The 72089-nt window shown below is 44.5% G+C and overlaps 1 protein-coding gene across 3 annotated transcripts; it reads right to left on the bottom strand.

Annotated features, from left to right (window-relative positions):
- Positions 1-43450: 43450 nt before the first annotated feature.
- On the bottom strand, positions 43451-67033 carry RCN1 (reticulocalbin 1). 3 transcript variants are annotated; one of them, XM_069968393.1, is made up of 7 exons: positions 66956-67033; positions 62961-63209; positions 59410-59603; positions 58143-58321; positions 57504-57564; positions 45514-45713; positions 43451-44004 (listed from the first exon to the last, which is right to left on the bottom strand). In XM_069968393.1, the coding sequence occupies exons 2-7, from the start codon at positions 63179-63181 to the stop codon at positions 43897-43899; spliced, it is 963 nt and encodes a 320-aa protein (XP_069824494.1). In that variant the 5' UTR covers positions 63182-63209; positions 66956-67033; the 3' UTR covers positions 43451-43896. The 3 variants fall into 3 exon arrangements, with proteins under 3 accessions (XP_069824494.1, XP_069824495.1, XP_069824496.1); XM_069968394.1 differs by lacking the exon at positions 66956-67033 and adding an exon at positions 66905-66944; XM_069968395.1 differs by lacking the exon at positions 66956-67033 and adding an exon at positions 66929-66943.
- Between the last annotated feature and the right edge of the window lie 5056 nt (positions 67034-72089).

Raw genomic sequence — 72089 nt, 5'->3', positions numbered from 1 at the left:
ACCCCCCCCCCCCCACACACACACACACACAACATGAAGCACTCTTGGTGATGGGGCCAAAAAAATCAGATCTTTTGTGGCCAGAGGCAGCCACAAGAGTGACTGGCAGAGCACAGAGCCAATGACTGCCTGCTCTGTCAGTCCACTGTATTTAACTATAAGGGCCCATTAGGAGCCTTTATGGTTAAATACATAGGTACAGGAGCACACTAACTTCTGCTTAACCCCTTATGTACTGCAGTGTGTAAGTGACCCACAGTTTATTTATGTGCTTCAGCACAAAAAGGGTTAAAAGCAGAAGAGAAGGAGATGGCTAGTGCACTGCTAACCTCTGACCTCTGCAGGAGCTCCGGAGAACAGAGCAGTGAAGCAGAGATATCCTTCTCTTCGGCTTTTAACCCTTTTTTGTGTTGCAGCATGTAAATGAACTTTGGGTCACTTACACACATCAGTACATAAGGGGTTAAGCAGAAGGACACAGGAGGCTCTTATCTTCCCTGTGCATCCCCTGGCCCCCCTCCCCTACAGGCCCCATAGACTGGATCTTATCTCTAAACTGAAGCCCTGCCTACTGAATGTCGCCAGGACCTCTGACCATCCCTTGTGGTGACCCAGGGGTGCTAGTTGTCCCTTGCAAGGTGTTGCAGTACCGCTGCCGCACTTGTCACGGGGCTCAGTGTGGTATATGCAGTGTAAAAACAACATTAGACAGGTTGAGTTTTACTTCTGTGATTGACATCTTTCCTTGCCTTTCTATCAGGTCCAATTATGCCTGGAGTAGATTCCTGACATCCTCTAAACAGTTCACCAGCCCAAACTTCACCAGCCCAAACTTTTCTCCTGTCTTTTCATATCATGTGTATTCTGACCCTCTACTATTGCTCTTGACTCTGTTCTGATTTTGTACTTCATTGCCTAATTGTTTACCTTCCGTATTTATTTGTCTTTTACTGAATTTTGTGTTTACACCTTAGTTGTCCACTACCACTTAGGGTAGTTGTGGCAGGTAGGTAGGAACAGCTGGGTGGGTCTAGCATTAGGGCCCACTGTCCTTGTTTCCCCATTCCCTCCTGGTTGTAGCAACTGTTAGCATTACAGAATACTTTAATGGTAAAGACTCTTTAAAAGGGTACTTGTTAAGTTGTAGACTTAGGAGGCTAGGGAGGATACTGTGAGGTGAGGAACCTATTCAATACGTATTGTACACTTGCTGGCAGGGCTATAACCACTTTGTAGTCTGTGGCGATATACTGGAAGAAAAATGCCTGTGCTCATGACTGATCTGCCTAATGCTAGTTGAGGGTACCAAGTGGCATGCTCCAGAAATACAGGCACTGCTTAAGGGCCAGCTAGCTATTGAGGCTCCTTGTTAGGTCCCAGCAAGTTGCAGCAGACTTTAGTTGCTTACTAGAATAAAACTCCTTGTGAACATTGCAGGTCTTTTGAAGAGAGAAGAATAGCCTCTCAGCATGGATAGGATGTCGTAGTCTGCCCAGTAGCCTCACCAAAAGTTTACTAGCCCAGCATGGCTAGTACACAGGAACAAAGGAAAACTGACAGGACCAAGATCTGTATACACTCTTTGGGTATGTGCACACTGAGTAATTTTGAAGGAAACTCCGTTGCGGAATCCTCAGCTCGCGCCCGCTCGCGGGCTGCGGCGGTTGCACGCGCCTCCGCCCGTTTCATAGACTCCATTCTAAGCAAGGGCAGATTCTTTCATCCGTCCAAAGAATGGACGGAGGGCTGAATCCGCCCGTGCATAGAGTGGAGTCTATGGCACGGGTGGAGACGCGCGCCTCAGTCTGTGAGCGGGCGCGAGCTGAGAATTCCGCAACAGAGTTTCCTTCAAAATTACTCAGTGTGCACATACCCTCAGACTAAAACCTACACTGATCTGAACTAATCCGAGCACATGGCCCACTCCACCTCTATATATAGACTTTAGGGACCTTGGTGATTGGTTAAGAGAGCATGGGGAGACAGTAAGTCTGGCATCTAATAGGCTGCAGCAGAGAGGCGGGACTTTTGTGAGGTAACCTTGAAAGGGATAGGCCAGTAAGCCGACTGTCAGCTGGTGGCAGACAGGAGAAAAACATGTGCTTAGGCAGGTTCACCATTAAGCCTTTACTCTATCCCTCGGATGTGCTTTGCAATAGAAAGAAATAGAAAGGGGCACTTGGTGGTCAAAAGCACTAAGACACTTTACAATCCACAAAATACCCAATAACACTTATTCCTTTAGTGCTGCCCTACATACACAGGACCATCATTGGCACATGGGTTCTGGGTACCTGCACCCTTACAGCCTACATTCCAATCTCCCTGTCAAACACGCATATACAGTACTACCTTGGTTTAATAGTAACTTGGATTGAGAGCATTTTGCAAGAGGAGCTCACGGTTTTTCACAATTGTAACTTGGTTTAAGAGCATTGCTTTGGTTTAAGAGCTCCCTGTACTGGGAGGAAGGGGGCATGGGGAAGGGGCATGGTCTGCATAGTGGGCCTATAGCACTGTACTCTGACCCAGGATGTCTCCCTAACCTTACAAATCATAGAAGATCCACTTCAGGCAGGGGCTTGCATCAGGGGGCAGGACTGTGGAGGTAACCTCTTTATAGCTGTAACCCCTCTCTCCTCGGACAGAGAGTGTGCCCACATATATCCTGCTAATTCCTTCATGCTCCTTGCAGTCTCTGTCAGCCTTTGTTTCCCATCCTCCCCATTCCTGCTATATTGTGCCTGCACTAACACTCAGCTATACACACTGCTAGTATAAAGTGCCTGCACTCACACTCAGCTACATACACTTCTGCTATAATGTGCCTGCACTCACACTCAGCTATAATACACTGCTGCTATAATTTGCCTGCACTTACACTCTTACACACTGCACTTACACACTGCTGTAAAGAGAAGTTTCTGTCACTGTCTTCCCAAACAGCGTGATTCTCACTTCCTGATTGGTCCATGCTGAACATACACCCCTTCCCCATAGCTGTCATGTGACCACACAGACCTCTGACAGCAGCCCTGCTTCTCTATTCTAGCCTGTTGTACTAGGCTACTGCATTATGGGGATCTGCAGTTCCATCCTGTATCTACAAACTGCTGCTGTGTTTTAAGGTTTATGCACATAGTATATGTTATACATGATGATTGCTATACTGTACAGTAACTTATAATATAACATATTCAGCTGTTTCTGAATGTTTGCTTTATTTGTTTTACATGTTATTCAGAATAAAACAAATCATTATTTTTGGGGTGTGGAAACATTTGTCTGCATTTCGATGATTTCTTATGGGAAAATTTGCTTTGGTTTGAGAGTGGATTTGGATTACAAGCACAGTCCCGGAACGAATTATGCTCGTAATCCAAGGCACCACTGTACATCTTTATTGGAACATTTTGGAGACAATGAGGTGTATAAACAGCATGCTGCCTTGTGCAGAGCAATGGCAATGAACACTGCAGATGCTGCAGATTTATTGACTTCAATGCAATAGTCTGCTGTGTACTGAAATGTTCTGCAACAGCTCTAGGTGGTAAACTACCACCAGTGCTGTGAGAGGGGAGTAGACAGAGTGGGTGGGCTAAGGAAGAGCTCAGGAAAAGCAATGCATTCTGGAATTTGTATTACTGAGCAACTGCTAAACCAAGAAGTAGTGAGAGTACATGGTAGGGGGGAGGATTACATACCCACAAAGCACATATATATGCTTTCAGAACTGGCGCAGACAGGTTAGTAATTCTATATGCATCTGTAGCATTTTTTTGGCTGACATCAGAAGACCTCTTTAAAGTGTACCCCTTGTTGTCAGCAGGGTTTGCACGCATGAAGTGCCTGGGACACGCCATCACCCGTTATGACTGTTTTCATACACATGAAATATAATACTATGTCTCAAGATGCAATTTTTATGCTAATCCTGTTGGTTGACATAAAGTGGTGGAAAGGGTGAAGCTTAAACCCCTTTAATATGGAACTAATGGGTCTAATATACTGTATAATAGGTCAGGTTTGCCCATTTAAATTTTGACCAAAGTTAAGTCTGTATAACAGGTCTGGCCCTCTGTCAAAATAAAAGGAGCATTGTTTAAAAATGTTTTTACATACATTGCCCTGAATTTATTGTGGACACTGACCTATCTATAAATCCGGCATATCAGGGGCTTCACGTGCGGTTAACATGTAAATGCATTATCTGCCCTAGGAACATAATTTTATACCCATACAAGTCTGCTGGCTGTATGGGTGTGAATGAAAATCAATTAACCATTGACTTTAATTCACACTACGGCTGGCAGGGTGGCCATTTTTCACATGGTCATTATTTTGTGCGGCCCCAGTGAACAACGGCCGTAGTTGATGCACAACAATAACCGTTTTTCTATCAATATCAATAGGACTCATTGAATTCAGAAACCTATGGCCATTGTGTTCAATGACCACTACGAATGCTTTACAGGTTTCCGAATGCTTTACAGTGTGTGAACAGACTGCTAAGGCCAGGTTCAGACTATGTAACTGTGCGGCTGTATTTGCGGCTGTAATTGTGCGGCGGTATTTTTGGTGGTTCATGCGTACGCTGGAAAGTATAGGATATACGGCTGCACAGTGCACACTATGTATGAATCTACGGCCCGATCGTAAACGGACCCGTAAAAAATGAACAAGACCATTGTTTGCGGCTGGACATGCGGCCGTGGATTGACAGGCGGTCCGTACGGAGTACTTCAAAAATAGCCGGCAATGATGCCGAATGCCGATGCCTCTAATAGTTAATATATTAAATTAATTAAACACATTTTCTTTGTAATAAAGTCCCTTTCGTTGTTCAATAATTTAATTCTAACGAATCCATCATTGTGCAATTAAATATACTGTGAAATTAAATATATATATAAATAAATATATATTTATATATATTTATTTTTTGACAGTATATTTAATTGCACAATGATGGATTTGTTTAAATTAAATTATTGAACAACGAAACTGATTTTATTTAAACGAAAATGTGTTTTATTAATTAAATATTAATTAGTACAGGAAGCTCCAGTAAGCCGTTAATTCATATTGCCGGCAATAGAGCATTCTGTACTAATCATCACTTTACTTTAATGAAAACATCAAATGTTTCTTCTAATTATGTTATCACAATAGCATTATTAGAAGAAACATTTAGAATTATATGTGCGCTCAGCTGATTGGCTGATCGGCTGAGCGCACATATAATGAGCTGGTCCACAGTACAGTGACTTCATTGTGCTGCGGACCAGCGAAGAGGACACATCGGGGTGAGTATAGAGCTCTCCCCACCCCCTCCCCAGCACTGCACCCCTCCCAGCAAGGAAGGTGGGGTCAGTTAACCCCTTCCTTGCTGGGATGGGTGCAGTCTGACATCAGTCTGGCCCCCAAGGGGTTAAGGGGGATGCAATACATCCTCCCTTAACCTCTTGGGGGCCAGACTGTAAGCAGCGATCTGTAAAGATGCTGCATACTGTAAGGTGCACAACACCGCTCACAATGATGGGTGTTGTGCTCCTGTTTGTGTGTTTTTTGTGTGTTTCTCCCTTTTTGTTTTTCAGATATCGGTATCCTGGGGATTACGTCGGATTCCGTGGACTACGTCGATGACCAGCGTTTTTTTTTATTTTTTTTTTTAATAAAATGGTCAATGAGGGGTGTGGGGGTGTTTTTATTTGAATAAAAAAATTTTTTAACTTGTATCTTGTCTTTATTTCTTTACTTTATAGACTTAGTAGTGGAAGCCGTCTAATAGACGGAATCCATTACTAAGTTGGGGCCTAGTGTTATCCGGTATAAAATGGCTAACACTAACCCCCCATTATTACCCCAGTACCCAATGCCACCAGGGGTACTGGGAAGAGCCGGGTGCCAGTGGTCCCGGAGCGTCAAAATTGGCGCTCCTGGACCGGGCGGCAGCAGGCTGGTAAGATTTAGGCTGGGGAGGGCCTAAACCAATGGCTCTTCCCACCCTGGTGTTACCAGGCTGCTGTCGTTTGGTTTTTAACCCGGCTGGTTATAAAAATAGGGGGGACCCTATGCGTTTTTTTTTAATTATTTATTTAAAAAAACGCATAGGGTCCCCCCTATTTTTATAACCAGCCGGGTTAAAAACAAAACGACAGCAGCCTGGTAACACCAGGGTGGGAAGAGCCATTGGTTTAGGCCCTCCCCAGCCTAAATCTTACCAGCCTGCTGCCGCCCGGTCCAGGAGCGCCAATTTTGACGCTCCGGGACCACTGGCACCCGGCTCTTCCCAGTACCCCTGGTGGCATTGGGTACTGGGGTAATAATAGGGGGTTAGTGTTAGCCATATTATATACCGGCTAACACTAGGCCCCAACTTAGTAATGGATTCCGTCTATTAGACGGCTTACACTACTAAGTCTATAAAGTAAAGAAATAAAGACAAGACACAAGTTAAAAAAAATTTTTATTCAAATAAAAACACCCCCACACCCCTCATTGACCATTTTATTAAATAAAAAAATTAAAAAAACGCTGGTCATCGACGTAGTCCACGGAATCCGACGTAATCCCCAGGATGCCGATATCTGAAAAACAAAAAGGGAGAAACACACAAAAAACACACAAACAGGAGCACAACACCCATCATTGTGAACGGTGTTGTGCTCCTTACAGTATGCAGCATCTTTACAGATCGCTGCTTACAGTCTGGCCCCAAAGGGGTTAAGGGAGGATGTATTGCATCCCCCTTAACCCCTTGGGGGCCAGACTGATGTCAGACTGCACCCATCCCAGCAAGGAAGGGGTTAACTGACCCCCCCTTCCTTGCTGGGAGGGGTGCAGTGCTGGGGAGGGGGTGGGGAGAGCTCTATACTCACCCTGATGTGTCCTCTTCGCTGGTCCGCAGCACAATGAAGTCACTGTGCTGCGGACCCGCTAATTATATGTTTGCTCAGCCGATCAGCCAATCAGCTGAGCGCACATATAATTCTAAATGTTTCTTCTAATAATGCTATTGTGATAACATAATTAGAAGAAACATTTGATGTTTTAATTAAAGTAAAGTGATGATTAGTACAGAATGCTCTATTGCCGGCATATGAATTAACGGCTTATGGAGCTTCCTGTACTAATTAATATTTAATTAATAAAACACATTTTCGTTGTAATAAAGTGCCTTTCGTTGTTCAATAATTAAATTTAAACTAATCCATCATTGTGCAATTAAATATACTGTTAAAATAAATATATATATATATAAATATACATTTATTTATATATCTATTTATTTTAACAGTATATTTAATTGCAAAATGATGGATTTGTTTAAATTTAATTATTGAACAACGAAAGGCACTTTATTACAACGAAAATGTGTTTTATTATTTTAATATATTAACCATGAGAGACATCGACATTAGTGCAGAGGATCGCAAACCCCGGTAATAGCAATTCATGTAAACTGTGTTCCCTGCTTTCCCAGATGCATCCAGAGGTGTTTGCATCACTTTCTTAAGATTTTATTTGTTATTTTTAGTTGAACCAGATTTCCAAGTAAATGACCGTATGTTTTGAGCCGCATGTCTATTTTTTCCCACGGCCGTAGTTTCATCCGCACATTTACAGCCGCATAAAAAATACAGCCGCACAGTTACATAGTGTGAACCTAGCCCCCATGTTAAACAGCGAACAGAGTTACATGTTAAACAGCAGCTGTTGTTTTACGTTGTGTGAACATAGCCATAAGTTGTAATAAATCTGGCGCTTTTGTGCAAAGCCATGCCTCTTATTGCCCCCTTGTTAAGCATGACGCAGAACAGCACAAAGTCACATAATCTTTGTGCAGACAGTGGGGGAGATTTATCAAACTGGTGTAAAGTAGAATTGTCTCAGTTGCCCCCAGCAACCAATCAGATTACACTTTTTATTCCTCACAGACTCTTTGAAAAATGAAAGGTGGAATCTGATTGGTTGCAAGGGGCAACTGAGCCAGTTTCACTTTACACCAGTTTGATAAATCTCCCGCAGTGAGTTTTGCAACTCTTGGCGAATCTGGAGTCAACAATAAGCATCAATCATTGGTACATGTGAACTTTTCTAATAACAGTATAATATTAGGAAGTAATGGCATATTCTTTATCTTCAGGCAGACAGTTTTACCTCTTTGTCTGCAGGATGAAAATGCTCAAAAATGTCCACAGTTCAACCAGAAAGGTGAAGACATCTAAGTACAGTCATGGCCAAAAGTTTTGAGAATGACAGAAATCTGCTGCCCTCTGGTTTTTATGTGTGTTTGTCAGATGTTTTTATCACATACAGAAATATAATTGCAATCATATTATGAATAACAAAAGCTTATATTGACAGTTAGAATGAGTTAATGCAGCAAGTCAATATTTGCAGTGTTGACCCTTCTTCTTCAGGACCTCTGCAATTCTCCCTGGCATGCTCTCAATCAACTTCTGGACCAAATCCTGACTGATAGCAGTCCATTCTTGCACAATCAATGCTTGCATTTTGTCAGAATTTGTTGGTTTTTGTTTGTCCACCCGTCTCTTGATGATTGACCACAAGTTCTCAATGGGATTAAGATCTGGGGAGTTTCCAGCCATAGACCCAAAATCTCTATGTTTTGTTCCCTGAGCCATTTAGTTATCACCTTTGCTTTATGGCAAGGTGCTCCATCATGCTGGAAAAGGCATTGTTGATCGCCGAACTGCTCTTGGACGGCTGGGAGAAGTTGCTCTTGGAGGACATTCTGGTACCATTCTTTATTCATGGCTGTGTTTTTAGGCAAGACTGTGAGAGAGCCGATTCCCTTGGCTGAGAAGCAACCCCACACATGAATGGTTTCAGGATGCTTTACAGTTGGCATGAGACAAGACTGGTGGTAGCACTCACCTAGTCTTCTCCAAATAAGCTGTTTTCCAGATGTCCCAAACAATCGGAAAGGGGATTCATCAGAGAAAATGACTTTACCCCAGTCCCCAGCAGTCCACTCCCTGTACCTTTTGCAGAATATCAGTCTGTCCCTGATGTTTTTTCTGGAGAGAAGTGGCTTCTTTGCTGCCTTCCTTGAGACCAGGCCTTGCTCCAAGAGTCTCCGCCTTACAGTGCGTGCAGATGCACTCACACCTGCCTGCTGCCATTCCTGAGCAAGCTCTGCACTACTGGTAGCCGATCCCGCAGCTGAAACATTTTTAAGGTCCTGGCGCTTGCTGGTCTTTCTTGGGCACCCTAGAGCCTTTTTTTGCAACAATGGAACCTCTCTCCTTAAAGTTCTTGATGATGCGATAGATTGTTGACTGAGGTGCAATCTTTCTAGCTGTGATACTCTTTCCTGTCAGGCCATTTTTGTGCAGAGCAATGATGACTGCACGTGTTTCTTTAGAAATAACCATGGTTAACAGAAGAGAAACAATGATGCCAAGCACCAGCCTCCTTTTAAAGTGTCCAGTGGTGTAATTCTAAATCATGACAGATTGATCTCCAGCCCTGTCCTCATCAACACCCACACCTGTGATAATGGAGCAATCACTGAAACAATTTTAGCTGGTCCTTTTAAGGCAGGGCTGCAATGATGTTGAAATGTGTTTTGGGGGATAAAGTTCATTTTCTAGGCAAATATTGACTTTGCAAGTAATTGCTGTTAAGCTGATCACTCTTTATAACATTCTGGATTATATGCAAATTGCCATTTTAAAAACTGAAGCAGTACAATTTATACTTGTATCATTCTCAAAATGTTTGGCCATGACTGTACATGGAAACATAGAAGACTGTTGTCATAAAAAGACCACTGGGTCCATCTAGCCTGCCCTTCTAATAATTTCTTATTATCTTAGGATAGATATATGTTTATCCCAGGCAGGTTTTTAGTTATTGTAGGTTTACCCACCGCATCTGCTGGAAGTTTGCTCCAGACATCTACTACTTCTAATTGGTAGAGTTTCTTAGTTATTTGTTGTGTCCTCATTTCTGTTCAGCTCAGTTCTACTTGGAGTGTAAGGTGAGCAGATCTTGGGCCTGTCAAACTGTTGAGGTTCAGCAACGCTCTCCAAACTCAAACGTTCGGCACTTGACTCCCAGTGCTGGAGAAGTGCATGTTTTCCGGGACTTCCTAGGGCGACATCCAACTTCCCCAGCCACCCAAATGGCGAACGTTTGGGTTTGGAGAGCATTGCCAAACCCAAATAGTTTGACAGGTCCACTCAACACTACTTACTTTGTACACTGCTCACTCAACTCTTTAAGGAGAGCTGACCAAATGAGAAATGAAAGGGCACTGCAATCTGCTAAGTGCTTGGGCCTTCTGTTTGACCTATGGGTGGGTGTCTAAGGACTTCTGACCTGTCAAAAGTTTTATGATATAATAGTTACTCTTTAGGTTCTTTTTTTAAGGTCCCTTTACAAGGGTCAATTTTTGGACAAATTCAATGTTCATAGGAAAAATTGACCTTTGTAAAAGAGCCAGCCATCAGCAAACGAACAATCAAATGCATTCAGTTTCATCCACACGTCGTCCTATGTAAATAGGGGATGTGCGGTCAACAATGATGATTTTAAAGGACCATACAAACAATGCTGTCATATATGATTAGTAGTCTCAGAACACAGGACTAGCCAGATATCCCTCCGGGAAGGACCCAGCCAAGGGGCAGCTGCTGTTAGGAAACCACCAAAACGACCATATTAAGTGGCCCTATAAGTCAATGTTATGACAAGGGATAAACCAAGGCTAGGTAACCATCCACATACAGCTGTTTCGGGGTGTTGCCCCTCATCAGTGTGGAGCAGAATTCTGGCTAGGTGGGAGCAATGCTTAGTAGAGCCATAAGAGAAACAGATTACTGAACTCAGGGAGACCAGCCAAACAACAACACTGCCGGCTGCTTGTGAAAGCGCTCAATGCAGTGAAGTCCTAGATGCATTGCCCCCTGGGAAACATGAACATGCAAAAGAAGAGCCTGTGGAGCCTCATTGAAGAGCCTCAAAACACAGGACTAGCCAGATATCCCTCTGGGAAGGACCCAGCCAAGGGGCAGCTCCTGTTAGGAAACCACCAAAACCACTGTATTAAGTGGCCCTATAAGTCAATGTAATGACAAGGGATAAACCAAGGCTAGGTAACCATCCACATACAGCTGTTTCGGGGTGTTGCCACTCATCAGTGTGGAGCAGGATTCTGGCTAGGTGGGAGCAATGCCTAGTAGAGCCATAAGAGAAACAGATTGCTGAACTCAGGGAAACCAGCCAAATGACAACACTGCCGGCTGCTAGTGAAAGCGCTCAATGCAGTGAAGTCCTAGATGCATTGCCCCCTGGGAAACATGAACATGCAAAATAAGAGCCTGTAGAGCTCCACAGGCTCTTCTTTTGCATGTTCATGTTTCCCAGGGGGCAATGCATCTAGGACTTCACTGCATTGAGCGCTTTCACTAGCAGCCGGCAGTGTTGTCGTTTGGCTGGTCTCCCTGAGTTCGGCAATCTGTTTCTCATATGATTAGTAGATCATAGAGATCCATCCTCCACCCATTTGTCTATTTACTGTGACTGGACAACTAAGATTGACCAAGTTATACAAGGTCACACTTTTCCAAAATAACTCGTATGGACACTTTTTATTGGCATTTAAAAAAAAAGACTAACAAAAATTAGGTGCCCAGATTTAATAGGGAAATATGAATCTCCATTCTGGTGTTTATTTTTCTGTTCCTAGGCAGTATTGCTAAACATAGGGGACTATGACTAAGAAGACTTAGGGGAGAAAAACAGCAAGGCAAAAACAGGCTGTTAGAGCTCTGGTGGCTTCTCGTGCTCCGGGAACCCGCTCTCCCAGCTCCTCTCTCTCTGTGGACGCCGGAGCCCTCATGCCCAGCTGGCGCCACTTCCTCCTCGGCCCCCTGGGGTGCCTCACCACTCCACGCTCCTGTCATGTGTTCTCCCGGCTGGCATGTGTGCCCCAGGCTCCTAGGTTCCCCTTAATTGGTTATTGCCAACAAGCAGTCCCCTATAATTTCCTGCCCCCACCCTGACCCCATATTGGAGCCTCTGCCTTGCTATCCTTAGCGCGGGGCCCCAGCACTTCCATGATTCCTGCCTGTGGTGACTCCAGACTTCCGTGACTGTCACCTTGGTTTCAACCGTGATTCCTACTGTAATCCTGCCTGCCAGCCTACTTGTCACCAGCTGCACCTTGCCCGCCGCCGCCACTAGTAAGCCAAGCCAGGGGTCGCATCCTGGGGGTCGCATGCCACAGCAAGTTGAACCCACCTTGCGGTGGAGATCAGCGGCCCCTTAGCCCCTATTACACGGGTGGACTCAGAGGGTGGACTCATTCCCCGCTGGCTGCTGACGCTATTGTATGTGTCGGCAGTGAGCAGGTGAGTACAGGGGGGCCGCAGGTAGCTGGGGGGGGGGCTGCCTGGGTGATCACTAGATCTTCCGGGCAGCCCATAGCAGATAGCAGCGGTCTACTGCCGCTGCTCCTATCTATCACTAGTGGTGGTACAGCGGATCCATGACTTCTGTCATTACACAGCAAAAGCCATGTCTATATGCATATTGCCCCCCCCCCCCCATTTTTCTGAAGAAATTACACTATGAAAGAGTCATATAATCTGCAATAGGAAAAATTTGAAGGGAATAAAACAGCATAAACTCCCCCTCTGAAAAATATCTATACTAATATTTATTTTAATAAAATAATCCCAGAAAAAAATGCCAAAAAGCTGTAAAAACTGCTGGCACACTGTTTTTTAAAGTGAAAAAACTGCCTTATTACGATAATTTTTCTCGTCATTATTATTAAAAAGGTCAGTTTGTTCCCTTAAAAAAAATGGTGTGTGAACATAGCCTAAAGGTACAGTGTGATACACGGTATCCACTGCGTTTAGAAGGTGCTGTGCACCTATGATGGAAACCTGTCATGTTTTCAATTACCAAGAGACTCTGACTATAACAATAGGCCTGCAGAGATGAAGCTATAATGACTATCAAGAGGTAAACCACAGAGAAACCATTAGGACGTCTTCTATTCTTATGATTTTCAGACCTGAATACAGCAGAAGGTTACTCTTTAAAGTGAATATCACTCCCGACAACAAAGTCTGCCCCGTATCCTCTGGCATTTTGCAGTTGCCAAGCCGAGGGCTGAGCTCTGTCGATTTTACGGTTTGTGTAGAACAAATAACACACGGCTGTATTATACTATCCTGAAACGGAGGACTCTTTTATGCTGGTTGTAAATGCAGAATATCCCAGGTTATGTATCCAGGGGACCATTAAGAAGGAGTTTGCTTTGAAATCCCTCTCTATAACCAAACGGCATGTTAAATAATCAGTGCAAGCCAGAACTGAGAATCTCTTTCTGCGATTGTAAGAAGCCATTAAATTATATTGTTTCGGAAAAACAATACATGTGCTAATCACACTGTGAGCATGCAGATCTTAATTTCCCTGGAGATTCGCTTATGAATTTTTACTAACATGTTAATTTTGTGTGTTAATCAGTCGCTGTAGGCTGAATGAATGGATTGACTATGTAAAATTGTTTGATATTGAAACAACTCCTTTTGACCCTCTCAAATTGGCTCCATTCCCCTAAAGACGGTTAAAGTTAATTAAGCACTCAATAGGTTTATGGTGTTTAAATTAAAATATATTACTCCTCATTGTTTAGTCATCAAGTGAGAGGATCTTTCTCCTCCTGGCCGCCTTGCTGGCTAATAGGCTTATCAAAATTCATGATGTAATGAGGAGGATTTGATAGCCGGACAAGTGTGTTACAGATCCACCCTGTCAATCACTGACAAAAGCCATGCCTCAGATCACCACCAGAGGGCACATTGTTTCCATGGATAAACTCTCATTTCTCACCACAAACATATAGGAGGTTAGCATGTTTTTAGTCATTTGGAGGGGTCATTATTATGCGCCTATGTATATTTTATATTGTGCACGTACCAGAACTTTGAGTAGGGAATATACTGACTGTGCAGAGCCATTATCTGCTGCATTTATGCTACTTCTTGTGATATTATTGACCATTGAAGAGATTTTGAGAGAACTTGAGTTCCCAGGCCATAAGCAGAATCTATCAAAGGACGCAACATACCATGTCAGGGATGGCCAATTAGAGCAAATGGCTCCTGTGCAAGAAGCATGTCCAGGCCCCCAAGTCTTTGATGGAAATAAAGTTAGAAAAAGATAACTCTATATGCATATACATACATGAAGCTGCTCACAAATTGCACACATAAAACACACGCTGATCACATACGGGATATACGCTGCATAGAGAGGACACACATTTATACGTACGACATATGCTCTAAATGCTGCACGCACGCTGCACTCACCAAGCTTACATTGAGTTCATGATGCACATATTTACTAAAAGGGTTTGTCCAAGTGTAAAGAAAAAAAAATTGGCCACAGAATACCTGCAAACATAACAGATAGTACCATTGCCATTTATCATGCTGGTGTCTTCTGACGTGACAGAGGGGGGTTTGGGCCTCCCAGTCACTTGGGTCCAGTAGTCACTGCTTCCTCTTCAGCCCCTATAGCTAGGCCCTTAGTATATGTGTGGTAACCCAGGGATTGTTAGGTGAATTTTGTAAGGGCAGGTGGTAGTGTATCACAGCAGCACTTGTCACAGGGCCTGAGTGGTACATGCCCTCCCTGGGTCCCAGACACTCGCCCATTAAAACGATGTTGGTGCAGTGCAGATGAACCACAGAGTCCAGGATAACTTAACCACTGGAATGCTTTTCTGAATAGTTCTTAAACCAGGGATGGGGAACCTTCGGCCCTCCAGCTGTTGCAAAACTACAGTTCCCATCATGCCTGGGAATTGTAGTTTTGCAACAGCTGGAGGGCCAAAGGTTCCCCATGCCTGTCTTAAACTGACAGTACAAGATAACTTTCAGGAGTAAGTGTAGACACAGCAGTTTGTGGTGAAGTATGATTGCTAAATCCCTTTTAATACCCTGACATAGTTTTGGATAGTGCAAAAGAAGAGTCCGTGGAGTCTCGGTTGCGAGTCTCAAAACACGGGATAGGCAAATATCTCTAGCCTGTTGCCACGGGGTGCCTCCATGATGGGGAGAGCACCACACCACCCTGATAAATAGCCCCTTAAGTCCCACTCGGTTGTGAGTATTGGAACACAAACAGGGAAATACCAGGGTGGCCCCTTTTTGTCAATGTCTAACTCAAGGTACGAGTATTGCGATCATGACAAGGGCTTGCCAAGGCAGGCTTCCATCCACAGACAGAGGGGTATTTGCCCCTCGTCAGTGTGGAGTAGGATTCTGGCTAGTTGGGGCAACAGGCTAGAGATATCTGGCTATCCCGTGTTTTGAGACTCGCAACCGAGACTCCACGGACTCTTGTTTTGCATATTTAAATTTCGGGGGGCATCAGTGCAGACTCTTGATTGAATACTTCATAGGAGTTTTTTTTTCACTGTTCTCCTTGAGTTCAGTGATAACTGTGTTTTTTTGGTTGATTTGTTATTGCCCCAACTAGCCAGAATCCTACTTCACACTGACGAGGGGCAAATACCCCAAAACGGCTGTCTGTGGATGGAGGCCTGTTCTCCTTGAGTTCAGTGATTACTGTGTTTTGATAGTTTTGGATAGGAAATACTTGAGTTGGCAAAGTATCTTCAAGTGTCACTGTTATTATAACTTTCCAAACCTAAATCGACAGTAGATGTGATATAAAGCAAGTTTGTAATTTATATTGTTTGTTTTTTTAACTTAAATTTTATTAAAGAATTTTATAACACTTTTAAACAATGTAAATAAAGTACAGAGGTAACAGCATACAATTAGTCATATATAAGTGGTGCAATCCGTGTGTGGCAGTAAACACACGCAATAAGGGAAGTTCTGTATGCAAAATACACAAGCGTACAATAATCCAGAAAATCAATCCTCGGGGGTGAGTAAGGTAAACAATTGGAAGAGTTTCCAAGAATCAAGAAAGTAATCTGGTACATATATGGTGGACCTGTAGCCTTCTTAAGCCACTATGGTATTCTGTTTCTTATTACTGAAGAAAGTACTGCAGTTCCAATCCCCCTGCGATGCCCTGGATGTGGCATTACTGTATCTGCAAATGGATAATATATCTCCATCCCTGATGCTACAATTCTTATCCACACCCTTACTGTCACCAAATCTAAAATAGCTGCCAAATGGAAGCAAAGACTTACCCTCAATACCTGAAATAGTAGCTGGTGTTGCTGTAGCTCAGAAAATGAACAAGGTACAACAATTTTGCGTTATTTGGGATAAATGGTTAATCTCTGATGTGCATCCACCACTGTCTCTCCGTACCAGAAAACCGTAAAATGGTGATACGTCATGCTTATCTCTATGATGAACATTCACAAACCCTGGACTGTTTGATGGTTGTTTTTTTTTAATACTTACCATGGTAAACATGGCACTTCCTGTGTTCAGTCATGTGATTGACAGACACATTGAGCCATGACACTCTGTACTGGCCAGGACTTCATGTGTTTAGTCTCATTTTTTCAACCAGCACAAGACTAAAAATCTGCCTTTATAAGACTGGACCTGTATTTCCGGTAAGTATAGGTTTGTTTTACAGCATAACTAACAAAATAATAATAATAATAATAATGATTGTAAATTGCAAACTTGCTTTATATCACTGTTGATTTATATTTGGGGGTTACAAGGGGGACATGTCTAGTCGTGTTGACCTCTGTCAGGCTAACCTTAATACTTATGGTTTGGAGAATACCATCTCTTGCCATAAGGAATGAAAGTGTGTTAGATTCAGGAACATGGGCCCCAGGTGGAGCTCATCCCTTGAGAAATAACCTTGCAGAAAATGGTCACCCCAGATTTAGGCACATGGTGGACCCCTTAATGGTAGCCCATCTTAAAGGGGAACTATTAGCAGGTTAGACCAACTTAGCCCCAGCATGGGGTACTGAGGATGAAGGTATGTCTCTTACCTTCATCCTAAATTTGTTCATCCAACCTGCTGATAGTTCCCATTTAAGGTTTTAGCAGATCATCATCTTGTTGAAGACACTAGTGAAGATATACAGTCTTTTGCAGGAGCAGGTACCTGGCCACAAGGGCAAGGCCCTGGGGTAAACTTTCCTGTGCAGAAGACTTGGCAGAAACACTTTCTAGGACTAAATCAACACAGAACTAAACACTACCCCCTAGAATAACCTGCAATAAGCTAAGAAGTGGGACTTGTCTGGCAATCATACTCTTGGCACCTGCAAAACATCAGCATGGACCAATCAGGAAGTGAGAATCACAGAGCTGTGCAGAATGACAGTGACAGAAACCTTTCTATACAGCAGTGTAAATGGCTGAGTGTAAGTGCAGGCATATTATAGCAGGAAACACAAAGGATGATAGAGACTGCAGGAAGGAATGTGCAGGGTATAGGGTGAGCACAGTATAGCAGCACTCTCTGTATGGGGAGAGAGAGAGAGAGGCTACAGCTATGGAGAGATTACCTCCACAGTCCTGTCCCCTGATGCAAGCCCCAGCCTGAAGTGGATCTGCTATGATTTGTAAGGTGAGGGAGACTTCCTGGGTCAGAGCACAGTGCTGTATACTCAGCTATACAGACCATGCCCCTCCCACAATCCCCTCCCACCCAGTACAGGGAGCTCTTAAACCAAAGCAATGCTCTTAAACCAAGTTACAATTTTTAAAAACTGTGAGCTCTTCTTGCAAAACCCTCTCAATCCAAGTTACTCCTAAACCAAGGTACCAGCCAACTGACCATACAAAGACACTTAGCAGTGGCACATTTATTCCTGTACACTGCACATTGTAAATGTTAGTGTTCTCTACACAACACTTGGTAAGTTAGTTTGTCCTGTTGTGGCAATGTCGGAGAATTGATTACACTAGGTAATCATTGGGGATTCCAGTAAGGGTACACTTTGTTATTTGCTTATTATTAAAGGACTCATCTAACAAGTTTGAATTGTCTAAACTTGGGAACCCCTTTAAGTATCTACAGTCTGTTATTTGTGAGATGCATAACTAATGTATGTGCAAAAGACTGATCTGCACTGACAACAAGCTTAGAAGCAAGTGGTGTGTACAATGGGAAGACACGTCAGGTTTGTTTGGAGTCTCTAACCATAATGCAGCAGCATCAACATGATGTGGATGGAATAGAATTTTAGTTGTATACACAAAATGGTACATTTTCAAGGTGAAACTGTGAGTTAGGTTGCTTCTGTTGGTTATAGAGATAGATATACCATTGCAAGAAATGGGTTCCTACAAACTATTTCTAGTCTACTGTATAATATAAAATATAGAAAAATAAAGCAGAAGGCCTTATAGGCAGATATAAGGAACGTAAAGGGGTTGGCCATTTTTTTTTATTTTCAAAGCAGTGTATATAGCAGATTGCTTACTAATAGAGGCTTTCTCTATAGCACTGTACACTATAATGATGCCGCTTCCCCCCCGCTCAGTACCCATCCCTGTATATAACCTAATGGCTTATCTGTACATACATGGCTGCCAACAGAGACAATACACTGCACTGCTTTTAAACATATCATGTTAGAGGTGGCCAACCCCTTTAACCCCTATATGTAATATGTCATACCACCAACAGAACCAGCCCCATACTTGCATACAGGGATACCAAATAACATGGTCACATGACTACATCATATTACATGGCTTGTAAGGTCATGTGCGTGCAGCAGCAGTTTTACATATTCTGCAGTGTGTATCTGGGGTAAAATAACATATAATTTGTACTGGGAAATTATTTCTCTTGTTTATATCTGCTCATAGGTATTTTATTTTTGCAATTTTGATGAAATTTGCAGTCCAATGCTTTCTAGCACATAAGGAGTTAAAACATGCGTTACAATAGCACAATCTGCACAGATCTGAGGATGTATATTCTTTCAGTAGATGTCCATACACCTTAAAGTTGTCACATTTCTTTGCATCGTTTGGTTGTGACACTGCTGAAGGCATACAGATCTTTCCCTATGTCTCTGTCTCCATCTATTCGTGTCTCTTTAGCTTTCTTGGATCTGGCAGATGTTTGTCTTTGCTGTGCATCGTAAATGACATCTCTGTTATTTTATTGTTTGTATGTTTTCTCGCACTGGATTATTTGTTTTACGTTTCTTTTTCTTTCATTTCGCCTCTGATTGTAAGGTTTGTCATTTAACAGGACAAAAGAAATGTTTTAACTTGACAGATACACATTTATGCTGGATGTAAAGAGTAAACAGTAATGGTATTTGTGTACTGATGTTTTGCTTCAAATAGGATTTATTATTCTGGGCTTATTGGTGATTTATATCACTGTCTGTAGGTGGCACTGTTGCTATTGCTTGCAAGGAGATTTATCTTGAGTAGAAGCTAGGCACTGACACCTGCTGGTTTAGTGTGGTACTGCATGTTCATTCATTACTCCCAGTGGTGATTATTCTAAATATATTGAAAGAACTTCACTAATGCATAAAAAATGTTTCATTTCAATGGGTTATGTTTTAAAAAAATAAAAAATAAAAAAATTCAAGTCAGTGTTTAGGTCACAGCTTGTTGTGAATCCTTTCCCTCCATAGTAAATGCTATAGGGTCCTTTTAGTATATGAGTCTGAGGTTTTCTGAGTCTTTAAAGGGGGTTTCAATGCTGTGTGTCACTTTTAAAAATGCACTAAGGCAGGTGGGGGAGGGGATGGGGAAGGCATACTTACCTTCCCCACTCCTTGCTGAGCCCTTCAGCCCTGAGCACTTCATGGTTTGTGTTTGGTGGGAGACATGCCAGTTGGCCTGTATCCTTCCTTGGTCGCTGATTAGCTGACAGGAATATCTTGTGCCACTGACCAGGGACTGTGGTGCGGTAGGGAACAGGGACCTGTTACAGACATGTGGCAGGATAGCAAGAAGATAAATATGGGTTCTCCAAACTTCTCCTTATCTGCCTTAGTGCCATTTTATAAAGTGACACACAGGGTGGAACACTACTTAATTTTATAAATATTTAATCACAAAAAAATAAAATAAAATAACACAGCAAAAAATAGTTGTTTTAATCAAATGAAACTTTATATGTGTGAATGTAATGATGATATACAGTTGAAACCAGAAGTTTACGTACACAATATAAAAAGACACATCTGCATGTTTTTTTCACTATCTGACATGAAATCAAAATAAACCTTTCCTGTTTTAGGTCAATTAGGATTACTTTCTGAAAAGTCAAAAGTTTACATACAGTAAGATAAACAATTTGAGACACCCTATATGATGATGTCATGTCTTTGGAAGCTTCTGATTTTAGTGTCACCTGTGGATGTATTTTAAGGCACACCTGAAACACACTGCTTCTTTGTGTAACCTTATAGGAAAGTCTAAAGAAATTAGCAAATATACTGTATCTGGTTCATATTTGGGTGCAATTTCCAGATACCTGAAGGTGCCTTGTTCATCTGTACAAACATTTATACGCAAGTACAAACAAAATGGGAATGCCCTGCCACCATAACGCTCAGGAAGGAGACGGGTTCTGTGTCCCAGAGATGAACGTGCTTTGGTACGAAATGTCCATATCAACCCAAGTACAAAAGCAAAAGACCTTGTGAGGATGCTGGCTGAAGCTGGCAGGAGTGTGTCAATGTCCAAAGATCCTGCACACTCATAGGTTGCTGAAGCTGGTGCAATAAATGCTCGAGTAGTGATAAATATGGCAATTGTGCAGGCCAAGAAAGAGTTGCAGTCTGGAAGAGATTCTTGGGTAAGCCTTGCTGTGTGTCAGGGAGCATTATCCTGATGAAAAATACCAACTGGAAGCCATGAGAGGCAACACATGTCCTGTGCATATCTCTGAGCTGTTGGTGTCCCTCATATCACTACAAGGAATGACTGACTGTCATATGTGATGGCTTCCCGGATCATCACACCTGTAGTTGGTGTAATGTGTCGCTCTACACCAAAAGCAGGATTAAAGGCTTACTATGAGGCCTCTATACTCAAACCCATCTCTTGTCATATCCAGGGGTGATTCTAGCCTCTCTGCTGCCCGAGGCGAACTATAGAATGACGCCCCCCCCCCCCCCCCCCCCCCGTCAATCCGCCCACATTATAATCCACTACTGCCCCCCCCCCCACTGCTGTCCCCAATAAACATAATGTTTGGTCCCTTGCTGCACAGAGGATGTCAGGAGAGGAGGAGGCTGACTTTATAGGAGAGGTCCCAGCAGCACAGAGGATGTCACGAGAGGAGGGGGCTAATCCTATAGGAGAGGTCCCAGCAGCACAGAGGATGTCAGGAGATGAGGGTGCTAATCCTATAGGAGAAGTCCCAGCAGCACAGAGGATGTCAGGAGAGGAGGGTGCTAATCCTATAGGAGAAGTCCCAGCAGCACAGAGGATGTCAGGAGAGGAGGGTGCTGATCTTTTAGGAGATGGTCCCCCTCTTCCCCCCTTATAGATGGTCCCCCTCTTCCCCCCTTATAGATGGTCCCCCTCTTCCCCCCCTTATAGATGGTCCCCCTCTTCCTCCCCTTATAGATGGTCCCCTCTCCCCCCCCTTATAGATGGTCCCCCTCTCCCCCCTCCCTTATAGATGGTCCCCCTCTCCCCCCTCCCTTATAGATGGTCCCCCTCTTTCCCCTCCCTTATAGATGGTCCCCCTCTCCCCCCCTTATAGATGGTCCCCCTCTTCCCCCCCCCCCCTTATAGTTGGTCCCCCTCTTCCCTCTCTCCCCCCCTTATAGATGGTCCCCCTCTCCCCCCCCCTTATAGATGGTCCCCCTCTTTCCCCCCCCTTATAGATGGTCCCCCTCTTCCCTCTCTCCCCCTCCCTTATAGATGGTCCCCTTTCCCTTATAGATGGTCCCCCTCCCCCCCCTTATACATGGTCCCCCTCTCCCCCCTCCCTTATAGATGCCCCCTTATAGATGGTCCCCCTCTTTCCCCCTCCCTTATAGATGGTCCCCCTCTCCCCCTTATACATGGTCCCCCTCTTCCCCCCCCTTATAGACGGTCCCCCTCCCGCCCCTCCCTTATAGATGGTCCCCCCCTTATAGATGGTCCCCCTCTTTCCCCCCTCCCTTATAGATGGCCCCCCCTTATAGATGGTCCCCCTCTTTCCCCCCTCCCTTATAGATGGCCCCCCCCTATAGATGGTCCCCCTCTTCCCTCTCCCCCTCCCTTATAGATGGTCCCCCCCCTTATAGATCGTCCCCCTCTTTCCCCCCTCCCTTATAAATCGTCCCCCTCTTTCCCCCCTCCCTTATAGATGGCCCCCTTCCCCCCCCTACCTTATAGATGGTCCCCCTCTCCCCCCCCCCCTGCACAGCAGATAAAACAAAAACAAAAAACAGCACACAACTCACCTGCCCTCCGTTCCCCCGTCGAGCCTCTCTGGTCTGGTCCCGGCTGATGTGCGGCTGCCCGGGGTGTCCCGTCCTGTCCCCGGCAGCGCGCGCATCACAGAGCTCCCCGTGCGCCTGTGCCTGTGACTTCCGGCGCACGGGGAGCTCTCTGATGCGCGCGCTGCCGGGGACAGGACGGGACACCCCGGGCAGCCGCACATCAGCCGGGGGACTAAGGCTGCATTCCCACGTTCCGTGATCCTGACGGATCACGGACGTGGAATGCATGTACTGGAGCCCCCCTGCCCCCGGGAAGTATCTGTAATGAGATGCTGTGAGCGGGGGGGACTGTATTCATAAGCGCCGCGCTGTAGTATCAGCACCGCGCGGCTGATTTAGTACAGCGCGGCGCTTATGAATACAGTCTCCCCCGCTCACAGCATCTCATTACAGATACTGCCCGGGGGTGGGGGGGCTCCAGTACATGGTACAGTCAGGGCCGTTTTAATACATTGGTGGGCCCAGTGCACAGCCCTTAAGAGTGGGCCCCCCCTTACCTTTCTGCACATTGTATAATGTACTGAATTTGCCCCCACACTGTATCAAGAGCCCCAATACATACAGTAGTTACCTTATAACACTATTTCCACCATTCAGTGATTACATATTACATAAAAACTGCACTAAACAAAACAGAAAGATATCACCATTGATACCATTACATAATACCGCCATACCATGACCCCTATCAGTACAAGCCTATAACAGAGTGAAGTTACATCCAGTGACTCACCGGAGGCGTCTTCTCCGATCAGAGTCTGTCACCTTTTCTTTTTCTCTCCATCCAGCCTGGGCCACCTTGAAGTCTTCTCCTGGCTGTGAATCTTCTCTCCAGAATCTGCCAGACAAATATTTTAGGCTCCAACACATACAGTAGTTAGGTCCCTTATACCCCTATACAGTAGTTACACCCCTCTGTACCCCTACATAGTTACACCCCTCTGTGCCTCCATAGTTTTAAGGTGTCCCTGTAGTATATAGACCCTCATGTGCTCCTCCAGTTATATACAGCCCTCCTGTGCGCTCCCCCATTAGTATATAGCCCCCCTGTGCACTCTCCCCAGTAGTATATAGCCCCCTGTGCTCACCCACAATAGTATATAGCCCCCCTGTGCTCTCCCCCAATAGTATATAGCCCCCCTATGCTCTCCCACAATAGTATATAGCCCCCCTGTGCTCTCCCACAATAGTATATAGCCCCCCTGTGCTCTCCCACAATAGTATATAGCCCCCTATGCTCTCCCCCAATAGTATATAGCCCCCCTGTGCTCTCCCACAATAGTATATAGCCCCCCTGTGCTCTCCCCCAATAGTATATAGCCCCCCTGTGCTCCCCCTCAATAGTATATAGCCCCCCTGTGCTCTCCATAATATATAGCCCCCTGTGCTCTCCCCCATAGTATATAGACCCATGTGCTCCCCAATAGTATATAGCTCCCCTGTGCTCCCCAATAGTATATAGCCCCTGTGCTCCCCAATAGTATATAGCTAACCTGTGCTCCCCAATAGTATATAACCCCCTGTGCTCCCCCATAGTATATAGCCCCCTGTGCTCCCCCATAGTATATAGCCCCCTGTGCTCCCCAGTAGTATATAGCCCCCTGTGCTCCCCATAGTATATAGCTCCCCTGTGCTCCCCCATAGTATATAGCTCCCCTGTGCTCCCCCATAGTATATAGCCCCCTGTGCTCCCCCAAAGTATATAGCTCCCCTGTGCTCCCCCATAGTATATAGCTCCCCTGTGCTCCCCAATAGTATATAGCCCCCTGTGCTTCCCAATAGTATATAGCTCCCCTGTGCTCCCCAATAGTATATAGCTCCCCTGTGCTCCCCCATAGTGTATAGCCCCCTGTGCTCCCCCATAGTATATAGCTCCCCTGTGCTCCCCAATAGTATATAGCTCCCCTGTGCTCCCCCATAGTGTATAGCCCCCTGTGCTCCCCCATAGTATATAGCTCCCCTGTGCTCCCCCATAGTATATAGCCCCCTGTGCTCCCCCATAGTATATAGCCCCCTGTGCTCCCCAATAGTATATAGCCCCCCGTTCTCCCCCATAGTGTATAGCCCCCTGTGCTCCCCCATAGTATATAGCTCCCCTGTGCTCCCCCATAGTATATAGCCCCCTGTGCTCCCCCATAGTATATAGCCCCCTGTGCTCCCCCATAGTATATAGCCCCCTGTGCTCCCCAAAGTATATAGCTCCCCTGTGCTCCCCCATAGTATATAGCTCCCCTGTGCTCCCCAATAGTATATAGCCCCCTGTGCTTCCCAATAGTATATAGCTCCCCTGTGCTCCCCAATAGTATATAGCTCCCCTGTGCTCCTCCATAGTGTATAGCCCCCTGTGCTCCCCCATAGTATATAGCTCCCCTGTGCTCCCCCATAGTATATAGCCCCCTGTGCTCCCCCATAGTATATAGCCCCCCTGTGCTCCCCAATAGTATATAGCCCCCGTTCTCCCCCATAGTATATAGCCCCCTGTTCTCCCCCATAGTATATAGCCCCCTGTGCTCCCCAATAGTATATAGCTCCCCCTCCCATATAACATTGAAAAAAACAAACACTTTTACTCACCTAGGTCCTCGCGTTCCTCTTCTCTTCCCTCCTGTGGCCGCACTTCCTGTGGTCACAAGAGGCTGCACTCCCCTTACCCTCGCGCCGACGCTCCAGTGACGTCGGCCGCTAGAGGGAGAGTGCGGCCTCTTGTGACCGCAGGAAGTGCGGCCACAAGAGTGACTGACAGGGAGGGAGCCAATGGCTCTCTCTCTGTCAGTGTCGCTGCTGCTGCAGCGCTGAAGCGCCGCAGCAGCAGCGGACGGGGGCAGCGGCGGACGGGGGGGCCCTGCAGGGGGCGCCATGGAGGGGTAAGTAGATTACCCATCCATGGCGCTCCCCCCTGACAGGCTGGTGGCCGGAGCCCTGTGCGACCGCACTGGTCGCACATAGCAACGGCCGGCCTGCTCGGGGGGGCCCCTTTAACCAGTGGGCCCGGTGCACGTGCACCATGTGCCCTCTGGTTAAAGCGGCCCTGGGTACAGTCAGTGGCGGATTATAATGTGGGCGGCCGCCCGAACCGCTCATATTATAATCTGCCACTGAATGCCGCCCCCATGAAGATAGCTGGTGGCGCCGCCTGAGGCAGACGATTCAGGTCGCCTCATCATTGCGGCGCCCCTGGTCATATCCCAAACAAAAACCTGAATTCATGGCCAAAGAGACTATGGGTCCACCCAGTAGCAGATAAGGTTTCTCATTCATAACACCACTGCAAACCAATAGGCACAGTGACATCAAATTTCAAAAGTGCCTGGACATGATGCGGGCAGAGGCAAAGATGTGAGATGAAGGTGTCACCTGTATTTGTATACTGAACAAGGAAACTGTGGGAGGTGCTTGTGCTTGTGGAACCTCACTAGCCTGTCCATAATGTGCACTGTGCTACTGTGCTATCACCAGTGTTTTTAGGGCTGCAGGGCTGCAGTGTGACCAGGGCCAGACTGGCCATAGGGCACTTCTGTCAAATGCCAGAAGGGCTGGTCACCTCCAGGGGCCGGTCCTGTGCTCCTCCTGACCCGGCGACTCATTTCTCTTACCGTAGGGAAAAGGAGTCACTGGTCCAGGAGGAAGACGGGATCGGCCCACAATGCTCCAGTCAGCCCCCGAATGATGCACAGCTGTCTGGGGTGTCTGACTGACAGCTCTGCTTTGAAATTTACGGTCCTGCTATGCCACAGTCCTGTGTTGGGAGACGACGGCGCACATTTGTAAGTAATTTTTGCTTGTTACTGTCTGTAAAAATATTTTACAGTGTTCTACCATTGCAAATCTACTCTGCAGGACCATAGTTCACATTGTCTGTACGGTCCATTTTGTGCGGCCGCTATTCAAGGTCAGTTTTCTGTGTGGTCGCATGGAATCCCAGCCAGAGTATATACCGTGTTCCATGGATTCGATGGGAGACAATGTGAATTCGCCTTTTCAATAAATAGCGTCCAGTGTTGCAATCTGCAACAACTGATGTTATTTATTTAAAAAAATATACAGCGTGTAAACAAGGTCTTAAAAACCTTGTATCCCTTAGGGTCCATTTGCACAGAAAGATTATCTGATTTGAAGCCAAAGCCAGGAATGGATTTGAAAAGAGGAAAAATCTCAGGCTTTCCTTTATTACTTGATCTCTGCTTATAGTCTGTTTTTGTCTTTGGCTTCAAATCTTTGGCAGATAATAATCGTTCTGTGTAAATGGACCCTAAAGGCCCTATTCCACCAACAGATCTGACGACAGATAATCTGCCAAAGATTTGAAGCCAAACCCAGGAACAGACTATAAACAGAGATTAGGTCATAAATGAAAGACTGGATTTCTCCTCTTTTCAAATCCACTCCTGGGTTTGGCTTCAAATCTTTGGCAGATAATCTGTTGTCAGATCTGTTGGTGGAATATGGCCTTTAGGAAATCATAAAGATTGCGTGGATGATCATACACAATTTTACTGTGGCGTGCATACAACGAAATGCTGTCTACAGTTTTATCCATTATGGTCTCCTGGATCCTACTTTTTAGAGGACATCCTGGTTCACAAACTCTTCTATCTAACTTTCCAAACACATTAAATTTTCATTAATTCTTTAGAATTGTATGGTGATAAAATACTCCCAGGAACAATGCCCTAAGGTTTCTGACTTCCTCTATTGCTCCATAGCTGAGGGTGATCTAGTCCTGTAGACATTTTCAGAGTTTTTCACTTCCTAGTAATAGATTGGCAGTAGTCCATAAGACATGTTTTAACTAAGCTGTACTGCAGAACGTCTGTGCATTGTTTTCTGTTGAAGCCAGATATTTCCCAATGACAAATGAAAGAAAGAAAATGTAAAAAAAATAAATAAATAAAAGTGTTATCAAGAATTTGTTTTCAGGTTTTCTAAGTATTTTTAAAATGTAACCAAAATTGCGTTCAAATTGTTTGTTGCTCATCAAAAGATGCTCTATAAAGGTCCAGTTAAACAAGTGACACACACTAATAAAATATATAAACCTAAGTTGTTTAACATTAAAGGAACAGAAATAAACAGGAATCTCAATCGATTGGATAGAGATGAGTGATGTTACCCTATTTAGGAAAAATTCCATGTTTTTTTTTTAACATTTAATAGCTTGCCCTATGTTGCCCATATTGAATAATTGACCCGTCGCAGAATGGCCGCTGTCAGTGAAGTTCATCCCGGCTGGTACTGCAGTGGCTCCCGACCCTGCCAATCACTCTTGTGTCCGGAGGCAGCATTCTGCCTCCGACTACAAGAACTGGCAATCACTTGTGCGCTTAGAGCAGGGAGAGGAAGAAGACACCGCAGCTCCAGCTAGGTGAGTATACTGCAGGTTTTGTTTTGTTTTCACACGGGGGTACCTGCATTTGGGGGGGGGGCTGGGGAGAGACAAGCACATACAGTAGGAAGGGGGCTAACTACTTGGGGAGATGCCTACATAGGAGGGATGGGTCCTAATTACCAAATTACCAGGGGAGGTAACTACATAGGAGAGATACCTGTATGGAGGGAGGAAACTGCAAGGGGGGATGCCTACGAAAGGGGGCTAACTACCACAGGAGATTACTACATGGGGGGGGCTACCAGGGGGTGATTACCTACAGTGGAGTGCCTACATGGGGTATACTACATACTAGTGCTTACCCACCAGGGACACTACCTATGGGGGAAATAGCATCATGGAGGTTACTACCTACTAGGGTGGCTACCTGCACAGGTCTAACTGCTATACCGATGCATAGAGAGGGGTCTGACTACTATAAAGGGGTACAAAAGGGTCTAACTTCTATATGGATTCAGAGGGCACTAACTACTATTTAAGGGCACAGAAGGGGCAAAATAGATGTGGAGGATGATGATGGTACATGAGTGAGGAGCCTAAAATGTTTGTCGGGCAGATACTCCGGGGATGACTCATGATTGAGAGAAGTCCTCATGATGGCCCAAGCCGGATGGAGAAGAAGAAAAGTGAGCAACTCTGATCGGAGAAGAAGCCCCCTGTAATTCACTTATAGAAGACGCCTCCGGTGAGTCACTGGCTGTAATTGCACTGTAGTCACTTATGGTCTGCATAGATTGTGTAGAGCTCGTATCTGTTGCTATATGGTCACTGTATGAGGTGATATTGGCATTTGTACAGTGGATTTTATTCCATAGCAGTGGTGACATTAATCAGTACAGTGGTCCCTCAACATACAATATTAATTAGTTCCAGGGCGAACATTGTATGTTGAAACCATTGTATATTGAGACCAAAACTCTATAGAAAACTGGTAATTGGTTCTAAATCCCCAAAATGAGAAAAGATGAAAATTTAAAGGAAAATAAGCAGCTACTGTAATATGGATACAGCAAGTCCTTACATACAACAGTCAGTAAGAGCTACTGGAGACTGTAAATTACTTTCTATGTAGAGGACCAGACTGTTTTCAGGGTCCTGTACAGATCACACAGGGTCCCAGAAATATAAAATAAAGCCATGCTCACCTGGTGCCCAAAGAAGCAACTTATCCTGGCACAGGTAAAGAGCAACATAGGACATGTAGTATTACACTGTATTATAGAGAGGAGATACCAGACACACATAGCAGTACAGGACATGTAGTATCACACTGAACTGTAGAGAGGAGATACCAGACACACACAGTAGTACAGGACATGTAGTATCACATTGTACTGTAGGGAGGAGATACCAGACACACACAGCAGTACAGGACATGTAGTATCACACGGTACTGTAGGGAGGAGATACCAGACACAAACAGCAAACAGTACAGGACATGTAGTATCACACTGTACTATAGAGAGGAGATACCAAACACACACAGCAGTACAGGGCATGTGGTATCACTCTGTACTGTAGAGAGGAGATACCAGACACACACAGCAGTACAGGGCATGTAGTATCACACTGTACTGTAGAGAGGAGATACTAGACACACACAGCAGTACAGGGCATGTAGTATCACACTGTACTGTAGAGAGGAGATACTAGACACACACAGCAGTACAGGACATGTAGTATCACTCTGTACTGTAGAGAGGAGATACCAGACACACATAGTAGTACAGGACATGTAGTATCACTCTGTACTGTAGAGAGGAGATACCAGACACACACAGCAGTACAGGGCATGTAGTTTCACTTTGTACTGTAGAGAGGAGATACCAGACAAACATAGCAGTACAGGACATGTAGTATCACACTGTACTGTAGAGAGGAGATACCAGACACACATAGCAGTACAGGACATGTAGTATCACACTGTACTGTAGAGAGGTGATACCAGACACACATAGTAGTACAGGACATGTAGTATCACTCTGTACTGTAGAGAGTAGATGCCAGACACACATAGCAGTTCAGGACATGTAGTATCACACTGTACTGTAGGGAGGAGATACCAGACAAACAGCAGTACAGGACATGTAGTATCACACTGTACTATAGAAAGGAGATACCAGACGCACACAGCAGTACAGGACATGTAGTATCACACTGTACTGTAGAGAGGAGATACCAGACACACACAGTAGTAAAGGACATGTAGTATCACACTGTACTGTAGGGAGGAGATACCAGACACACACAGCAGTACAGGACATGTAGTATCACACGGTACTGTAGGGAGGAGATACCAGACACACACAGCAGTACAGGACATGTAGTATCACACTGTACTATAGAGAGGAGATACCAAACACACACAGCAGTACAGGGCATGTAGTATCACTCTGTACTGTAGAGAGAAGATACCAGACACACCCAGCAGTACAGGTCATGTAGTATCACTCTGTACTGTAGAGAGGAGATACCAGACACACACAGCAGTACAGGGCATGTAGTATCACACTGTACTGTAGAGAGGAGATACCAGACACACATAGCAGTACAGGGCATGTAGTATCACACTGTACTGTAGAGAGGAGATACCACACACAGCAAACAGTACAGGACATGTAGTATCACACTGTACTATAGTGAGGAGATACCAAACACACACAACAGTACAGGGCATGTAGTATCACACTGTACTGTAGAGAGGAGATACCAGACACACACAGCAGTACAGGGCATGTAGTATCACACTGTACTGTAGAGAGGAGATACTAGACACACACAGCAGTACAGGACATGTAGTATCACACTGTACTGTAGAGAGGAGATACTAGACACACACCAGTACAGGACATGTAGTATCACACTGTACTGTAGAGAGGAGATACCAGACACACATAGCAGTACAGGGCATGTAGTATCACACTGTACTGTAGAGAGGAGATACCAGACACACACAGCAAACAGTACAGGACATGTAGTATAACACTGTACTATAGAGAGGAGATACCAAACACACACAGCAGTACAGGGCATGTAGTATAACACTGTACTATAGAGAGGAGATACCAGACACACAAAGCAATACAGGGCATGTAGTATCACACTGTACTGTAGAGAGGAGATACTAGACACACACAGCAGTACAGGACATGTAGTATGACACTGTACTGTAGAGAGGAGATACTAGACACACACAGCAGTACAGGACATGTAGTATGACACTGTACTGTAGAGAGGAGATACCAGACACACATAGTAGTACAGGACATGTAGTATCACTCTGTACTGTAGAGAGGAGATACCAGACACACACAGCAGTACAGGGCATGTAGTATCACTCTGTACTGTAGAGAGGAGATACCAGACACACATAGCAGTACAGGACATGTAGTATCACACTGTACTGTAGAGAGGAGATACCAGACACACATAGTAGTACAGGACATGTAGTATCACTCTGTACTGTAGAGTAGATACTAGACAGACATAGCAGTTCAGGACATGTAGTATCACACTGTACTATAGAGAGGAGTTACCAGACACACACAGCAGTACAGGACATGTAGTATCACACTGTACTGTAGAGAGGAGATACCAGACACACATAGTAGTACAGGACATGTAGTATCACACTGTACTGTAGAGAGGAGATACCAGACACACACAGCAGTACAGGGCATGTAGTATCACTCTGTACTGTAGAGAGGAGATACCAGACACACATAGCAGTACAGGACATGTAGTATCACACTGTACTGTAGAGAGGAGATACCAGACACACACAGCAGTACAGGGCATGTAGTATCACACTGTACTGTAGAGAGGAGATACCAGACACACACAGCAGTACAGGGCATGTAGTATCACTCTGTACTGTAGAGAGGAGATACCAGACACACATAGCAGTACAGGACATGTAGTATCACACTGTACTGTAGAGAGGAGATACCAGACACACATAGTAGTACAGGACAAGTAGTATCATTCTGTACTGTAGAGTAGATACCAGACACACATAGCAGTTCAGGACATGTAATATCACACTGTACTGTAAGGAGGAGATACCAGACACACAGCAGTACAGGACATGTAGTATCACACTGTACTGTAAGGAGGAGATACCAGACACACAGCAGTACAGGACATGTAGTATCACACTGTACTATAGAGAGGAGATACCAGACACACACAGCAGTACAGGACATGTAGTATCACACTGTACTGTAGAGAGGAGATACCAGACACACATAGCAGTTCAGGACATGTAGTATCACACTGTACTGTAGGGAGGAGATACCAGACACACAGCAGTACAGGACATGTAGTATCACACTGTACTGTAGAGAGGAGATACCAGACACACACAGCAGTACAGGACATGTAGTATCGCACTGTACTGTAGAGAGGAGACACCAGACACACATAGCAGTACAGGACATGTAGTATCATACTGTACTGTAGGGAGGAGATACCAGACACACACAGCAGTACAGGGCATGTAGTATCACACTATACTTTAGAGAGGAGATACAAGACACACACAGCAAACAGTACAGGACATGCAGTATCACACTGTACTGTAGAGAGGAGATACCAGACAGACACACAGCAGTACAGGACATGTAGTATCATACTGTACTGTAGGGGGGAGATACCAGACACACACACACAGGACAGGACATGTAGTATCATACTCTACTTTAGGGAGGAGATACCAGACAGCCAACCAGTGTATGCACTTCACTAATACTGTGATTTTACCAGTAAAATGGCCACTTTCATTGGTTGATCAGCTAGCTCTTTTTTACATGTTCTGCAGATCTGGACTGTCTGTGGCATTGTATGTTAAGTCGGGTCTCAAGTTACGATGGTCCAAAAAGAAACATTGTTAAAAAATTGTATCTTGAGGCCATTGTAAGTTGAGGGATCACTGTATATGGTGGTATTATTCCATATGCGGTGGTATGAGTCAGTATGAGGTGGTAATATTTGTCCCTTGCAAACTGGTACTGTTTGTATTATTGGTCTTAGTATACTGGATTTGGTCATTATCAGTATGGTGGTAATGTTAGCGGTCAGGATGTGGCAGTAATAGTTGCCCCATATATACTGGTATTATTGGTCTCGGTATACAGGATTTAGTCAGTGTGACGGTTATATGTATGGTAATAATTTTTGTTCCCTATGCTGGTGCTATGATAGATAGATAGATAGATAGATAGATAGATAGATAGATAGATAGATAGATAGATGAAACACTTCCCACGCCACTTGAAACATTACTTCTTGGAATCTCCCTGATATCAGTTGTAAAGAGGCTGCGCATGTGTATGAGGCCTAAGAGAGCTATTGCAATAATAACATAATATAAGGGAACCAATCCTTATGTGCTTTTCTAATATAATATCTATAGTGGCAGCTTCACCTTAATAATAATTAGATCTGTCTGCTACTATGAAAGAAAAGCAATGCCAGTCCACTTGTGATAGGCCAATTCATTGTCATTTCCCAATGATCAGGAACATCTATGGTGCTTGTAACTACGCTTAAACAATGCAGATTCAGCTACAACATCACTTCATCAAAAGACTATCAGCAACATCCGTGAAGCCGCATTGTCCCCTGGGACCCTGACGCGCAAGTGTAATTCTTCCTCTGAAATAAGTGTCATAGACAGGACCAGTATAATTTGCTGATATGATAACAAAAATAGCATTAAGGTAATTACATCTGCGTTCCATATTTCAGAGAACATCATACTGGGGGGAAATAACAGAGCTTTTTTTTTCCTTCTAACCTGGTCAATTTTTTTCCCATAACAGCAATGAAGCGACTTACTCAATGGGATTTTAACATGTGTTCAATTTATAAATGTGTTCATTAACGTAGGCCTTTGCCCGAGGTTAAAGACTGTCGGCTTGCAAATATTCTCGAGTTTCAATCAGCCAGAGTCACTCTTCTATTTTGTTATTACAGCTCGGAGACAATAAGAAACCTTTTAGACAATTGCCGACTTCAAGCGCCAAGTCTATTTTTCCTCCAATCTGAGTCCTGGGTGCAGAAATGTAATGAATGTAATAAAAGCTGTCATACTTGGAACGTTTTAAACATGGCATTAATTATAAAATCTGTGTAATTTGCACAGTCTTCAGTTCAGCCTTGTGAAATTGAACTGCAACACCTCCCTATAATCATCTGAAAATATAGACAATCATGTGTCACCGGGTTAATAAAAGAGATGTTGAGAGATAAAAGGAAAACACATTTCCAGGTGAAATTTTTGCCCTGAGGTTCTCTATCACTTCTTGTAAAAAAAAAAAAAAAAATTACAATATTTGAAGTCACTTGAATACGCCAACTATAGCTGATAAGTTATGTATTATTTGATGGTTCATGTACTTATATCCTTGTACTATACATTTCATAAAAATGGCTGCCATTTACAAACTTTGAAGGGTTATTCCTCTATTAAAAGTTACCCCCTAGCTATAGAATGGAGGAAAGGTAGCTGATTGGTGAGTATTTGGAGTGTATTTGCCAAGGGCTTGTTATTAGGACAGCAATGTCGACGGGGCAGCACATAAAGGGGTACTTTGGAGAAAAATACTGTTTTTAAATCAACTAACATGAAGTTATACAGATTTGTAAATGACTTATGTTTAAAAAATCTCAAGTCTTTCAGTACTTATCAGCTGCTGTATGTCCTGCAGGAAGTGATGTATTCTTTGCAGTCTGACATGGTGCTCTCTGCTGCCATCTGTGTTTATGACAGGAACTGTCCAGAGCAGGAGAGGTTTTCTATGGGGATTTGCTACTGCTCTTGGACAGAGGTGGCAGCAGAGAGCACTGTGTCAGACTGGAAAGAAAACACCACTTCCTGCTGGGTATACAGCAGCTGATAAGTATTTGAAGTAATTTATCAGTTGATACCAGAAAAAAAAATTCTGGCGTATTTCTTTAAAACCTATAAATTCTTTTGATGTAGCTGCTGCCGACATCCTGTGGCCTGGAAAAAAAAATCTGTTTTCCCCCTTTTGGTTGAATCCACAGAGCTAAGTCCAAGCTGCTACCAAATATACATGCAGATTGGAAGACACAGACGCTTACTACATTATGGATATGTTATTGACTTTCTGTCTAAAGGGGTGAGATCCACAATAAATCTGCAACAAAATGCATGTAACTATTTATGACAGATATTCACGAAAAAATATGTATGCATTTGGTATTTGATCCAAAAGCCAAGGGCATAGTAGGCTGTACACATGGGGGTCTGATTCTATTCCCACACTGCTGCCACATTGGAGGGGTGAGTATGCCTTTTAGTTATTTATTAGAGATGAGCGAACCTCGAGCATGCTCGAGTTCATCCAAACCCGATCATTCGGCATTTGATTAGCGGTGGCTGCTGAAGTTGGATAAAGCCCTACGGCTATGTGGAAAACATGGATATAGTCATTGGCTGTATCCATGTTTTCCAGACAACCTTAGGTCTATATCCAACTTCAGCAGCCACTGCTAATCAAATGCCGAACGATTGGGTTCGGATGAACTCGAGCATGCTTGAGGTTCGCTCATCTCTTATTATTTATATATGTATGTATTTTTTTTCTGTTGCCCCTCCCTACTAAACAGCCCCTCCCCCCTTTTTTTTTTTTTTTTTTTTGAAAAGGCCTTGGAAACCCCTTTAATTCTTTTACATTCAAAAATGCAACAACATCATCATCTAAGTACTAGACATGTATATAGGTAGAATATTACACTAGAGTGTCCCTTACATGCTCATACATAAAAGAGACTGGATAGGATCTAGAATGCAGTATATCACATGAAGGTGTGATCATTCCAGCACACTGGTTACATAAGAAATAATGTCACAGCTAAACTATGTAACATTGTATGGTTGAATGATCACAGCTAGAAATATATTGGTGAACATTCAGATGAATGGCTGTCCATGTGATGCATAAAAAGCTTAGGGGACATTCACACATCCGCAAATTTGCGGACGTTACGGACAGGGAAGGAATGTCATGGAATTGTTCCCCGCCTAGCATGATGTGTCAGTATCATGCAGGCAGCGGGAAAACTCTTTGCCATGGCAAGTCAAAGAGTTTCCAAGATGCCAGAATCATACTGACACATCATGCCAGGCGGGAAACAAATCCATGACATTGCCTCCCAATCCATAACATCCGGAAATTTGCGGATGTGTAAATGCCCCCTTATAGATGGAGATCCAGAGCTTAAAGGGAATCTGTCAGCCCCTGGGCCCTACCTGAGGCTGTAGCTAGCAGTCCCCTAGTGAGCATGGTATCTTTTGGTAATTTGTCCATGTAGTGGATATGCACAATCTCAGGTCTCCTACTGTGATAAAGAGTAAAAGAGGAGTTGTGGCTCAGCATTTGTGCTGCACACCTCACCACTCCTTCCTCCTCCCTCTTCTTCATAAATAATTAATGCTGTCTTAACCTGATGTCTTAACCTTTGTTGAAGCTTTTGCTTTGGTTCAGGTCCCCTGATGGAAATGAAATAAATGTATTTATTTTTTCTCATTACTGTATCATTTTTAAAAGTGCAAAGAATTCCCAATCGGGTCAAAATTAGTTTTAAAATTGTTATTATTTAATCCAATAATGAGAAAAAATAAAAAATAAATAACTATTTAATTTCCATCAGGGGATTCGAACCAAAGCAAAACATGTTGCACATCTCTAGACAAGTGACTTACCCCTAGACCACAGCTTCAACACAGGTTAGGTGGTTCAACCATACCTGATTGCAGATCAGTCCTCTGTTGGCAGATATAGACTGACAGCATGAGTGAGCAGGAGGCCAGGCAGCAGAGATTATTCATGAAGAGGAGGGGGGAATTTTAAGGTGTGCCAGAGTGCGGCACAAACGTGAGGCTCAACTCCTCTTTTACTCTTCATTACAGTAGGAGACCTGAGATTGTGCATAATTCACTTACCAATTACCAAAAGATACCATGCTCACTAGGGGCCTGCCAACTACAGCACACTGTCAGCACCTTAGGTAGAGCCTGGGAGCTGACATTCCCTTTAAGACCCTTCTTTATAATGCCCACATGCCCTTACATTAAAAGAACAGTTCACATGCTTACATGGTGGTAATGGTGGAGGGATTGGACATTAGCCTTTAGAGAATAATGATATCAGATTGGCAACTTTGTGTATAGGTTGTGTTTGGTATTTTAGATCAGTGGGTTATTTAACTGGAAGAATAGAGCAGCATTCAGTCCTTGAAAATGATGAACCCGTTATACATCATGGGATCTATCAAGTAACAGTAACATCCAGTAACTGTCAGAGCTTCAATTCACAATGCAGCCTCAATAATAAAATGAATCAACTGTTTAGGCAGATCAATTGTCTGAGAAAGTTATAAGATGCTGCAATAATCTTAGTTTATGATGAGCTATCTTAGCATGCTCCTTATACAGAATATCTTGGATGTAAACCCTTGGAAGTTTCAGTCTCTTGGAAGAAAATGTGAGAATCTCTCACTGTGCAGACACGGACTTTGTAGCTGAGCTGAACTGCTGACCTATGCCGTAGGCATGCCTTGTTCTTCTACATTACCAGTACAAAGCTGTCCCACTTACTCAGAAAGTCAGAAACACATATAAATGGATGTCAATGACTTTACACTCAGTTTTTCAGGAGAGCCCAGAAGAGTTATACAGGGGAAAAAAGTAACAATATACAAGGTGTTTTCTATATATAATATATAGAAACGTCCCAACCGTAGTCATTAGCAGACTAGGTTTAGGCTAGTGAAGTTGATGGGGCCCATCTGTGCACATAACCATCAGCATCATAGTTTGACAGGTTTTCAAGGATCAATGCCATGGAACACACAGTCAGTTTGAATCCACCAGGCTATGATTACTCACAGTATTTTTGCTCAGTATTTTTTAACCAAAACCAGGAGTGGATTGAAGACACAGAAAGGCTTCGTTCACACACTTGAAATTTAGTGGATGGTCGCCATTTTAAGGTAAATAATTACCATTATTTTAAAATAATGGATGTTGTTTGCCATTAAATGCAGCCATCCACACAATTTGAACAGAGCGTGAACATAGCCTTTCTGTGTTTACAATCCACTCCTGGTTTTGATGGCAAAATACTGACCAAAATGCTGAGCAAAAATATTGTGTGTGAACATAGCCTTAGAGTGGATTCACACACAAAGAGACACACCATCGATATTGTGCATATCAAAATATAGGTGGGTATTGTAGATGCTTCTTTTTTTCTTTGCCTAGAAATTACTATGGCCAGATATTAGCTCAATAGTAAAGTCCAAAGCGTTTTACACCATTTGTGTATTTTTCAGTGTCCCAATCCCCCCCAAATACATAGCATACTCTAGGTATGATATGTATTCTGGTATTTTTTTTTCAACAGGCTTCTTAATATCATTGAAGAAAAAGGCAATGTAAAAAATATGATAAATAGAAAAAATGCTTAACACAGAAAACAATCCGTATATGAGATCTATCAGAAAGCATAGCATTACAAAAAATTAAAAATGAAATTTTACACACAATCTTTGAAACAGTATATTTAGCTTCCAATAAATATTCATGAAACCTTTAGGTCTTCAAATTTTCAGTCACATTTAATTTTTTCCATGTCAATAAACATTTCTGCACAATATTCTGGATTGTAAAAAAACCCCAAAAAAAACCTAAGCAGCTAGGCATGCAGTTTCTACCTTGTAGATTTCATAGCCAAGCTGCATGTCAGCCTAAGGACAGCAGCAGTACATACAATGTATTTAAAAAATCATCGGACCCTTTCACTTTTTTCACATATATGCTGCAGTAGAGATGAGCGAACCTCGAGCATGCTCGAGTCTATCCGAACCCGAACGTTCGGCATTTGATTAGTGGTGGCTGCTGAACTTGGATAAAGCTCTAAGGTTGTCTGGAAAACATGGATACAGCCAATGACTATATCCATGATTTCCACATAGCCTTAGGGCTTTATCCAACTTCAGCAGCCGCCGCTAATCAAATGCTGAAAGATCGGGTTCGGATGGACTCGAGCATGCTTGATGTTTACTCATCTCTATGCTGCAGCTTTGTGCTAAAAGTCTGTACGCTGTACCTCATTTTGAGAATATGAAAACTGAATTTTTTTAACTTATTAAAAAAAAAGGGAAAACTTTCACATGGACATAAGTATTCAGAACCTTTGCTGTAACCATTTTTTTTTTTTTTTTTTAAAGCTCTGAGGCCTTTCATTTCTCTTTGAGATGTTTCTACACCTTCACAACAAAGCCATGAGGAGGAAAGAACTCCCTGTAGAACTCAGACAGGATTGTGTAGAGAAGCAGATGTAAAGATGGGTACAGAAAAACTGAAAGTTTCCAAGAGTACACTGGTCTCCTTAAATTCAAATAGATGACGTTGAGAACAAACAGGACTCTTACTAGAGATGACTGCCCCACAAAACCAAGCAATTATTGAACAGGGTTCTTGGTAAGTAAGTTGACCAAGAACCCAATGGTCTGATTCTTCCGACAACAATATCTGTCTCATCCCTGGTTCTGCACGGACTCTTTCTCTGATTTCCTGGCTTGCTGACTATGTTTTCTCAGCCTGTCCTCCAGGGCCTCATACCAACTAGTCCTTGGGAACCATCTGCTGCTCATGCTGGGACCCTGCTTGTGGAGCACACCAGTGTCCTATAGCCGCAGAAGCCCAACTTCCATGTCCTGGAGTAGGAAAAAGGTGAAGTCCTAGAGGGCACTTAGACTTCACTCCCTGGTGTGGCCCAAAGTCAAACTGGTTAAATAGAACAGCAGAACCCCATTCTCTGTCTATTAGGGTAAGTTCACACTGAGTAAAATCAGGCTTTAAGACTCAATCTCCAGATGGGCTTTCTGTAAGAGTATGTTCACACTGAGTAAAAGCTGCGGAATTCCGCCAGCCTCAGTGTCCCCCTGGGAGGGCTCACGCGCCTCCGCTCAAATTCTTTAAACAGTGAGTGGAGGTGCATAAGCCCCCCCCATAGAGACACTGTGGGACAATGAGGCAGGTGGAATTCCGCTGCTTTTACTCAGTGTGAACATACCCTTACAGAAAGCCCATCTGGAGTTTGAGACTTAAAGAGAACCAATCATGGCCGAAATTTTAAATTTTTTTTTTTTGCTAATTAGCTGTAAATTAATATTTTATTAATATTTGTAATTGGAATTATTTACTTTTATGCCCGTGATTTTACAATATACACATTCTCTTTTCCTGTCTCGCGCCGGCTCTTTTCAAAAGAGCCGGCGCGAGACAGGAAGCTCCCGGCTTGCCGAGCGGCGGGAAGGGCTCCCATGAGCCTTTGCCGCCGCTCTGTAAATACACAGTGATCCCGCGCTATACAGCGCGAGATCACTGTGTATGTCTATTCTAACTGGGCCTATTAGTATGTCCCTGAAGGTACAGACTGCCTGTGCAGTCTGCATCTTATGCGTTTACCTAATCCTGTATAGCGGAGCAGTAAGGGCGGGGTCGGCCATCTTGATGACGTCACTGGTGCGTTCCAGCGCTGGAACGCAAGGGACGTAATCAAGATGGCGTCTGGCTTAGCTGCACCGCTACAGAGGACTGGGTAAAGTATAAGATACAGACTGCACAGGCAGTCTGTATCTTCAGAAATAAACTACATGAAGATACAGACTGCCTTTGCAGTCTGTATCTTATACTTTACCCAGTCCTCTGTAGCGGTGCAGTAAAGCCGGGCGCCATCTTCATTACGTCCCTTGCGTTCCAGCGCTGGAACGCACCACTGTGACGTCATCAAGATGGCCGCCCCCGTCCTTACTGCTCCGCTTTACAGGATTAGGTAAAAGCATAAGATACAGACTGCACAGGCAGTCTGTATCTTCAGGAATAGATTTAGGGAGAGATAATCTTTTATTATAGGGACAGTAAATTTTCGGTGATTGGTTCTCTAAGAAATTGGACAAAGTCGCAGGCCAACCTTGATAATTATTGAAGTGCAAATGCTGTGGTCCTGGCACTGTCAGAGCAGCGTGCGTTGTTCCTGGCACTGTCAGTGGTGTGCATCTCCCAGCCCCGTGCACTATGATAAATTGCTATGACATGATTAAACCCCAACCCATATAATAGCCAATCCCCCAAAAATTTCCCCACATATTAGCCATCCCTTCCAATAGTGCCCAAATAGTAGCCATCCCTTCCAAATAGTCTCAGATAGTAACCAGCCCTCCCAAATAGTCTCATATAGTAGCCAGCCCTCCCCAATAGTCTCTTATATAGTAGCCAGTCCTCCCCCATAGTTTCTTATATAGTAGCCAGCCGTCCCTCAGTCTCATATAGTAGCCAGCCCTCCCCAATAGTCTCATATAGTAGCCAGCCCTCCCCAATAGTCTCTTTTATAGTAGCCAGTCCTTTCCCATAATCTCTTAGATAGTAGCCAGCCTTCCTCCATAGTCTCTTACATAGTAGCCAGCCCTCCCTAACAATCTCATATAGTAGCCAGCCCTCCCCAATAGTCTCATGTAGTGGCCAGCCCTCCCCCATATTCTCTTATATAGTAGCCAGCCCTCCCCCATAGTCTTATATAGTAGCCATGGCTGGCCTGATGTAATTAACACTCTGAATTGCCTGGCGGGACAAAAATAATGGCACCACGGGCCAGAGTTTGAAATGACTGGTTTAGACAGAATGATTATCGTTCGTATTTTCGCAATAACGATCGCATTTGAGCTATAATCGTTCCATGTAAACACAGGAAAAGATCAAGTGATGAGCGAGAAATCATTCATTTTGATCTTTCAACATGTTCTCAAATCGTTCTCACACCTTGTGAAAGATGGGCTTAAGCGATCTTAAAAACGATCGCAATAACAATTTATTCGTCTAAACGCTGATCGTTATAAAAACCAAATTGTTGCTTCAAAATCGTTAAACGATCGATTGGGTGAATTATTGCTTTGTGTAAAAGCAGCCTTACATTCCCCACTTCTCTGCATTTGGTAGTCACCAATAAGTAAATACAAGTAGTCGCAAAGCAAAAGTCATCAGTGGCATATCTACTCCATGGGTACAGGAAGCCCTTTCCTCCATGTTGTTAATTAACATTAGACAGCTTATCTGAACGTTAATGCTTCCCCCTATTATTCTTACTTTATCTTGCTCCTCAGACTGACTTAAATTTTATGTTCGCAATTTACAAATGATATAGAGGGACATAAATTGTGTGAAAACTAGTGTAATTAAATTGACTCTGGCTGGATGACCCGATATTTACCTGCAACAGATGCAATATATTAGAACAAAATATATCATTGGACTTCCAGAGAACAAAAAATATAATAATTTAAATAAAAAGGACATTGAAGATGTCAGTCATTAAAGTGACACTGTCACCCCCTTTTTGCATTGTGACTGCTCAGCCTTTGTGCCACATCCCCGCCCCATCCGTGACATCATCGCTACATAGGCCCCGCCCCCAGCAGCCATTGAAGGGCCAGCCTAAAGCTCTAGGCCCCAACCCCCTAGATTGCCCCACACAAATGGCTGCTGAGGGGGCAGGGCCTATGCAGTGATTACGTCACAGATGGGGGCAGGGCTAAGTGGTGCTAGGGGTGGAGCGATGTGGCACAAAGGCTGCGAGGCCCCGCCCACATATACCAATCCACAGGTGATAAAAACGACTATTTACCAGAACAAGCACCATGAGGTGTGATATAAAATAAAAAATGAAAGCTGTAACATTTACCCTTTACACCTGTAGAGAGCAGTCAAAATGCAAAAAGGGGGTGACAGTGTCACTTTAAATAATGGCCCACCCAGTCTTACCATCAGTCTACAGTCAGTAGTGCAGGCATAGGGCACAATCAGTATTGCAGCATGGCACAGAATATGCATTGTAGAGCCTTAAAGGCAAACAGTCACATTGAACAAGCAGTCTGATTTGCCAGCTGTGTAATATAGAGCAGGAGGAGCTGAGCAGACCAATATACAGTTTTGTGAAAAAAAGATCCAGTATAACTTGTACCTTATTGGTTGAAGTCGCTGATCATTCTGTGATTAGGAGTCATTTGGGCGGAGCCAATGTGTGACTGACTGACATGATGTCAATTTCAGCCATCACCAATGCATTTAGGCCAGACTGGACCTTAGACAATAATAAAGGCTCAGAAATGCCCTTATTTTTACGCTAGTGTTTAACCAGCCTTACTTACATAAATCAGAAGGAAGACCAAAGTTTGTGACATTGACCCCTTCACTGCCTTAGCCCACCAGGGAGTTTATTTATTTATTTTTTTACATTTTTTAATTGTCTAAACTATGGGTTCATCCTATTGTCCAAAGAATACAATGAATCTTTTCAACACTTTCCCACATATTGACTCACTGGCCCAAACTGTGATGTTTATAGCTTGTAGAATAAATCCTATAGTTAATCTGGTCAGACATGTTCAGTTTTAGCACTAGAAGCAATAGGAGGTTGAGCAGTAAGTGAGAAGAGTCCAAGAGGGAGGAGGAGACTAGCTATGTGATGGCCAACTTTCCTATATATTTGCATTGTCTTAAGAAAAAATGAAACAGAACATTTCTTACAAAACTTTAATAAAATACTGGTGTTAATGTGATATTAATATGTAGAAATCTCCAGCTGCAATATTCTGCAACAGAAAAACAAATCTGTAAATCTGACAGACAATACTTTTATAAAGAGATTTATGTACATGGCTGAAGGCATTTAAAATTATTAAACTCAATATTCACAAAACACTTTTACTGCCACTATTGCTTTAACACATTATACTGGGGAGAAAAACAAACAAACAAACAAAAAAAAAAAACTCCCAACACTACAGCTTGTTTTTGTAATCACATAAAAAATCTGTTCATAGATCTCTTTCAAACACTAAAATGATGGGTAATTCTACCCATTTTGAGGTAATGAATATTGTCTGTGATGGTGCAAATACTAAGATATAGTAAATCAAGTGAGAGGAGAAAAAAAAAAAAAAGAAATTTTTTTTTATATATATCACAGTTCTTTTCATTTCATCACAACTCATCGTGGTTCCTGGTGAGGTCTTCTCCATAGTTGGTGGCCTGGCTCCCCACAAACATATTCCAATTCTGTAAGACCTCATCTTTGGTCAACATTTTATCCTGCAAAAGGAGGAACAAGAAATTAAAATGTAGAAAAATAAAAACTTGGCAATTGCAAAGCAAAATTACAGCCTTAGGCTATGTTCACACTACGTAAAACTACGTCCGTAGTCCTCACTGCAGAACTACGGACATACATCGTATGCGCTCATACATACATCGTATGCGCTCCGGCTGGGATCCCATTCGGCGGCGGAAAAAAACTGACATGTCAGTTTTCTGCGACCGGAATTCAGTGAATTCCGGCCGCAGAAAGACCTGTCAGTTCACACAGTGAAGCCAGCTGCTATGGCCGCTTGCTTCACTGTGTGCTATAGGAAGCTCTGATGCGGGCACGCGCTGATGCGCCCGCATCAGAGCTCCCCGGCCGGAAAGATCACCTGGCCGGTACTTAAGTACCGGCTGGGATGGTCCGGGCTGAGACCTGGATCACGTTGTGTGAACATAGCCTTAAAGCTGAAATAACTTATCCCTTACTCACAAGATAGAGCAGAAATGTCAAGATTGCGGAGGGTCCATTATGATTGAAACGGCAAACCACCCATGCCGATCCATTTATTATCTATAGAACAGCCAAAGATTACAACAATCTGCTACCTTAGGCAATTCCCACAGTATTGCTTTTCTAATCCTGGAGAACCCCTTTATTAGTCAGATCCTGTTGGCAGCAATATCTTCTGACTAGTGAATTGTATTGCCCCCCAAAAGTTATACAAATCACCAATATACACTTATTATGGGAAATGTTTATAAAGTGCTTTTTTCCCTGCACTTACTACTGCAGCAAAGCTTCACTTCCTGGATAAAATGGTGATGTCACGACCTGACCTCCAGAGCTGTGCGGGCTGTGGGACACAGGGCACTGGAGGGACACTAAGCATCCCCCTGCCATCATCCTCTCCAGCAGTCACAGCCCACACAGCTCTGGGAGTCGTGACTTCACCATTTTATCCAAGAAGTGAAGCCTTGATGCAGTAGTAAGTGCAGGGAAAAAGCACTTAATAAGCATTTCCCATAATAAGTGTATATTGGTGATTTGTATAACTTTTGGGGGACAATACAATACTTTAATAAAAACATTTTGCCAGACTTCAACTTTAGAGTGTAACTGACGTGCCAGACATGTCAACAGTTTTGATCAGTAGGGCTCTGGATGCTGAGACCCCCTATGATCATTCAATAGAACAAGCTCCCTGCTGAAGGAAATAGGTCTTTTTCTGTGCAATCTGTCTCCTGCATGTGGGACAAAAAAAAAAGGTTGCATACAGTATTTTATTTTTGGCACCACTAGAATCCTGTAAAAGGGTAGACATGAAGGACCTCATTAAACCCCAATGGCATCTGCTCGGCTCAATCGTGCAGTGGAACAGCTGCCTCGATTTGCCAATGCGGAACAGAATCTGCACCACTGCTGAGGATAGGGTGTCCAATGCAGATTTGAACCTTGCCACCTAACCCATTTTAATCTGAAATGACTGCATTCCATATAATAAATGCAGCTGAAGATACCTTGTTGACATCAGACTCATATATTAGATGTCTGGCTTCAGCCTGTGCGTGGTCATAATCTTGAGGAAGAATCCAGTGTCTGATCTCATCTTTGTCCATTTTTCCATCCTTGTTAAGGTCACGGAAATCTGAAAACTGTTCCCTTTCAGTGGCCACCCAGTCCGGTTCAGGAGTACCCTCTTCATGTGAAAACATGTCCGCTGAAAATAGAAAGAGCACTCAATTATTGGCACAAATAGCAGCGACCAAGGTTATAACATTTTTCAGCCTGTAAGAAATTGCTAAAAAGCGCCCGGAGTCTTATAGTCTGTAATCAGGGCGGCCCCAGAGTCAGACTGCTATGACTGCTTCCCTAGTGATCAGGTGCAATTCAGTGCCATGGTGATCACTGCCATTCAAAGCTGGACAGTCCTCACCACCATTTTCCATGGATGGCATCTGGTAGTGTAACTCAACCACCTTCACGTGAATAAGGCTGTAATACCAAAACACAACCAATAGATAAGAATGGAACAAAACAAAAAAAAAAAAAAAAATCACTTCTACAACTAAAAAAAAAAAAAAACACAAAAAACTCTTCAACTTTCTACGTTACAAAACTAATAGAGTTCTGTTTCTGTACAGTGTAAACCAAAGCATTTGGAGAGGCCATCTCAGGTCTCATGCAGCATGCTGAGTGTCATGTGTGACGCTGGTTATATTTATGCCTCTTTACAGCCAAGAGAAGAACTCAAAATTAGTCATGGCCATATTCGTGGTGAGGGGGATTAAATGGGGCCAAAAAGGAAATCAAATAGATTATTACTGGATTTATTTAAAGTGGTTCTCTGGCTGATCAAATCTGATTTTCAGGATTTCTAATAAACAATTCAGAGTAAACAGGAGAGTTGGGATCTCAGTGAGGCTGTCCCTTGTTCTGTCCAAGTCCATGCATTACCCTGAACACCCACTGATTTCAATGTGAACTGTGTAACATGTCATTTCACCTGCAGTCGTTCTGCAAGAAAATGTAACACCTGTTGCCAGGATCAGTCACACAGATTACAGCTTATTCTCAATGTTAAATTACATAGGTAGCACCGTTTCATTACATAGGTGGCAAAGTGGTTTTATATTAAAGGGGAACTCCGGGTAGAGGTAAAAAAAAAAATTAAACTTCTGCAGAAGCATATAACAATACTTAACTATCTTAACTACCAAAAATCCATTTGTTTGGGGGGTTTGTTCTGTTTTGTGTTTCTGTATTTCCTGGTTGAGCAGATGTACTCAATACTACAGGTTCCAGAATGCAATGCTTTCCCTCAGCTGTTCCATCACAGTCCCCCACCATGACTATTCCCCGCCCAAAGCTGTGGCCGAACATCTAGGCTGTGTTCACACATTGCAGTTTCACTGTGTTACTGAATTATTTGCAGTACTTTATAATTTTATTGTGGACCCAACCGCACAGCACGCTGTATTCTCTACCTGTAATGCTGATATTGGAATAAATCAAATAACTTTTTAAATTAAAGTTTTATTTTTTTTTCTTTTAATCTCCACTCACATATTATGATCAAACACCTTTTATCTTTGAAGTTGATTCCCACAAAAAGGACTTTATCCGGTATTATCTTACATGGGATATACTATCTTACATGGGATATACTATTTATGCCTTGTTTTTTGTGCAGGTGGGATTGGCAGTGCTCTCTGCTGTTTAGCATTATCCATTTGTGTTACTGCATCCTTTTTGTGCAGATACTGCAGTACTGCAATGACACTCCAACATGTGTGAACACAGCCCCAATTTCTCTGAAGACTTTAGCACAATCAGTGAAGCTAAAAACACCTGGCCAGTCTGAGATGGTGAATCACGCCCTGCCCCCTCTCTGCATCATCAGCCTGTGCTGAGCAAACACACACAATGTGAGGCAGAGGCATGGAATATTTGTATCCTAAGTGGGAGCAGGAGACAATGTGAATTGGCACAGAGGCCATATTTTTTTTCACTTCCTGGATTTCTATCAGCTACCAGTGTGGCAGAACCGTACAGATATGGTAATACATTATATAGTAACATCTATATAACTTTTAATGTACTTTTAATAGAAAACAAGTTTTTCTTATCTGGAGTTCCCCTTTAACCCCCCTACAAAGCTGTAAGATTGCCCAAAAACATACACTCCTCAATACTGAGTGTGCAACAACAAGAAGGACAAGCAATAAGCCTATCCAAATCAAGAAGGCAGCAGGTGTCATTTATTAAAAAAACAACTTATGAGTCCTCATGCCTCTGTAGCAACGCTCCCGGGTCTCGCTGTCATTTTCGTCAGGAATCCGGGTACATCCCATACCCAGCTCTTCCAGCTTCAACATGACAGCCCAGATATGCAACTGACTGCTCAGCTTGTCAGTGACTGGGAAGGTGTTCAGCCCAACTCACTGATCGACTGAGCGAGCAATTGCTCAATCGGGTATGTGGCGTTGCAGCTGGGAAGGCTGCAGGCGGCCGTCAGCTGGCCCCGGGAGTGGTGCTAAAGTGCATGAGGATAGGTAAGTAAACTTTATTATGTTCCCACACTCCCCTGCCTTTCTGTGTTTTTTTTTAGCTTTTTTTTTTTATAACCTAGGTCCAACATGTGGCATGTGGGAGGGGCATCAGGGGTATAAAATTGATGTCACTGCGAAAGTCACCCTAATATTCATTAGGAGAGACGGGCTGGATGAGGGCACTGAAGGAGGTAGCCCCGCCCCCAAAGCGCTAAGACACCTCATTTGCATAGGGAATAAACTACAAACTACAACTTAACTTCCTCATAACACTGCATGATATTTGGGACATAACAGCAGCTAAGGTGCATTTAACCTTCCCTTTAAAGATTTGGAAAAAAGGTCAGCCTATGCACACATTCTACAAAAATGTTTTGGCTTTTTTTTTTTTTTTTTACAATGTGGGCACAGACTGATATTTTTCCACAGACTTTAATGTAGTAATGTAGGTACTAACCTCTGACAAATTCAGGACAACAGTAGAGCACTAATGTAATAAAAAGGTGAACAAAAACCTGACTTCATAGAAGCACAGAAAAAAAGAAATAGTAAAACAATTAGTACAGTATTTTTAGCATAGTGCTAAGTCCTGGAATGTGGCAAGTCCATGTCAGAAGTGGTAGGCAGTGGAATTCAGGATTTTTAGGAATGGTCACTCACAGTTTGTGGTCTTTACATAAAAACTGCAAAGGGTCAGACCCTGGCCATCCATTCCTGCGTTATCTATGGGGAGAATAAGCAGCTCTGGTGGCAGCTTATCTCTCCAAGAACAAAAGGGGTGGGCAGTGACATCACTATAAAGTGTGTGGGGACCATTAAGGCCCTATTACATAAAACGATTATCATGCGAAAAATCTATATATTCTTCAAATTTAAGTAATAATTAGAGATGAGCGAACAGGGTTCAGGTTCGAGTCGATCCGAACCCGAACGTTCGGCATTTGATTAGCGGTGGCTGCTGAAGTTGGATAAAGCTCTAAGGGTGTCTGGAAAACATGGATACAGCCAATGACTATATCCATGTTTTCCACATAGCCTTAGGGCTTTATCCAAGGTCAGCAGCCACCGCTAATCAAATGCCGAAAGTTCGGGTTCGGATCGACTTGAGCATGCTCGAGGTTCGCTCATCTCTAGTAATAATCTTTCTGTGTGTATGCAGAAAACGATCAAATGACTAACAAAAACGCGTACTCAGCTCGAGCTTCTGCCACTTTTGCTTAGGGTTAACCTTACACATAAATACTACAACTGGTACATATTTATTTATTTCCCATGAATTATATTTTAAGGCAATACCAAAACACACTTTTCCATTAGGTTATACGCAGTACTGCAACAGCCTTGTTCCCAAGAATGAGACTAAACTGTAATACCACAAGCAGCCCATGTATAAGAGTGGCACTGTTTGTAAGAGAGCAGCTATACAGCCCATTTGAGTAAGGTGTGGATTTCTTTATGGGTGGAGTCTAAGGCTTCAAATAATCCATCTTTCTTTAAATTATTTATAAGCAGTTTGTATATTTGAATAGAAAACACAATAATATATAATTTACATGCATCACAACCATCTAGAATTTGCACCAAAAAAAAATGAATAAAATAAAAATAAAAACAGAAAAATAAAACATTAAATCAAGTCCACTGGCGTTCTGAAGTATGTACGTCTGGAAATGAAAATCACACAGGAGCCAAAGGTCTCATTATGTCAATTTTGATTTGGCCAGTGAAAAAAAAATGTGTAAACCTCAAATAACAGAATGTCATTTTTTTGTCTCTCTACCGCTGAGAAAACAACATTCTTGATCAACACCTAAATTAAATTACTTTACCTCTCTCCATTACTGAAACCACTCTGGGAACACATCCTGTCATTACCAAGTGGGGTGCTGACTTCTATAGCACTGTGACATTGTACACAAAACAATATACACAATTTGTACTACTTTACGCTCGCTGGGATAACAGCAGGGCAGTAGGTAAGCACCAGCCGAGAGAGAACTTTGACCAAAGAAACATTTTAATTGCCAAAAGCCCATTAAACATCTTGGGAGACCGTGTGCCTGCTCTTATAGTCAGATGGATTTCTGCTTCATTTCATCATATACAAAGGGACACAATTATAGGTCTAATTTAAGCACACCTGCATTATTTCACATCAGATGTATATAGATTTAAATATATATAAGAAAAGCCAGGTTTGACTTCTCAGCGGGAGCAGTCAGATCCGGGGAGCAGTTCCAAACTTTTCATACTGTCACAATTTTTTATTTTTTTTTTCAGAATGAAGTTTGTCGCTGGGCAGGTCTACAAATATAGCAGCTGTGAATCCCTGGATGACCAGACCTCAGCTTATACTTTGAATGAACTGGGAATCATGTACAAACACTGGGAAGGTCTTATATTTTATATATACACAACATTTATTATACTGAAACCCAAGATCCATCATAATAGATCCTTTTTAAAGGTTTGTCCAGAATCAGAAAAAAATAATAAAATAAATAAATTTAATATATAATATAATTATATATATATCTATATCTATATCTCCATCTATCTTTTTTTTTTTTTTTTACAGTATCACTCTTATGGGTTGAGTATGGTATTGCAGCTCAGTCTCATACTCTTGAATACTTGTGCGGCAATAATAGATACTGCCAGTGGACAAGAATGGTGCTGTTCCTCTAAAAATGCAAGGGGAGGGGGAGCATTTAGTAATTCTCATACACAAGAATAAGGGCACACAAATACAAAGAATTTTAAGCAAACCTAATTTTGTACTAACTTCCAACATTTGGCCCCCCTGCACTACGAGAGACACTTTTGGTAAGTTGGACAATCTTAGAGGTAGTGTGGCCTTCTGCAGCCTGGCTATAAATCACACAAGGAATTCGCATAAATCATGGCTCAAAACTGAATTGTATTAACCCCTTAACGACATCGGGCGTAAACTTACGCCCTCGCGCCCTGGTACTTGGCGCATCAGGGCATAAATTTACGCCCGATGTTTCCCCGATCGCTGCGTGTTCGCACACAGCGATCGGGGAAGATGGCCTGCTATAAATCATAGCAGGCCATCTTAGCTTCTCGGCACGGGGGGTGGTTAACACCCCCCGTGCTTACGATCGCCGCTATAGGCTGATCAATTCAGATCAGCCAATAGCGGCGATCGGAACCTTTCCGGGTCATTGGTGACCCGATGACCCGGAAAAAAATGGCGGTCGGTGCTGTCCGAGGATGGCACCGACCGCCATTACTGTAAAAAGTAATGGTGGTCACCATGCCACCGGCCTGATCGCTGTGAACGGCCGGCCGGCCGTTCACGGCGATCGGGCCAGTGGCACGACGATCGGAGTCCCACAAAATAAAAAATACCTGCCCTGGACCCCTCAGCTAGGTAGCTGAGGGGTCCAGAGCAGGTATTTGTACATTACTCACCTGTCCCAGGGTCCTGATCGGCGTCTTCCGGGTTCGCGGCGTCCTCCGTCTTTCCGGCGCGTCTTCGGATCTTTCCGGCGGTCCCCGTCGTCTTGTTTCGGCTATTTTCGGCTCCAGCCTCGTCATTTTCCGGATTTTGCGCTCTGCTGCCCTCTAGCGGCTGATATGTGTAATACACTTATCAGCAGCTACAGGGATGTTCAGAATGTAGAAAAAAAATTTTTTTTCTATTTTCCGCACCCTATCGCCGCTGAGTGTTGATCAGCATCGCACGAAAGTGCACTGCTAATCAGCAACTCCTCCTTTTTGGCGTAGGGTGTTTTTTTTCTATATTCTACTGCCACGGTCTGCTGATAAGTGCCGCGCATAAGTGCGGCATTTATCAGCAACCCCTTTGTTGGCGTAGGTTTTTTTTTTATACTTACTGTAAAAAAAACACGTAAAAAACACTACATTACACCACACTACATTGAATAAAGTTTGACACTACACCACTACATACCCCATATACCAATCCCCATATAAAGATGGCCCCCAGGGTGTTTTCGGCGTCAGAGGGATACGTTATTTTTGCCTCCGACACCGAAACAGCCAGTGAGGATGAATGGGGGGGGATCCTTCTTTCCTCCATTCATCCTCATCATCCTGTGATGTGTCTGGGGGTAGCGTAGCGTACGCTGCCCACCAGACATGTCTTTTCCGCCAGTACCGTCCCAATAAGAGATCACGGTATGGTGTGAAATTCTCCAAACTCTGTGAGCGTACCTCAGGGTACTCTTACAGATGGGAGGGTACGTGCACACTGCGGAATGGCGAAGGATAACCCTTCGTGCATTCCGCAGCTGGCACCCGCCGGCGGACTGATGCGGGCGCATGTCTCTACCCGTGTCATAGACTCCATTCTATGCATGGGTGGATTCCGTCGTCCATCCAAAGAATGAATACGTTGGACGGAGAGCGGAATCCGCCCGTGCATAGAATGGAGTCTATGACACGGACGGAGACGTGCGCCTGCATCAGTCAGCCGGCGGGTGCCAACTGCGGAATGCACGAAGGGTTATCTGTCGCGATTCCGCAGTGTGCACGTACCCTTAAGAGTGTATGTAGGAAGGGACACCCGAATCCAGCCCCCAGATGCCCCCTCCCCCCCCCCCATCCTCGGAACAAGTGGAAAGATCATCCGGGAACTGATCTTCCCACTGCTGGATAAAGGTTACCACCTGTACGGGGATAACTTTTATACCAGCACCCCCTCTTCCGGTCCCTCGCTGCCCGAGCTACTGTAGCTTGCGGCACGATCCGAAAATATCAGAAGCAGTAGTAGAGCCCTAATATTTAGCAGCCATGGAGCGGACCCAGTGCTTCTGGATATGAGGGACCCCGTATCGCAAGAGGACAACATTTTCCAGGTGACGTCCCCCACACTGGAGAAAGGGAGACCCCAGAAGAAGTGCAGAGTGTGGGGTAACAGGGGGATCAGGAAGGACACCATTTTCCAGTGTGACACCTGTCCTGATTCCCCCGGCCTCTGCATACTGGATCGCTCCAAGGTGCACCACACGTCACTGGGGTTCTACATTATCTAAATTCTGTCCCTTATTCCTATTTCAGGGGTCACGTTGATCCGGGGATTATTCTGATCGCCATTATGGAGTCGGGAAGGAATTTTTCCCCTGTGATGAGGCTACTGTCGTCTGCCTCACAAGGGTTTTTTGCCTTCCTCTGGATCAACACAGATTGAATTTGATGGACACCTGTCATTTCCAACCTTATAAACTAATAATTGCCCTAACACCCCCAAAATAAATTAGAATTGTCCCTTTTTCCCAGCTAAGTAGGTATGGCCGCCATTCCCATTAGAGGATGCCATGATGCAATTACAAAGCCTCTGTGCGGCCAGGACAGTAGAAACCCCCCACAAGTGACCTGATTCTGGAAACTACACCCCATAAGGAATCTAACAAGGGGGGCAGCGGGGATATGGCCCCCTGGTGACGGCCACATTTGGGACGTGAAAATGAAAAAAATTGGTATTTTTTATTTTCTCGGCACATGTTCTACGTAAGTGACTGTCACCAGTGGGGTCCATATCCTCACTGCACCCCTTGTTAGATTCCTTATGGGGTGTAGTTTCCAGAATGGGGTCACTTGTCGGGGGTTTCTACTGTCCTGGCAGCACAGGAGCTTTGTAATTGCGACATGGCCTCCATCCTCCATTCCAGCCTCTAAATGGCGCTCTGTCCCTTTGGTGGCTTGCCCTGTGCCCATATGGCACATTATGCCCACATGTGGGGTATTTTCGTACTCAGGGGAAACTACCCTACACGTTTTGTGTTCATTTTCTTTTTTTAACCCCTTGTGGAAATGGAAAAAAAATCAAGGCTAGACCAACATTTAGTGTAATTTTTGTAAAATTTTTACTCTAAATCATTAATCTTGTCATGATTTTTTCATTTTCACAAGGGGCTAAAAGATAAAAAAAAAACAATAAATGTGTAGAGCAATTTCCCCTGAGTACGGAAATACCCCACATGTGGACATAAAGCGCCATGCGGGTGCAGGGTAAGCCTCCTAAGGGAAGGAGCGCCATTTCGTTTTTGAAGGCTGGATTTGGATGGAATGGATTTCGAGGGGCCATGTTGCATTCAAAAGGCCTCTGTGTTGCCAAGACAGTTGAAACCCCCCACAAGTGACCCTATTATGGAAACTACACCCCTCAAGGAATGTAACAAGGGGTGTAGTGAGCATATGGACCCCACTGGTGACGGGCACAAATGTGGAACAATGTGGCGTGAAAATGAAATATTACATTTTTTACACTATAATGTTGGTTTAGCCTTGAATTTATCATTTTCACAAGGGGTTAAAAGAGAAAAAAAAAAAACACAATATGTGTAGAGCAATTTCCCCCGAGTTCGTAAATACCCCACATGTGGACATAAAGCGCCATGTGGGCGCAGGGCAAGCCTCCGAAGGGAAGGAGCGCCATTTGGATTTTGGAGGTTGGATTTGGCTAGAATGGATGATGAACGCCATGTCGCATTTACAGAGCCCTCGTGCTGCCAAAACACTGGAAACCCCCCACAAGTGACCCCATTCTGGAAACTGCACCCCTCAAGGAATCTAACAAGGGGTGCAGTGAGGATATGGACCCCTTGATGACAGGCACATTTGTGCCATGAAAGTGAAAAAATGAAATTTTTTACTTTTACGTCACATTGTTCCACATTTGTGCCCGTCACCAGTGGGGTCCATATGCTCACTGTGCCCCTTGTTAGATTCCTTGAGGGGTGTAGTTTCCAGAATGGGGTCATTGTGGGGGGTTTCCAGTGTCTTGGCAGCACGAGGGCTCTGTAAATGCGACATGGCCCTTGAAATCCTTTCCAGTGAAATTCAGCTTCCAAAAGCCAATTGGCGCTCCTTCCCTTTGGAGGCTCGTCCTGCGCCCCCTTGGCACTTTATCGCCACATGTGGGGTATTTCCGTACTCGGGAGAAACTGCGCTACACATTTTGTGTCTATTTTTTCCTCTTATCCCTTTAAGAAAATGAAAAATTGAAGGCTAGAACAATGTTTTAGTGTAAAAAATAAATTTTTCTTTTTTCACGCCACATTGTTCGGAAAATCTGTGAAGCACCTGTGGGGTCCAAATGCTCACCGCACCCCTTGTTACATTCCTTGAGGGGTGTAGTTTTCTAAATGGTGTCCCTTTAGGGGTGTTTTTTAGGTTTTGGCACCCCAGAGCCTCTGCCAACCTGAAGTGGTACAGTCAGAAATGACCAAATATAACGGAGGCGTTGAAATTCACTAGGCGCTCCTTTGTATCTGAGGCTTGTGGTTGCGTCAAATAGCGCAATAGGGCCACATATGGGGTATTTCTATAAACTGCAGAAACGGGGCAATAATTATTGGGGTGCATTTCTCTGGTAATAGGTTTATAATTATGAAAAATATTGGATTACAATAAAATCTCTGCACAGAAAATTAAAATTTTCAAATTTCTTACACACTTAGGCTGGGTTCACACTATGTATATTTGAGGCTGTATTTGTGAGGCTGTATAGCAACCAAAACCAGGAGTGGATTGAAAACACAGAAAGGCTATGTTCACATAATGTTGTAATTGAGTGGATGGCCGTCATTTAATGGCAAATTTTTGCTGTTATTTTAAAACAACGGCTGTTATATTGAAATAATGGCAGTTATTTACCGTTATATGACGGCCATCCACTCAATTTCAACATTGTGTGAACAGAGCCTTTCTGTGTTTTCAATCCACTCCTGGTTTTGGTTGCTATGAGGACCTGACTTGAGGACCAAATACTGCCTGAAGTATACAGTGTGTGAACCCAGCCTTAGCTTTTATTTCTGTGACTCCCCTAAAGGGTTAAAACACTTTCTGGATATGCTTTTGCAGAGTGTGGGGGGTGCAGTTTCTGAAATGGGGTGCTTTGTGGGGCTTTCTAACATACAGGCCCCTCAAATACACTTTAAACCTGAACAGGTCCCTAAAAATATCTGATTTTGAAATTTTACTGAAAATTTGGAAATTTGCTGCTAATGTTTTAAGCTTCCTATTGTCTAAAAAAAATGAAAGATCGTTTAATAAATGCCGCCAACATAAAGTAGACATGTTGCTAATGCTACTTAATATATAATTTATGTGGTATAACCACTTTCTGTATACGCAAAAAAGTTTCAAAGTTGGAAAAATGCATTTTTTCACATTATTTGGGGTTTTTTCATAAAGATTCGTTATGAGTATCGACTCCAATTTACCAGAAATGTAAAGTACAATATGTCACGAGAAAACAATCTCAGAATCAGCCGGATAGGTAAAAGCATCCCGAAGTTATTAATGAATAAAGTGACACTGGTCATATTCATAAAATTTGTCTCTGTCACTAAGGCCATTTCAGGCTCTGTCCTTAAGGGGTTAAGAGGCCTACCGACAACAGTGTTTGTTTAACTTAAAGAGGTGGTCCAGGAAAAATTATTACTTGGTCAGGCTGCAGGGGTTGCGGGGGACATTTCAGTAATGCATACTTACTTGTCCTGTTCCCCTGCCACTGCTGCATCCCCATCCGCCCGCTGTGCAACACTTCCTGTGTTTTCATAACATATGATGGACCGCAATTAGCAGGAGACACCTGAGTGCTCATGGTTTTAATCCCTCCTGTCTTTTCCCATTCTATTTGCAGCAGCTATGGTGAGTGCAATACCTCATCCAGACTTGTACTGTTTGGGGGGCAACCTTCTCCGCCGGCGGTGCTGGCCGGGTTCTGGTGTGGTGTTTTCGGGTCTGGTCCTGTGACATGGGGGTTGCAGGGCCGTCCTATGGCCCCTGTTCCCTGACTGTGCACGCCTGCGGGGGTGGTGGCCACTGACCGGCACAGTGTGGACTTAGTGTAGGGACCCATGTGTATCAGATACCTGCACGCGGTACATGGGGCAGTGTGGCTTGATCAATTCATACACAAAATTCTGATGTGTTTTTTATTTAGCCTAGGGGCACTAGTATCAGCCATAGGTGTGAGGTGCAGCACTCCGTTTCTTCCCTGAACCGTATGATGGTGTTGCGCTCCCAATGGAAATGGCTGCTCAGCATAGACACTATACTGACCGACTGTTTCCTACAGGAGCTCAACATTATTGTAGGTTATGAAAACACATGAAGCAATGCAGAGCGGACAGCCCGGGATCCAGCAGCGGCAGGGGAACAGGACAGGTAATCACATATGAAAGAAATCAGCCATCAGACAGTACAAGGTAGAGACATCTGAAAGGACCTCTCTCCTTGCCCACATACGTTTCTCCCTTCCAATCGCTTTCTCAAGGCATTCCTTAAGAAACGTACGTGGGCAGCCATCCGTTAGTACAACGTAGAGACATCTGAGAGGACCTATCTGATGGAAAAATAAAAGTGGAATCTTTTAAAGTTTTTGAAACTTTATCTGAAACTGCTATAAAAAAAAACAATGCAAAGTATAGCTTAACACTGGAGCTTGACTTTCTGCTTACCAATATACTCATCTTCATCAACAAATCCATCTCCATTCTTGTCAATGTCTTCTAGGGTCTCCTGCAAAAGTGTGTGTTTTATAGTTAAGCACCATAAAAAATGATATTAAATGCATGGCAGATTGTCTAGAGATGGTAATGTTAGTGGCAACCAAGTCCAGTGTGTCAAAAACAAAATTATTAAATAAAGTCTAAGGGCACCCTTTTGGCTGAGAAAAAAAAAGGAAAAATTACAAAGCAGGAACATTTCAAAGCTCAATACCCCACAGCAAGTAACTGGTGCGGGTTTCTTTTAGGCTATGTCTGGAACATGGACACCATATTAAAAGCCTCCATATTGGATCAAGGGTCCTGGCAGTTACATACTGTTATAGGTTCTAAGCCTCCCCTGATGGCTATTTTAGCGCTTGTTGGCTTTAGAACAGACATTATAGTTGGGAAAGGTGTGAGAGCGCTACCACACTATGCCACGGCTGTAGCACAACAGATAAAGTTACATGATTTTTCAATCCAACTTATAAGTATCAAAAGAGACGTGCCAAGAAGAGGAAGTAAGGGGCTACTGGGAACTATCAGCAGGTCAGCATGCGCAAGTGTCAATGCCTAAAACTGTATTATAATCCAGAATCGTGCTCTTACCAATATAACTATGTCCTTCATATGCTCAAATTCTTCGGGATGAAGAAAAGCAGTAAATTCTTCTCGATTCGCTTCAAGATCCCCATTGATATCGGCTTGTTTAAACCTCCTTTCATCACGAGGAAGCATCTTCTTGAAGCTGAACTGCTCGGCTGCATCTTGAAACTCTTCAGGGTTTGCTGCACAGATATATTGACAGTAAATTTTATTCGGTTATCAGAAATTCTCCCAGACAAGCAAAATATTTACCCTTTCACTGCCAGGACAACTGTTCGCATGTACAGGATCTGCAGCAGATTTGATGGCGCAGATTTCAGATATCAGTGTAACTAAATAAATGAACACAGCATCAAATCTGCTGTGAATCCTGTACGTGTGAAGCCACCCTTAAAAGTGAAGTCCGGCCATTTTGAAAAGCTGGCAGGGGGGAAATTGATTATAAATACTAACTTACCTCTCCCCATGCCCGCAGTGAGCGGCGGGACCAGCCTCGGCACCCCTGCTGGATGTCACAACCTGGGGGGAAACTGCCCGCTCAGCCAATCAGTGACTGGAGCGGGACCGCCCCAGTCACTGACTGGCTGAGCAGGCTGTCAATCAGCCGGGTCGTGACCTCAGAGGAGAACCCGGAGTCCTGCAGGGTTCCGAGGCCGCCGCTCACCGCAGGCATGGGGAGAGGTAAGTCTGTACTTGTTATGAAATTCCCCCCTGCCCCTGCCAACCTTTCAAAAAGGCCAGACTTCTCCTTTAACACTAGACAGACAAAGGATACCTGAATTATAAAACTTAAACCCCCCTTCCCCGACAAGGATATTAGACCCCCACAAAAGTAATGCTGTCAGGTCATCCAGAGTGATAGTCCAACGCTTATAGAGAATGACAGAGCGTCGGACTCGCCTGTCATTCCCTATGAGCGTTCGACCCATCTGAGGAGCGCACGCGCGGGGCTTCGGACGCTCATATCTCAGTCACCCGACCACCTCCAGAAGCGGGACCCGGCGGGATCAGGTGAGTATAGGGTGCTCCAGTGGGGGGTCGGGAGCCTGTCACCCCAGCACGGGGGGTGACAGGTCCTCTTTCACCGATACCTAACCAGGGCACCCACTGGAGCTTACTGCCGAATGATTATACAGGTGAGGAAATGTTTTTATGCTCTTATATAACATTTGGGTAGCTTTTTTTAAAAAAAAAGTTTCCATCTTATTCTCAGTATTCTCAGTCTTGTTTCTCACACTTTGCCCCTCAGAGGGTGGCTACAAATTCTCACCCAAGTAGTATCCATATGTGGCTTGCTTGTACTCTTCCCATGATATATGGTTGTCCTTATTGACATCATAGTCCTTCCAAACTCGGGCCACGTTTTCATAGACGTATCTTTTCTGCACCCGTTTAATCCACGCGGTCAACTCCTCAGTGCTGATTAACCCATTGTTGTCGCTGTCTATCCGGTCAACTATTTTGCTGGGAAGAAAAATAATATTTGTAAATTGGATATGCATATTTATTATGTGCCTAAAATACTCCCACTGAATTTCATAAAAATTTTCCACAAAAAAATAAAATAAAAAAATTGTTACAACAAATCTAAAGCTCGCTGTACACACTTATTGTTGCGCTGACAGATATTTCTCCCAACAGACATGCACATTCACCTGAAAAGAGCATGCATGCTTACTCAATGGGGGGGGGGAGGGCCAATGTCAGACTCCCCTGAGAACCAAAAGGCCTGGGCCAGTCGTAACCCAACTGCCTAATCCTCCTATTACACACATCTAAATAGAGACACATTAGTCCACCCCTTTAAAGCAGCAGTATTCCAAACGGCATTGGTGTCTTTTGAGCAAAATAACGCCCCAGGCCACACTGTAGCATTTATTTTTAGGAATGGTTTAAGAAACAAGACAAAGATTAAGGTGTTGACTTGGCCTTCACATTCCCAAGATCTACACACAAGAGGTTTCTGTGGAATGTGCTGGAAGAACAAGTCCGATCCACAGAGGATGCACGTCTAAACTTACAGCATCTGCTGCTAACGTCTGTGTGTCGGATACCACAGGACACCTTCAGAAGTCTCATTGATAGGTCAGTTATTTGGGCAACTCAAGGGGGACCTACACAATGTCACTGAAGTCACAAGAGGCTTGAATGGATCTTGTCTCAGAGCTTTAGCTTCACCCCCCCCCCCTTAGTGATGTCACCTCTGACCAGTCCCTACAGCCTGTATCACCATACCCCTGTCATATACACAGATACATATATCTTTATTAGGACATTTATTAGGGAGAATTAAAGGGGAACTATCAGCAACTTAGCAACTAGACGAATCTAACCTACTGATAGCCCCCTATAGCGGCGAGGAGGGAGGTATGTGTCTTACCTTCCTCCTCTGTGTCGGTCCCCCGCTGTTAGTCAGGGTAAACTCTGCTCCGTCCGGCCCACCCCCTTCATTGATTATTATTAGAAGGGACAGGCTAAATGACGCGGCAGTGCTCCGGAGTGAAGTTTACCCCGATTAACAGCGCGGGATCGATGCCGAAGATGCCGATAAGATATATTACCTTCCTCCTCGAACATCCCCGGCGCTATAAGGGGCTACTGTATTAGTAGGTTAGATTAGTCTAACCTGCTGATAGTTCCCCTCTAAGTATGGTTACAGAATGGTGCATTATGATGAATGATGTTACAGAAACAGCAGACAGGGAGTTAAAGAGGTTGTTCAGGCAAAACTAACTTGTCTGCTATGCACATGATAAGGGACAAGTAAAAGAATGCCGTATTGGCCAGTGGATCCTTTGTTATGAATACAGCCGTAGGTATGGCGTGTGACCGCCAGCTCTATTCATTCCTATGGAGCCACCAGAAAGAGCAGAGTGCTGTACTCAGCTCACTCTGGCAGCTCCATAGAGATTGAATGCAGCCGTGGATCATGTGCCGTATAGGCAACTGTATTCATAACAAAGGAGGTGGTGACCAATACGGAGATTGACAGGGGGTAAGGAGGTTGGACCTCTGACAATCTCTTACTCCCACAGGTTAGGGGACAAGTTAGTTTTGCCCAACAAGCTCTTTAATGCAACAGGTGCTGTACCCTTGCTGTCTGTGCAATATTGTGCAGTGAAATGAGATGTTCTGCAAAAGTTTAGGGTGTGCTTTAGGAGAGAAGTAGGCAGGGTGGGAGAACTGTGATAGAAAGCAATGCATTCTGGGAATTGAAGTACAACTGCTCAACAAAGAAGTACAGAACTAAATGGATATTATGTGGTTTTAGAACTAGGGCAGACAGGTTAGCAATGCTATATGCTTCTACAGTATGTTCATTTTCTTACCTGATGCTGCAGTACCCCTTTAAGAATTCAATAATTCAGTAATAATTAGATGTAGGAAATACATAAACTAAAACCTACTAAAAGCAGCAAGGAAAGCAATATATATATATATATATATATATATATATATATATATGCAAAAAAGGGGTCCGTGGAGCCTCAGTTACGAGTCTCAAAACACGGGAATAGCCAGATATCCCTCTCTCCAGAGAAGGAAGCCCATTGCCAAGGGGTGCCTCCTAGTGGGGAGAGCACCAAACCACCCTGATACGTAGTCCCTCAGGTCCAAAACTGCAGTCTGTGGATGGATGCCTAGCCTTGGTAACCCTTGTCTTATGTCGTTATACTCGCCACAGAGTTAGACAATGACTTGCAGGGGCCACCCTGGTGTTTCCCTATTTAGGTCCCAAAGCTCGTAACAGAGTGAGGACCTGAGGAACTACGTATCAGGGTGGTTTGGTGCTCTCCCCACTAGGAGGAACCCCTTGGCAATGGGCTTCCTTCTCTGGAGAGAGGGATATCTGGCTATTCCCGTGTTTTGAGACTCGTAACTGAGGCTCCACGGACCCCTTTTTTGCATATTCAAATTTTGTATGGGACAATCAATGGAGACTCGTAAATGAGTACTCCATTGGAATTTTTCACTGTTCTCCCTGAGTTCAGTGATTGCTATATATATTACTTTTAAGCTACATGGCTTTTAGCACTGAAAGCTCTTATTCCCTTTTTGTCAGCAGTTTTTCTGGATAACCCAAGTGCAAAAGATTACTCAGAACGAGAAAGGAAAGAACATTTGCTTCCGCATGTATCAAATGATTGCCTATAACCGGGAATTTTCAGCTTGGAGGACAATGAATGGCTGGCAATGATGTGATGCCCCAGATACCATCGCACCAAGCCCCCTCTTCAATCCTCCCATTGAGAAGAGTTTACTAATGCACAGCCAAGCCTCACAGTTTCACAAGTGCCTGTGCCACGTTATCAGCATGGTAAGAGACACTCCTCTGTCATCTGATTCCTCACTGAAGAGGAACTTCACAGGGTGGAAGGAGGGCCTGCTCCTCATGCCAAGCTCTCTTCATTGTACTAGACACATTACTATTATGCAGACATGCAAAACTACAAGCAGTTACATTGCAAGTATTAGATAGGCATTGTTCCAACTAAATTAATGCTTTAAATAATATAACAGAAAATTACTTATTTTATATCATTCTATCTGCAGATTTACTACACAGCAGCCAGTAAACCAGTAAACTGCATTGAGTGTCTATGGTGGACAAACCCCTTCAACTAATTTGGTTAACATGGCTGTCTTTACAGTTCCTGGAGGAGTTGTCACCCAGCTTTTCCAGTCATCTGAATGTCACATGTCTGCAGGTAACATATAACAAGGCAATTATTCAACTCAGGACTTAGGACCAAGCAGCAAAATGAAACCGTGACAGCAGCCGTAGCGATTCCCACTTAGCACATATAATGTAAGTCTCACCCCAGTCTGTCTTTGCTTTCTTCTGGAGTGAGTTGGTCAAAAGTCTTCGCTTCATCCTTCCCCAAGAAAGCCTCATGATCCATCTGGAAGCTCTGGTTCTCTTCGTGGACCTGTGCATTGAGTTCTGGGTCCAGGCGGATCCTTTCCTTGCGGAATGTGGGTTTGGCGAGGATTTCTCCGACACATAGTAGTAAGAGGTAAAAAAGTCTATGAGGCTCCATCTCCTTCCTCCTTATAGCAGCACAAGAACTGAAAGAACATGTACAAGTCCTTGTTATAACCTACATATGTGACCAGTTACAGAGTAGTAGATGGAGGACTGAAGACAGAATCCAAGTTATTCTTGGTGGATCTGTAAAATCTAGTGGTCCGGTTTGTCATTTTCCCAGTCTTACATACAGAGAACTATATGACACCCCTAAAGATCCTATACATTCTCAAGACAGGCAATGGTCTCCTTCATTTTCTTGAAATGTCTGCATACTCCCTCCCACCCCACACCATCACACAGGTCATCTGTCTGGAATTGCCTACTTTCTCCTTACATACTCGTTGCACTACAAGAATAAAAGCCCTATTCCACAGAACGATTATCGTTCATAAACTCGCTCCAACGACCGCTCGTTAACGATAATCGCTTCGTGGAAGAGGTGTAAACGAGCGAACAACAAAGGCAAAATCGTTATATTGTCGTTCAAAATTGTTTTTCAGCATGTCGAAAAAAAATCGTTGGTCTTTCAGACAGGCTGGGATAATAGTCCACAGAAAACTATATCTTCAGCCAGGTATCGTCTCACTCTCAGACACACATACATTCTTTAACTGAGAGAGCATTCATATGTGGCAGGAGTCCACGCCTTACCTTCAGGTCAGCTCTACACACACATATTATAGGCACATTTTGGGTCAATATTACCACTGGGTGTCCCAGTCCAGCTGTAAGTTCACTGACTGGAGCTTAGAGCATCATGGATCCATAAAAGGGCAACTTCAGTGGAAAAAAAATTCTTTCAAATCAATTGGTGTCAGAAAGTGCCAGAGAAAAATCTCAAATCTCCCAGTACTTATCAGCTGCTGTATGTCCTGCATATCTATGTCTATGACATACAGCAGCTGATAAGTACTTGACAACTTGACATTTTTTAATACAAGTAAATTACAAATCTCTGGCACTTTCTGACACCAGTTGATCTGAAAGAATTTTTTAGCTGGAGTTGCCCTTTAAGGAGTTGTGGGCCTAGGTCAGTAAACCCCGGGGTTGGGCCAGACAACTCAGTGGTATTACAGGCACAATTAGTAGAATACTCTTGTGTTAAACTAGTCCTAGTACAGACCTGCAGTTGCAGCACAGGTCACCATCACGTGAATGAATGCGACCTTAAGGTTAAGTGCAGCCTGGGATGCCACATCTACATTACCTGACTCAACATCTATACGAACAGATCAGTGGCACACTAAGGTGTAGACTGCTGGACAAAACAAGGCAGATGACTGGGTACATGCAAACAACATGGTATAACTAAAGGTAAACTAGCAGGCACAGAGATCTGACAGATGTTTGAAGCCAAGGCCAGGAATAGACTATAAACAGAATAGGTCATAGAGGAAACACTGAGATTTCTTCTCTTTTCAAATCCATCCCTGGCTTTAGCTTCAAAAATCTGTCACAGCTGCATGGGCCAAATCCAGCTGCAGAATAACAGCACAGAGACCACTAGTGACACATCAGACCACCACTAGCACAGGATACAAGGCACCCTCAGGTGCAGACCACCACTCGCACAGGATACCAGGCACCCTCATGTGCAGACCACCACTAGCACGGGATACCAGGCACCCTCAGAAACAGACCACCACTGGCACAGGACACCAGGCACCCTCAGGTGCAGACCACCACTGGCACAGGACACCAGGCACCCTCATGTGCAGACCACCACTAGCACAGGATACCAGGCACCCTCATGTGCAGACCACCACTAGCAGGGGATACCAGGCACCCTCAGAAGCAGACCACCACTGGCACAGGACACCAGGCACCCTCAGGTGCAGACCACCACTGGCACAGGTTACCAGGCACCCTCATGTGCAGACCACCACTGGCACAGGTTACCAGGCACCCTCATGTGCAGACCACCACTAGCACGGGACACCAGGCACCCTCAGAAGCAGACCACCACTGGCACAGGACACCAGGCACCCTCAGGTGCAGACCACCACTGGCACAGGTTACCAGGCACCCTCATGTGCAGACCACCACTGGCACAGGATACCAGGCACCCTCATGTGCAGACCACCACTGGCACAGGATACTAGGCACCCTCATGTGCAGACCACCACTAGCACGGGATACCAGGCACCCTCATGTGCAGACCACCACTGGCACAGGACACCAGGCACCCTCATGTGCAGACCACCACTGGCACAGGACACCAGGCACCCTCATGTGCAGACCACCACTGGCACAGGATACCAGGCACCCTCATGTGCAGACCACCACTGGCACAGGATACCAGGCACCCTCATGTACAGACCACCAGTGGCACAGGATACCAGGCACCCTCATGTACAGACCACCAGTGGCACAGGATACCAGGCACCCTCATGTACAGACCACCAGTGGCACAGGATACCAGGCACCCTCATGTACAGACCACCAGTGGCACAGGATACCAGGAACCCTCAGGTGCAGACCACCAGTGGCACAGGATACCAGGCACCCCCAGGTGCAGACCACCAGTGGCACAGGATACCAGGCACCCCCAGGTGCAGACCACCAGTGGCACAGGATACCAGGTGCAGACCACCAGTGGCACAGGATACCAGGCACCCCCAGGTGCAGACCACCAGTGGCACAGGATACCAGGCACCCCCAGGTGCAGACCACCAGTGGCACAGGATACCAGGCACCCTCAGGTGCAGACCACCTATGGGTACAGGAGACTAGTAGAGAGGAGCAGACCACCACTGGCACAGGATACCAGGCACCCTCATGTACAGACCACCACTGGCACAGGACACCAGGCACCCTCATGTACAGACCACCACTAGCACAGGATACCAGGCACCCTCATGTGCAGACCACCACTAGCACAGGATACCAGGCACACTCAGAAGCAGACCACCACTGGCACAGGACACCAGGCACCCTCATGTGCAGACCACCACTGGAAACAGGACACCAGGCACCCTCATGTGCAGACCACCACTGGCACAGGATACCAGGCACCCTCAGAAGCAGACCACCACTGGCACAGGATACCAGGCACCCTAATGTACAGACCACCACTAGCACAGGATACCAGGCACCCTCAGAAGCAGACCACCACTGGCACAGGACACCAGGCACCCTCAGGTGCAGACCACCACTGGCACAGGATACCAGGCACCCTCATGTACAGACCACCACTGGCACAGGATACCAGGCACCCTCAGAAGCAGACCACCACTGGCACAGGATACCAGGCACACTCATGTGCAGACCACCACTAGCACAGGATACCAGGCACCCTCAGAAGCAGACCACCACTGGCACAGGATACCAGGCACCCTAATGTACAGACCACCACTAGCACAGGATACCAGGCACCCTCAGAAGCAGACCACCACTAGCACAGGATACCAGGCACCCCCAGGTGCAGACCACCACTAGCACAGGACACCAGGCACCCTCAGGTGCAGACCACCACTGGCACAGGATACCAGGCACCCTCATGTGCAGACCACCTATGGGTACAGGAGACTAGCAGAGAGGAGCAGACCACCATGCAGTCCTCACATGACCCCTGCCACCATCAGCCCTCACAGCCCCATGCAGCACACTCTCACACTATGGAGTACATGCACAGGGGTCCATCACTCAGCAGGCTGCATTGCAGGACACTTAGCAGTCCCCTGCCATAGTACAGCCCGGTGCCCTCGCCCCCACTCCCAGCCCCGCAGCTCACCCAGCCGGGCACCCTGACACCTACTCTCAGCATTTCAAGATTTGTACTTACTTGATCCGAGCAGGGACGAGAACCTGCTGTCAGCCAATGGGGAGCCCGGACACATCTCCCCGCCGCCGCCGTGTCGTAGCTTCTGATTGGTCAGAACGGACTCAATGACTGGGCGGGGCCAGCGCGCCACGTTGCAATGGAGCCCGGAGATACAGAGCGTAGTGTGAGCTGTGCGGCCGGCATAGCACGGGTTACTGGAGGGGGAAGCGGGCGGGCTGCACATCGGTTCCTACATCCCTGTCCCTGTGTGTATAGTCCTGCCCGTGACCACCAATACAGTATATGCTACCTATCTCGCTATTACAGCTTCTCTGGGGGTGGTCACCCAGCTCTCCCAGACTTCTGACCGGCAGACCCATTATATTATATTGTAAGAGGAGCCACACGGTTACTTATGGCTGATGTATAATGTAGGATGAGAGGAGACTGTATTGTGGGGGGTTGGCAATACCACAGTGTTGGGGCTTAGGGGATAGCCCTATGGCCAGTTACCATTCTTGCTTTTTTTTTTGGATAAAGCCAAAATGGAGTAGAAGCCAAAACAGACCTGAAATAATGCCACAAATAATATGCTGCTGCAAATAATAAGGAACTAACTACAGGAATAAATGCAAGCAATATACCAAACACAGCAAAAAGCTGATAAAGAAAAAAAATAATTAATAAGAACAGATGACATATCACAGGACAGCTCAAGGGGGGTAGCAGGAACAAAGTCCCACACGTTCCATAAAGTCTTAAAGGGGTTATCCAGCACTACAAAAACATGGCCACTTTTCCCACTACTGTTGTCTCCAGTTCAGGTGCAGTTTGCAATTAAGCTCCATTTACTTCAATGGAACTGAGTTTCAAAACCCCACCCAAACTGGAGACAACAGTAGGGGGAAAGTGGCCATGTTTTTGTAGCGCTGGATAACCCCTTTAAGACTTTATGGAATGCGTGGGGACTTTGTTCCTGCTACCCCCCTTGAGCTGTCCTGTGATATTTCATCTGTTCATATTAATAATTTTTTTTCTTTATCAGCTTTTTGCTGTGTTTGGTATATTGATTGCATTTATTCCTGTAGTTAGTTCCTTATTATTTGCAGCAGCATATTATTTGTGCCATTATTTCAGGTCTATTTTTGTTCCCGCTTGTATGTAGGCTGCTTACCTTTCTATAGACAGCCTTGGGTTACTCCATTTTGGCTTTGTCCATCTTTTTTTTTGGGGGGGGGGGGGGGCGTGCATGATTGCACATTGAGCCTCATCGGGCTCTGTGCTTGATTCATATAATGGTTTTTAGTGTTTTTTAACGTTTGTATTGATTGGTTGTGTATAATAAAAATTATTGATATTTTTGCTTGTTACATATTGAGGTGCAGCCTATTTTTTCTATACTCAATTTCGTGTTTGTTCTGTATCATGTGACAGCAGATACAATAAGAGACTCTGTACCCACAATCTGACCTCCCCCCCAACCACTTGATCCTTTGAATAGCTGCTGTTAATCCAAGATCTGTCCTGAGATCCATTCGGCAGGTGATGCAGTTATTGTCCCAAAAAACAACTTTTAAACTGCACAGGTGCCTTAACGATCTAGCTCATATGCATATGTTCTAAGGCCATTCCTAAACATGAAGAGGGCGGGGAGGAGGGATCGAGAGGCAGTGCAGGCCTAGGGCATAGACAATCTAGGCCACAGCTGTTGGGCACAGGGCTGCAGGTATAAAAGTTGTTTTTTAGGACTATAACTGCATCACCTGCCGAACGGACCCCAGGACAGATCTTGGATTAAAAGCAGCTATCTGAAGGTACAAGCGGTTTGGGGGGTCAGATAGTGGGTACAGAGTCACTTTAAAATATTAAAACCTGGCAGAGAACATAAATAGTCTATTCTTACCTTTCCATGCTCCTCCAGTATACTCCTATGACCTACATCATCTTTAGATCCCCAACAAAACAATCATGCCTTCACTTTATAAAGATTTGTCTCAGGGGTGACAGGCCACCCAACCAAATGATGCAGAAGGGCACTGGGGGAGATCTGAAAGGTAAGAATAGCCTGTTTGTTAAGTTCTTCGCCCCTATAACACTCCTCGACTTTAATGTGTAGGGGACTCTGAAGGCTGTGGTATGAGTACACTGCAGAAAACCAGATACATTGGGCTGTACTACACAGAGGGATAGAGATATTGTGGAGAGTAATCCTTGCAGACACTGTAGTTGATATTTATGAATTCGACTTTTGGCCTCTGTCAGACAGATAACTTTTTTGTAATTGTATAGGAAAGTACTGGACTCTGAATTCCTACTCATGCACCATCACAGACAAATAAGTATATCACACAGTGTACATTGTGGTCAGTGGCTGATCTGTGCCAGCGTGCGCCTAATTTAATACATCAAATCAGAAATTTACTTACACTGACCTGTGATGTCATGTCACCAACTCTTCCAATGGCGTTCCTTAGGCCTGGCTTGGAAACGTAGCCCATATGGGTCCTCAATGAAAGGAAGAGTTGGTGACGGTGCAGGTTGTCTGATACACTGGCAGAGAACGGCATAATATGTAATGGCGGCTTACACTGTAGTGGACCGAGAGTGTCCATGCATCACAAGGACAGGCATTGATTTGGATGACCACACTGCAGTGCTCTATCTCTCCTGGGGCTCCACAAATGTAGCTTCCCTCTGCAATAACATTTTGTTGCTGTGGATGAAAGAAATGGGACCCCCACCATCAATGTAAAAAGGGCATATCCTTATGAAGAGCCCAGACCCTCAGCATGGACCTGGTGCACTGTATCTAAGTATTACGCACAAACTTCCCCATTATGTTTCCGTTCTGGATTTTTCAATACTTTGTGAATACCAAAGTGTGATGGTGCAGTGTGATAAAGTGATGACATGACTTCCCCCTTTTTATACTCTGTTTCCTCTTCTACCTTACAGTTTACAAAGGTAGGATTCTCCAGCAAAGCCTGAGATCCATTGCTCCCTCTGTGTACTCACCACACCGCTCATCTCCTGCCGTCCACTACTCAGCAGGGCAGAGAATGACTCCTGGCACTGTCCAGCTGTCCTCGGACCCACAGCAGGAAGAGACAGCTGCATGTCAGCCTCCTGAGTATTGCAGCCTGACATTGTCTTGTGTTATTTTGGTCACTCAATTTCTCTGATCTTTAATATGGAGATATCGAGAGCTATGGAGATTGCTAAGTTAGTAGTTCTGTAGGAACTGAAAGTCCTGGCAAAACAAGTCCACTGTGTTATATCTAGGGCAGGGGAAGACCTGGGATCATTTTTTTCTGAAAGGGATCAGGCTAAAAAAAAATGCTTCACTCACCTCAAAGGTCTCCCACCATTGCTTTGTCTAGACTTTACTTTCTGGTGTTTTCTGCTATTTTATCTGATGAGTTGCTGGCTCCATGGCCCCTTCACAGTTTACCAGTCACTGCAGTGCTTCGGTATGTGTGTCTCTGATTGATATTGCAACTGTTCTCAGGAAAGACTACATTATCAGGCACAGTCTTGTGTATGGTGCGGCTGTGTCAGGCACAGCATCTATGGGGTTTTGGTACACCAGTAGGTTCTAATGATTGTTGAGGGCTCCCAGGGTTCTGGCATACTCTAAAGATAGGTTACCCATTATTTGGCGGCTGCAAAAAATTATTATACTTGCTATCAATTAAAAAAACAAAATCTGGACATTTAAAGCGAATGTACTAACTGTACATTCACTTTAAGTTTCGCACATCGATAGAACAGCGCCGGCCAGGTGGGAGGAAACCCCTGCCCCTCTATGACATGGCTCCATTAAAATCAGCGGGGCCCCTTAGGGGTTTGGCCCTGTGACATTGGGGTGGCAGGGCCCCTTCTCTGCTTTTGCACGCTTTGCAGGGATTGTGTTCAGTGACCAACACAGTGATGTTTTTTGTTTAGGGACTCATGTGTATCAGAGACCTGCACGTTGGTACATGAGGCAATATGGTTTGATCAAATTATATACTAACTTCTGATGTTGGTTTTTAAATGTAGCTGAACAAGCTTTCGTGTCAACCATGGGTGCGATGTGCAGCCATTTCTGTGTTTTTAGCTTGTCCATTAAAATCAATGCCCGTCTCTAGTCCTTTACCCCTAACCGGTACCCGGAAATAGAATGGCGCCGTACGTGGGAACCGGCTTCCCTGCGCCGGAGCCATTCTATCCATGTGCAAAACTTAAAGCGAATGTACTGATGGTACATTTGCTTTAAGTTCCACCCCTAATGCTGGGAGCAACTTCGAAATACCCAGGTAAGGCTCCCACAACGTCCGATCTTAGACAAGCAGTGGCGTAGCTATAGGGGTCGCCATGGCGACCGGGCCCCTACGCTAGGGGGCGCGCACGGCCCCCCTTGCCACTTGTGACAGTGTCACTTTAAGCATCCCGAGAAGCTGCGGCCGCGCAGCTTCTCGGGATGCACAGATCGCTTTGAACATTAAAGCGATCAGAATACAGGAGCAGGACCTGTCAGTGTCCTCCTCCTGTATTCTCTCCCATAGGCTGCCGGCACTTCATACCAGCAGCCTATGGGAGGCCGGGCCGTGACCTCTCCGGCAGGCGTGATGATGTGACGTCATCACGCCTGCCGGAAGTCCCGTCCCTGCGGCTCGCAAGATGGAGCCAGAAGAGGAGGAGGAGAGCTGCTGCCTGCACAGCGCGGATTAGGTGAGTAGGATGTTTGTTTTTTTAGGGGCACCTCTGGGGGCATTATTAGTATATGGGGCACCTCTGGGGGCATTATTAGTATATGTGGGGAACCTCTGGGGGCATTATTAGTATATGGGGCACCTCTGGGGGCATTATTAGCTCATGGGGCACCTCTGGGGGCATTATTAGCTCATGGGGGCACCTCTGGGGGCATTATTATTGTATGGGGGCACCTCTGGGGGCATTATTAGTTCATGGGGGCCACCTCTGGGGGCATTATTAGCATATGGGGGCACCTCTGGGGGCACTATTAGCTCATGGGGGCACCTCTGGGGGCATCATTATTGTATGGGGGCACCTCTGGGGGCATTATTAGTATATGGGGGCACCTCTGGGGGCATTATTATTGTATGGGGGCACCTCTGGGGGCATTATTAGTTCATGGGGGCACCTCTGGGGG

Source organism: Dendropsophus ebraccatus, chromosome 4, assembly GCF_027789765.1.
Source record: "Dendropsophus ebraccatus isolate aDenEbr1 chromosome 4, aDenEbr1.pat, whole genome shotgun sequence".
Classification (NCBI taxonomy): Eukaryota; Metazoa; Chordata; class Amphibia; order Anura; family Hylidae; genus Dendropsophus; species Dendropsophus ebraccatus.
The sequence above is the reverse complement of the archived record's forward strand: the minus strand, read 5'-3'. Positions and strand labels throughout refer to the sequence as shown.

Bases quoted from the DNA above. Each gene is read 5' to 3' on its own strand.
- RCN1 (XM_069968393.1), bottom strand. From the start codon at position 63,181: ATGGAGCCTCATAGACTTTTTTACCTCTTACTACTATGTGTCGGAGAA. The intron at 59,604-62,960 runs GTGAGACTTACA...TTTTCTTCCCAG, and splicing joins GAAAGCAAAGACAGACTGGG to CAAAATAGTTGACCGGATAG. The intron at 58,322-59,409 runs GTGAGAATTTGT...ATATCTGTGCAG, and splicing joins CACATATGGATACTACTTGG to CAAACCCTGAAGAGTTTCAA.